General features: G+C 44.1%; 1 protein-coding gene and 1 long non-coding RNA gene across 10 annotated transcripts; one reads left to right on the top strand and one right to left on the bottom strand.

Annotated features, from left to right (window-relative positions):
- Positions 1–5,731: 5,731 nt before the first annotated feature.
- On the bottom strand, positions 5,732–42,722 carry LOC127475418 (uncharacterized). Of its 8 annotated transcripts, none has more exons than XR_007906206.1 (9): positions 39,540–42,722; positions 39,311–39,458; positions 31,557–31,590; positions 25,035–25,204; positions 22,860–24,717; positions 19,919–20,141; positions 16,386–19,639; positions 15,639–15,761; positions 5,732–15,212 (listed from the first exon to the last, which is right to left on the bottom strand). It is a non-coding gene; the product is annotated as an uncharacterized LOC127475418 (long non-coding RNA). The 8 variants fall into 8 exon arrangements; XR_007906205.1 differs by having other exon boundaries at positions 16,386–18,690; positions 19,427–19,639; positions 25,035–31,590; XR_007906207.1 differs by having other exon boundaries at positions 5,732–10,426; positions 15,141–15,212; positions 25,035–31,590.
- NR2F2 (nuclear receptor subfamily 2 group F member 2) lies at positions 37,900–51,617 on the top strand. 2 transcript variants are annotated; one of them, XM_051797265.1, is made up of 4 exons: positions 37,900–37,906; positions 38,613–38,674; positions 46,349–46,876; positions 50,002–51,617. In XM_051797265.1, the coding sequence occupies exons 2-4, from the start codon at positions 38,632–38,634 to the stop codon at positions 50,274–50,276; spliced, it is 846 nt and encodes a 281-aa protein (XP_051653225.1). In that variant the 5' UTR covers positions 37,900–37,906; positions 38,613–38,631; the 3' UTR covers positions 50,277–51,617. The 2 variants fall into 2 exon arrangements, with proteins under 2 accessions (XP_051653225.1, XP_051653224.1); XM_051797264.1 differs by lacking the exons at positions 37,900–37,906; positions 38,613–38,674 and adding an exon at positions 43,095–44,550.
- Positions 51,618–71,038: the final 19,421 nt, after the last annotated feature.

Here is a 71,038-nt window from a genome sequence, read left to right on the forward strand (position 1 = left end):
TACTTTCAGATACTCCAGCCACTTCACAGTGGGGGAAAAAAAAAGACAGACTGACAGTAAAACTATTTGGGGTAAATAATGAGGACAGACTTCTCAGAAATAAACTGGCATGGATTTGGCCATGAGATGTCAGATTCATAACTTGGGAAATGAAAGCCTCTATATACTAGAGAGCAGGCCCTAGCCCAGCAGTGGCAATTCAGCCTTCTGAGCCACAGGGATTTCTTTATAAGCAGTGGTATATTAAATGTGGGATCCAGTAGGCCAAAGGGACAGCAGCAAAACAGAGACAACGTGCAGTGACAAAAAATGAGCTAAAGCCAGACACTAATTACTTCACAGTAATTTTGTTTTCCTGTAGGGTTGACTAATATCTCTTGCTCCTTCAAGGTAAATGCTTTTCCTATCACTTAGATTTTACACCTAGTACAATTTTTTTAGTTTAAGTGAAACTGGGGAGAAAGTAGGTTTTGTTTATTTATCCTTTTTCAGTGTAAAGATGAGGGGTGGATTGTTATACTGTGCATGTAGCTGGAGTGGGCTGAGGAAGAGCACTTTTAGACAGGCCCAGGTCAACAAAACAGATTCATCCATCACATCTGCCAGAATGGAAAGATAGTTGTCTCTATGCTCGGTCAATCGGAGACCTTTCTGCTGAGTCAACTGACAAGATTGCAGATATTTGTGACAAGAAGGACACTTATCCACTAGTAAGTGGACTGAAGACCACCAACATGTTTGGTGGTGGGTCCTAAGCCTGGGAATCTCTAAACTCCTGAACAGCAGCATATTGCTGCTTGCAGTCCTCCTCCCCTTATCGGTGGAGAATCGTTACCAAAAACTAAGCTGGAATAAGATAAAAGAACAAAAGGAAGGGATTCTGAGGTGCTAATGGTGGAAGGTGTGAGAGTCAGTAGAAAGTACAGTAAAGAAACCCATGACAAGTCATGATAAATGGGTCGTTATAAAATTCATGTTTAGGCTGCACCAGTCTGGGGATAATGCCATTCGTCATGGCAACACTGGGGCACTAATGAGCCCTCATTGCATATTCATGGCTTTGGCGCCTCTCTCCTCTCTCTGCCTCCCTCCCACCCCGAACCAATGCCTGGTAAATATCTCCACCTCAAGCTGAAACTCGACTTAGGCTGCTTTTTTTTTTTTTTTTTATTTGTTATGTTGCAGCAATTACACTGTAAAAGTGCTGCACAAGATTGATTGCTCTGATCTGTAGTTCAATTGTAAATTAGAATACACATCCCCCTGGGGACACACGGCCCCTATTTGTGATTAAGAAAAAAGCCCCATAATAGACTAATAGCTAAAGTTCTCTCTCTTTTACTTTCAGGCAATTAGCTTGATGAAATGGCCTCTTTTTGTGTACCCTGGAAGTGTAAACCGATATCATAATGAAGTATATGATGTTTATTCTATTATTTTCACCTTGCCATGTATGCAGGAATGCATAAATAATGGCTGCTTTGTCTAGTACATTTACTGATTCAGAAGTAAACTCTGTCTTAAAGATGCAGCATGTGATCCCATAGCCTTATGTTAAGCTGGACACTATGACTAGTCCCTATAAAAACTGATGTTCTGCCCAAAGAAGTTGGAGACAATTTTTAGTCAGGTGATTAAATAATGTTTGCAGGATACTTCCATTTATGATGAATCTTAATCGGAAAATCCTCCTAATAACCCAGTGAGGAAAAAAAAATCTCCATTTTACAGAAAGGAAATCTGAGGGGGAGACGCTGAACACGTTACACAAGCCCACACAGGACCTTAATAAGTGCTTAAGAAATCCTACCTCCTTGAATGTTTTTTCAGGCAATGAGAAGCTCCCATTCCTCTCTCTTGTAAAGAGTTATTAATGCTGTCCTGTATGGGTCATGCAGTGCCTGTGACCTTAACTCACCTCAAAGGCACACAGCTCCGCAGTGTCACAGTTGTCTTCATTCCCATGTGACATCCACGGCTAAAGCTCTTTCACCTAAATCCAAGGTGGATATGGTCATGCCCATATTCAATATCATGTGTTGGATGTTGGCTTTCCCAAGGCTCAATTTGAGCTGTCAGTCTGAGCAAATGAGTCATGTTGTGCAATAGTGTTATAACACGGGGACGGCGTTCGTGCAGTTGAGCTCGAGATAAATATCTGGGAAGAAAACTGCCATGTGATGATAGCTCTGGGCATATCTGCTTTGTGAGGAAAGGTGCTTCTACATTAGCCTTTCACTTTGGCCCAGGAGTGCACTTTTGAAGTGAACCCTCCAAATGACCCTGCTTACCCCGTCCCACCAGGCCAGGCAGCCTCGGAACACGCAAACGGAATTCTTTTGTGTGAAATCAAACCAGGTGATGTGGTCTGGGAGCTCCAGTAGCTAACGGGGATTCAGTCCACTGGAGCATGCTAGGACTGGTCTGAGTAAACCTCTGACATGCAGTGACCTGGGGCCAGTCCCTGCTCTCCAATGCACAGCGTACATGTACTTTTGTTTGCCTATTTGCTAAGCAGAGCAGCGTTCCTATCCAAGGGGTTGTAAGAAACTTGGATAGGAGGACATGTGAAATGGCCTGAAAATCCTGCCTGAGGAAACACACTGCTTTCTGTAGAACCCCATCGGTTTGTCTGCAATAGAAATATTTCCATTTAGTATAAATTCTGCATGAGAGAGGTTCTGAAGGGGAACATAACAGAGCTTGGAAACATTTTGCTGAGAAGCACTACCTTCAAAGGGTAACTCCGTACATGGCTACAAAACCATATTCTGTTTAAACTTGTTCATCATTGTCTTCTTGCATGACAGCCCTGGCATTTAAAATATGTTAGGGGTGACACAATACTTTCACCTGGTGCAGACATATATCACTGGAAGGATGTTCTCATAAACAAAGTGCTGCAGGCTATGATCTTATCATTCTCCTCTTCCTTCTTCTCAGCTCAGTTCAATGACAAACACGTATTTCTCTTCTTTGCTCCAGTTTTCTGCTCTACAGAAGCCTGGTGTTGGAGCAACAGGTGATGTTGCAAATCAGGAATGACAAGCACTGGTGGTGGCCTGGTGGGGAGAAGCAGCATCAGAGGGGGCAGCAAACATGCAACAAATTTTATCGTGCTGCGGCTGGTGCAACTTCATGGCATGAGCAGAAGTGCACTCACGTGCATGCCCGCACACGAGTGGGTTTTTTCTGAGAAAGACAAAGCAAATTAGAGTGTTCATATGTAATTAGCTGACTATTAGTGTGGTTCAGCCAAGGCAATAGGCAGACAGTTAACTTGGAGATAGCTCGCAGATAAAAGGGCTGAGGAGGGTGTTCTGGGGAAAGCTGGAGGTAATGGTTCAGAAGATAAATTCCTGACAAATTGAGCAGGCATCTCAGAGTGTTCTTGCCCTACACCACCAGCACAGTGAAGCTATACAGGCCTTCCCTCTCTCTCCTACAAAGCTTAACCCTTCCTGGCACCCAGGGGTCTTTCTCCTTGGACAGCTCACTTCTAAATTATTTAAGAATTATAATTTTCTATTTAAACGCATTAGTTTGGACGAAAATTGCGACATTTCCTGCTCATGCTTCCTGCCCTCTTTCTTATGCCAGCATATGAAACAGAGGCTATTACCCTTGTAGAGGCTGGAATATCCCCAGCTATTTATCTGGGAGTGACCAGCTCTAATAAAAACTTTATCATTTACCATAAGTAAGTATCACACCTGGGGAGAAACCCAAAGTGCGTCCAAGTTCAAGTCTTTGCAACTTCTATGAAAATGTGGGTGTTTTAGTAAATCTTTGTGCTAAATGAAAATGTCATTATAATTTTCTCTCATTTTACAGCTGACAGGGAAGTGCTTTTTTCTGTCCTTTGGGAGTTTTCAAGATTTCATTTTTTTTCAGCTAATTCTGTGGCTAGCCAATAAGCTGCTAAAATGTAAAAAAAATATAACTGAGCCATTTGCTTCAGTAGTTTCAAAATATTTCAATTTTTTTGCTTTCACTTATAAATTAAAAATGAAAATTAAAATATATTTCAAAGCAAATAAATGTTCACTTAGAAAAACATGTATCAGGACACTTGCAATTATTTTGAAAAGTCTTTAACATCTTTTTTTCAGTTGAGAAGCTTCATGAAAACTGCATTATTTAATCTAAATCTTTTTGCCTCTCTGGCATTTTTCAGCACAAATTTTTCATGAAAAACCCTAGACATAATCCACTTTTATGATCAATTCAGTATATTAGGGTGTTCTTGTTCTATTCCTCCTTTCTGAGGAGGAATAATTGAGAATTTCATGCTGAGTTGATCCAGTACTGAAATTCTCCAATATTGCTGAAATTATTCATGCTTCTGAGTATCCATTTATGGAAAAGTCTGCATTTCTTAGGACCTGTGGCCCCTTTCGTTCCTCTCAAATAAGATTGATCTAAAGTGTTTCTGTTGAAGTAAAAATCATGGCTTTTGCACAACTTGTACACTGTTTTTTTTGCCGCTGTGTAAACTCCATAGCAAGTCTGTTAGAACTTCATCCTGCAAGGAAAGTGCACACTTGATATTTCAGATTAAATGTCCTCGTATTCTGTCATACCAGACACAGAATTCACCAAACAGACAGAAGAACTTGCACTACTGGGGTGAGTTCAGCCCCATTTACTAAAAAACACGTTATTTTTTGCTGATAAGAGATCACTTCTAAGCATACAATTAGCAACTTTTGGTATATAGCTGTTTTTAACCCCCAAAGTAAATTACCACTTGCTACTTTTAATGCTCGTTTGTTCAAGCCTCGTGTAAGCATTTTGTCATGAGCAAAAGTTGGAGTGAACTCTCTACGGAAGAAATGTTGAACCAAGAGCACAAGATTGTGTTGATGTTTCTGTTCATCTTGAAGGAGGGAACCTTCTGCTGTAGATCTCAAGTGATGCTCAAGGGGAAGAACAGCACGTACAAGGAGGGGAGCCAAGAGCCTGCCACTAGAGATAAACCCTGGGGACAGTGTCAAGGTAAGGGCCCTCACCAGCCACTCAGGAAATGTTTTCTTCCTGACTCTTGCTGCCCTGCTTACTTTCTTCCCATGGTTGTTTTCCTCATCCCACCTTGCAGAACGACAGGAAAACCTGAGGTTTTGCACATGTTTCTGGAGAGAGGGTTGTCTTGCCTAGAAGCAGCAGCTGTGTTCGACCAAAGGTCCTGCAATCCCCTCACCATCTCCTGTGAGGAGCAGTTGAGGGAACTGGGAGTGTTTGGAGGAAAGGAGGATCAGGGGGCACCTTGTCACTCTCTACAACTCCCTGAGACAAGTTTGCAGTCAGGTGTGTGTCAGTCTCTTCTTCCAAGTAACAAGAAATAGGACAAAAAGAAGCAGCTTCAAGTCACGCCAGGGGAGGTTTAGGTTGGATATTAGGGAAAATTTCATCACTGAAAGGGTGGTCAAGCATTGGAACAGGCTACCCAGCGAAGTAGTACAGTCAACATCCCCGAAAGTGTTAAAAAAATAAGTAGATATGGTGCTTAGGAACATGGTTTAGTGGCAGATCTAGAATGTTGGGTTAATGGTTAAACTTGATGATCTTAGAGGTGTTTTCCAACCTTCATGATTCTATAACTCCATGATCTCTGTGACAGAAACCTCCAGCACATATATGGAAAAATGTCAGAAGTCAAAACTAATTCTTCTCATAAGGTATTCTCCTTGTTCCTATCACTCAGTGCACTACAGACTGACAACAGAAGTTTCATAAAACCAAGAATGTTTAGTGGTATTCTAGCCTGATTATATTTTTGGTATTCTGTGGCAGAAAATCCTGCAATTTAATTGTGCTGCATGACACTTTAAACCTCTTTTGCTCCTTGTATTAACATAGTCTATAAATATTCCCCTCTTCACAATGTTCTTCATAATGTTTGTCACAGTATACACCTCAGTGATCTCCTTTCAAAGAGTTCTAAATTTGTCTCATTTTCCTTTGAATGGAAGCAGATACATACAATTACTGACAAGACAACCACTATCAAACCCAACTCTTGTTACAGAGACTGAAACGCTTCCAAAAATTAATAATTTAAAATAATCCAAACAGTGCAAATATCCAAAGATCAGGCAGATCTATGAAACTTGCCTGCAGCAAAATCATGCAATTAGAATCATGCTCATAAGTGTTGCAGTCTTAAAACATTAATAGATCATTTTAATGGAAGGAGTTATTAAAATTGTATTTGATTTGCATTATTACAACACTGAATGCGCTATGGAAAACTGAGTTCATGAGTGAGGTACAGCACAAACCAGAGTCTTATTATCTGAGCTGGAACTTTAAAATAGACCTTGCTTTACAGTTCTGAATTTTCTTTAGTTTTATTTCTTTTCTAAATTGATAAGAACTCGGGTTTTTATATTAGAAATAGAAAATGAGGAGGAGGATAAGAAAATAGCTGGAGATTGAAATAAAGACTGAGAAAAGCAATTTGAGGAAAAAACAATCCTTTCCAAAGTAAGTAATTTTTATCATAAATGAGATGTATTGTTGTGATCATAACCACTATCAAAAGTCCCATGAATTGCAGGGTTTCTGTAGACGATTTAGGAAGAAGTTGGCCCAAATGTGGAAGCAATTATAAAGAAATTCATGACTCTTTAGTAAGCATTCCTTGTTTTATTTCTGTTACAAATAGACTGTAATTTGTGGATCTCTATCTGACATCTTTTTATTGGGCACTTACCCTCCCTGACCTGTTTATAAAATTCCCCATTTCATTAGTGGGACATCACCAGCAAATCTGATACACAAATGTCTCCTTTAATCCAGCAGGAAGCAGAGTCTGTTGGAGTTAATGGAATAATTTCAATCATTTCTAACAGATTTAGGAATAAACCCGCAAGGGTTAAAAGAATATATATAACCATAATTACAAAGTGGAAAAAGGAATACAGTTTCTTTGCAACTGAGATATTTTTAGGGTTTTTGTTCTTTAGAATCCCTGTACAGGTATGTCCCTCATGCACCGTTGTCAAAAATAGTGTTTAGGCATTTAGGCTTGAGTTGATTTAATCCAGTACAGAAGTGTGCTCTAAATTTTTCAGGGCAGTGCAAATGTGTAAAAATGGTGTCTTCATGTACAAAAGCTCCATTTCACTCAGAAGAACCATGCTAATAAATTAAATAAATGAAAGTATTTCTATTAAAAACAGAAACAGTGTCTCATAGAAAAAAATATCATCGATCTTCTGAACTTAAAATATGTTTTAAAATTCAGTGTTCAGATCCTGAGCAGGTGTAAATCATCACAGAAATTATGCTGTTACACTTTACATGATATTACCAAATTGTCTTGCTGGTAATTAAGAATATCCTCTATGGAATAAGGACCAATGACAGGAGAAAGTATAAGTTGATATTGTCTCAGCACACATAAGTGGTAGACAGAAATATTCATGTGCATAATCTTATACCTTACCTACATGATACCCAGTGGGCTAAAGTAATAGTGTACAGAATTATCTTGGAAAAGACAATTCTCAACAGAAACTAAAAATCTTATGAGTTGTCTGTGTTTCTCATAATTATACATGGCAAAAAATGGAGATAAAACTAACAGGCATGCTCTTGGAAAATGTTTCTTTATAAATGCTTCTTTAAACTTTCAGCACATTATACTCAAATGTTTTTCAGGCCCAATTTTTCTGTATTTCATGCCAAGAAAATCAGTATTTCTTTCTCCCTTTCTTTTCATGGGTCTATTAGGTTTGCAATCTGCAGCCCAGGGAAACATATGAGATTCCTACTAGTCAGGAAGGTAATGAAGTCGTTCTGATCAAACATGAAATTTTTGCCCTGAATTTCTGGTGTAAATTTCAAGGGGAAAGGCCACCTGAGAATTCAGCAGCCACTTCCATGAAGAGCCAAACAAGCCACTCTGTCTGCTACAGAACAGCTCCTTTAACTTACCAACATAATGAGACTTTTTCAGAATCAAACTTTTCTTTAAAAACAAGGGCTTCCCTTCCTTGATATTAAAAGTGAACCTCTCCTGATTCTTGTGAAAATTATTTTTAACAGCTTCCTTGAGGAGATGTCCTTTTCAAGCGACATATTCGAGCAATTCCTCGGGGTTGGAATTTGAGGTGTTCGTGGAACATGCTCTGACCTCTGTGTTCAGCTCATGGCTTTCCCCAGTATACTTTGAGCTTGTTTTCAATTCCAACTAAGTCACTATGGGGATGTTAAGTCTAAATTCCACGTAACAAAACATAAAGCTGATGACCAATTCCCTATTTTCTCATTTTGGATAGTAAAATCAATTTTGGTTCTACTATCCAAAATATTTAGAAGTAGTCAGCTGAGGGAGAAAAAACATAGTGCATAGTGGTGAATGATGTTTGCATGCACATGTTTAAAATCTCCTATATGTCCAAAGCAACCAGAGTCATGATGTCATAAACAGATGACATTAAAAGGCCAAAAATGTGAAGACAAAAAGATCTTCTGTATGGATTATCTGTGGTAATCCTTATTGCAGATATTGAGGGATATTCTAGATTAGCAGAAATCAAGAAAGAGTTAGGCCTATGTGTAGGTTTAGTCTTTGATCTTATACAAAATGTAGAAGGCACTACTCTGTATTAGAGGTCCCCTGAGCAAGAACCATTATCTAGGCATCTGGTGCAAACATATTACCTTTGGAAGCCTTATTCCAAGGTATGAAAAAATCCCCCAACAGCAGGAAGAAATAGAAATATTTGTAAGCTTCTCTTGAAACCCTCAGAACCAAACTGGGATGTCTTTTAAGACAAGTTCAAGCAACGTTGTCCCTCCAGGATCTCTGATCAGGCAGTTTCCTGATCTTCACATCTGCACACTCCAAGCAGGAACATGCTGAATATTAGCATCTTTCTGGAGCTGTTTAATATATGTGGTTCTATTTTAGCCTCTTGGTATCCTGTTGGTATCCTGACTTCTCTTATATCCTGTAACATAGGGAAGTGTAGCTCTTTTCCTTATTAATATAAAACATACAAGTATCCACATATGAGGACTAGTGAAACATTGCCTGTTGTAAAACAGCAAGTGTTTTGTACAGAGGGAAAATTCTGTGACCTGCCTACTGAATGACAAGCACAAACAGTTTCTTATGTATGGCCTCCAGTGAACTCATCCCATTTTGTGAATACTGGAGCTTTTCAAACCTCCAGAGTTTTGTGTTTAGGAAAGCAGATGTGCAAATGGAGATCCAGGTGACCTCCCCTCTGAGGATCAGGCATTTGACATACATTACTCCCCTGCTGACAGCACGAGAAGTGTGGATCAGTTGGCATTTCACACCTGCAACTAATGTAGAAGTTGTAACAATATAAGAGAGCATTAGGGATAGGAGCGATGCTTTGGACACAAACCAGCTATATTTAACAGGAAAGGTGCAAATCCACATTACAGCTCAGGATATATATTAGCTCCAGCCCTTCTTTAACCTAGAAAGAAAGAATTATGTCCAAGGGAACTTACCTCAAAGAGTTTCTCTTTCCTCTGGCAGAAGTGATGATTAGGCCAAAACTGGCCATTTGTTTTATCTGTAGGTGGGGAATAGACGATTTAGTCCGTGTGGCTTCAGCTGCCTTGGCTCAAGATCCTGACCTACAATAAATACCTCTTCACAATCAATAGAGCAATGAACTTGGAGTAGAGCCCAGGACCTTTCCCAGCAACTTTGGCCTGGACTGAGCTGACCTGGTAAATCTGTGGGAGCAGGAAGAGATCTCATCGAACATCCCGAGTTCTCCAAGTCCTCTCTGCCTCGGGAAGTCTGTGCCTCCAGTTAGGCTGCTGGAGCCAGGAATTACAACAGCTTTTCACATACTATTTTCTTGTTGGCAACAGATGTTCTGCACTGCTTCTTGGGCTTTTTGGACTTTACTGATGCTGCAGCATGCATTCTCCTACAACACTCATCACTGACTGGGGCTCTCCTCACTAAAGCAGATCTATCAACTGCAGAGCATTTGGGGTTGGATGGATTTGTCTGCTGACTCGTCTAGGAGTAGTAAAATTTTTGGGTGGGTATAAGGGTACCATCATCTTTTATATCAGCTTGCTCTAGCCCTGGGAATTCATCTCCACTTGATGGATTTTGGAGGTTTCTTTGTCAGCATGTCAGGTGGCTGCTCAGATACCTCCCTACATCCTGATGCCTCCTGCCTTTCTTCCTGGCTGAGAAATGTCAGAGGTGGAAGTGAGCAGTTTTATCTCCTTCAGCAAGGTGTACAGGGTGGGGATGGGTCACAGCAGCATATCTCTCCTTGAAAAGTCAGGGGGTGCAACCCCCACCAAAACGGGCCCCTGGGCAGTTACGTGACATTTGGCTTGAGAAAGGAAACCGGTTTGTCACCTCATTGCTTCATGGTGTCATCCCAAGGCAGAGCTGAGGAGCACCTGTGGGCTAGATAAGATAAGATGATATTACTGAGACTGTACTCATCATGTTCTGAGGATATTCTAGTTTCCAACCTCAAAATGTGATATATTAAAAATGTGGAAGGGTTCTCAGTTACAGGAATATTAATTTATAGGTTTTCCTACCAAAGAAAGCAAAGCATCTGACCCTACTCATCTTTCTGATTTCTGTTAGAAGATTCAACAGCTCCAAAGCAGATGAGATCTGCCATCAACCATGACCCCTTGGCCTGAGAACTGTGTGTACACATAGGAAAGGTGCTCTTCCCCAGAACAACACAGGCTACAGATGAAGTATGTGTAGATGCTTTGGTGTAACGTGATTGCACGTGTGTACCCTGCAAAATGCATTTTGGATGCAGTTGAGAGTAGTGGTACATACAATTCAGAGTTATTAGGTACAGTAAAACAGGTAGGAAGGGCACAGAAAAGACATGGGAAGGTCTAGATTAAGGCAGGAAAAAAGGAAAGATGATTGATGTGGAGACAGCTGAAAGGATGACAGGTGTGACAGGCAGGATCAGGTAGGACAAATCCAAATGGTTTATAAGAAGATGGAAAAATGCCTCTCTGGCATTGTACCTTTAGTGTTTTCCACAGTGATATTATAGTGCTTTTTCTATTCTTGCTGCAAACAAAGCACTGAAGTTCTCCTGATTATTTTTTCCCCTGTGTAAGATGTCCTTTACGCCGTGATGAGATCACTGGTGTATTAGTTCATTTCAATCTTTTCAGAAAGAATCCAGGAACTGCAGTGAGGTCATGACTGCAGTAATGTCTAAAAGGATGGTTTTATGGAGGAAAGGAGAAATATTCCTCTCATTTAGAAAAACTGTAACAGAATTTGTGGCTCTCAAGTGTGCTGGACAAGGTTTGCTTGTTTTTCTGTTGCATTCCTTTGCAAAAGCCAATCTGCTTCATACTTTTGTTCTTTCCTTAAGTATTGCATAAATCTAACAAAGGTTGCAGACAAATCACCCTGCTAGAGCAGTGCTCCACCTGAACAATCATCTATCAGCATCCCTACCCATGGTACCTCCCCAGTCACACAGTCAGGAGCAGGGTAAAAAATCAGACTCTTCTGATGACCTGAATGTCCTCACATTAGACCTTCTCTATCATTCAGAAGGCAGATGCCTCACTGGGAACATCCTAGTTCCCATGCCTTTCAAGGAGAAAAATCCTTGGGGCATCCCCTAGGGCCACAGTATCACTGCTTAACATGACATATTTGTGCCTCACGGATCAATGGAGCAATGTCAGGCATGAATTTGGACCGTGACATTTCAGGCAATGACCTAAAAAAAAGAAGTGGCTCAGGAGTGCCAAAATTTCACTGTTACTCTGATTTTTACCTCTAGTCTTTTCCACTCTCTGTGGAAGTGATAAGACTTAATGATATAATTCTGAAAGGTCTCTGGATGGATTTAGTACTGGAAAGAAACATGGAGAGAGATGGAATCACATGGCTCTCTTTATCATGGCCAATGTATTGTATTTTAATGTGTTCTAATGAACTTAACAATTACTCCCCAGCGTGCTTGCTGCCTGGTTCAGAGGGGTTATTTTGAGTTTGCCATCTTCCTGGATTCTTGAGACAGTTCCCCCTGGATTTGTTGGGTCAACAACAAAGTGGTGATAAGAAATACACTTCTGCTTTAATCCAGCACTGTGCTTTCCCCCTCTTTGCAAAGTGGATTTGTGCATACCAAGAGTTACACTGCTCCTGGTTTAGCAACTTTAGGGTATTAGTGACGTTCATCACAAAACCAGTTCCTCTTTCATATCCAGAGCCCATATCCTGGATGATCCATGGGACACAGAGGATGCTGAAGGTTTAGTTTTGCTGAAAGGGTTTAAGAGCTTTAGTTACCCAGAGAGGGGTGGGAGATTAATGGTGTTTTTTGGTAATGACAGGGACCTGTGAGGTCTGAATCCCATTGCATGCAAAGAGGAACCCACCTCTACATATTACTAATATGCATAACTATGGGAAGTCTTTTAAATAAAAAAAGACTAATTAATAATGCCAAGTGGTCTGGATGTCTAAGTATGAATTGGATTTCTGCAGGCTTAGGGAGGTGGGGAAATGGGTTAACATTGCATTGTTTCAAATTACAAGGTTTTAAATTGCTTAAAATGATAAGCAGAGAGGGTTTCCACACCAGATTTGAGACGTTAGTTCTCTTTTATTTGTACTAAAGTTTCGGCTTGAGCTCACATTGTCATTCTACCCAGACTGCTTCCCAGACCAGCTAATTTGTCTACCTGTGTTCCATTTTAGGTCTTGGTTTTAATTTGAGCATGATTCCTGCTAATACCAAAGACTGGATAGGACATCCATTAAAAGTCTACACAGCAATTGAAATGGAAAATTCCAAAAGAAACCCTATTAGAGTTTTTCTCCATCAAATCAACATTACAGACTTCTTATGCATTTCTTAATTAGACATTGATATTAACTGGACTGTTGCATGATTTAAATCTAGCTCTTAATCTCAGCTATTCTATGCTGCTGTAGTTTTTATGACATCCAACTAGCGACTGCTTTATGCATTAATCTATCTGGAAAACCACCTTCCCATTTTTTTTGTCTTTTTTTAGAAGAATAAAGGCCCCAAAAAGGAAATGAAAGCTTTTGGGTTCAGCCATTAGTAATTTTCTGCTTAGTATTTGAAAAATTGCTTATTTTAATTGCTTCATAGAAGAAAAAGATATCAAAGCTAACATTCTTTCTCTCCAAACTTTGTAATTATTTCTCTCAGACTCTTATTTGAAATGCCTTGAAAGGATTTTCATTGAAATGTAGATTTCTTCTCTTTCAAAAGTACTTTTATTCCCCCGTGCTTCTTTCTTTTTTTTTTTTTCCTCCTAGTGACTTCCTCTCTAGATTCAGAGCACAATACATAGTCTCCAATCTCTGGACACCACAGCATGTGTCACATAGATTTCCCTTAAGTGTCGTCTTTAAACCTAACCTTCCCATGGCCCATAGACTGTGCTGACAATTGGCCTCAGGTCTTAGTCTGGTATCCTTGGGGTTCCTCCAGGGACAGGGAAGAAAAGTCACAGGTGTTATAGGGGTTTGCTCTATCAGGATCAACTCATTCTGAAAATTTCTGTGTGATTTGCTTATTAATATCACTACCAAAATCAGGGGAACCAAATGGGAAAGTTTTTTAAATGCTACGCGAGAGTGTCGGTGAGCTGAAGTTGGGGCTTGTGGTAAAACCAAGGGACAGGTAAGCTTTGTGTAGTTTTGGGTTCTGTTTCCAGCAGTATAAATCCTGGATATCCTAATCCAGGAAGGAATTTGCTAACCAAACCCTGTAGTTAATTCTGCATTGTATTTAAACATCAGTAGCACAAAACTGCAGGATCATGTTTGCCTCCTTGGTAATCCTTGATACCAATACAGCAATAGTAGCAAGAAGTTCTTTATTTCACCCACAGCTTTACAGGGAGCATTATTTACTAATGGGTTATGATCTGGTCAAAATGATCTATACATTCATTACATTTGGAGTGGGCTTTCATAACTCACAGCATCTAAGAATGAGGCAAAACTCACATTTGGTTATAGTGCTGTGATTCTGCTCGGCTAAAAAAGGTGCACTTGTGGTCTGCTAAGCACTTGTGGTCTGCTCTGAGTCCCAGGTGATTTCTCATGCCAGCTCAAAAACATCTTTGAGAGCCTCAGAAAAGTGGGGGACCTGGCTGCCTCAGAGACACCTCAAAATACAGTTGTTCCCCTGCAAATAAGTCACCCCACAAGCCTCTCGTGGTCACGGCTGAGGTTATCTCACAGGGAGAATCTTCCCAGTGGAACTAAACATTTTGAGAAGATTGAAATGAAGCTAAAGCATTCTCAATATCAGATTTTACACGAATTTTTTGCAATAACACAAAAGGAAGAAAGAGAATAAGAAAATGAGTTAGAGGGAGATGGAGAGAGAGATGGTCTATTAAGCAAAGCTACTTTTTTACTCTCTGAATTTACAGTCCTGATAGACATCTTTATTCAAAATTACTCATTTTTTATATTCAGATACTATAGCTTTCAGTACTAGGTCCTAGATTTGTCTGGACAGATTACCCTCTTATTTCCACAATGAAACTTAATTATCCTTTTTATGTCTTCAGATACTTCCAGTCATTTCCTGAACTGTTTCTGGGGACAGAGAGCAGCTCATGGGTCAGTCAGTAAAGTAAATACTGTGCATCCCTGTTGGCCACACATTTTTGAATATAAAAGCCCTTTGGTCCCAGGTTTTCTTAGAAAAATTTGAGGGCTGGTCCATGTAATTTGCTCTGATCTACTTTTGCTGAGCTTTTTTTTCTGACTAGGCAGGGACTCGTCATTTTCTCAGCACCTTTCTGTGTATTACTTGGAAGCATCTAAATGTGACTAACTCACCTGGAATCTGTAGAAGGATATTTGAATGCGTCATCTCTGAGACAAGAATAACCCCTCATGAAATCCAGGGTGGAAATCACCGCGTGGTTTCAAACACCCCTTCCTGTATCCCTGCTGTTGCAGCAGGAAGGAATGCATCTGAGTAGTTAAAGTCCAAGTGACTAAATAAATTGCTTCAAAGCAATAGTAGTAGCACAGAGGGATGTGTAAGTTGCTGGTATTGAGTAGTTACTAGACATCAGGAAACTCTGTTGCTTTCATCCATAAAGAAATTATCCATTACCTCTACCTTCTGTCTGAGCAAAACTAACACAGAGCAGTCAACACAGAAAGGTTGCATGAGATAACCCAAGACCTGCAAGTATTAAAGAGAAAATTATGAGTATCCACTCAGTTTTTGAGAGTTAGTTTTTAGCTTTTATTTTTTCGAAGTATCAGTTGTTCAAATAAGAAAGTAAAGTGTTACAACTAATTAAAGTATAAATTGGCTTAAGAAAATTACCCAAATAATTAGAAAGCAGAAAGGGAACACAACTGGGTGTATTTCATAGAATCCTTTATGAATGAAATGCTAAGTCCTAAAGAGCTGACCTGGTAAAATAATATTGAAATATATAAACAGAGCACGTGTTGTTGTAGTACCCACATAGGTTTTATTGGGTTGGACAAATAGTTCAACAAATGAGGAACAAATGCAGTTTTGCTAGGCTGGAATGAACAACTGACTTTGCATAGACTTTATACATTGCATAAAACCCAAATTAAACAAAATTTCTCTTACCCTGGCATAGTATTAACTCTGCAGTTACATCTCTGCCCGAAAGTTGCTTCTTCCAAGTCCAGCTTGTGACTCCAGCCTGAAAGCAGGAACCAGGATGGTACAATATCACTGAGACCACACAGTCTGTCATGCCAAAACCAGAAATCAAGATGTCACCACGGTATAAAACATGAGTTTCTCCGTCACACCCAACCTACATTTTTTCCTGATGAGTTTATCACACTTAATTTCCACTAGCCTGAGAGAACAATTCTCATTCATTCATTCAGTTTTGGTGATTCAAAATAATTATTAAAAGAAAGGATACTGAAAACAACAAGCAGCAGGATCCAGGGATTGAGGGTCTTGGGCTGAGCCCCTCTTTTTGCTGCTGATGGGTTCTGCCCTCTTAGACCTGTCACTTCAACCCTCAGCCTGGGTGCATTTACCTGCCTCCATAAAGCAGATAGTAAGCACTGTTTATGGGGCTCTTACACTCCCATGTGCTGTAGGGTCTGTACAGTGTATGGCAATAAACTGGGTCCTGATCTCACCTCTGTCCTCACTCCCTGCCACTGGAAAATGAGTGATAAAAAATAATAATAATAATAAGCTCAGAATAATTATGTATTGTCTTTATAGGGAAACAGGCCTTGGGCATTGTGAGCTCTCCACCGGGAGAAGTCCCATTTAAAAAACCTCCCTGGCATAAAAATGAATTGAATCCTGTCACATGAATGGCCTGCATTTACTATTCTTTTCACTTACCTTCTAGTCGTTCATTTTCTGAGCTGACTTGTGCCTCTTCCCTCATTGTCAGCGGGAACTGGATAACAAGAACTTGCTGGAAATGGAGTAGTAAATAAATAAACAAACACAGAAAAAAGCTGCTGACTTGGCAGATGCACTATTACAGCCATGATGTAAAACTATCCAACAACAAATGCGACTTCTGAATGTCTCATGATTCACACCACAAACAGCAAGTGAGGAAACTGAAAGAGGATTTTGACCAGTGATAATGAATTTGGAACAACACTGGATTTTCAGATCATAAGAAATTCAGGATAGGTCTGAGTTGAATCCTTGATCACAGGTATTCTCCTTCCTATAGCCATTGTAGCATCAAGCACTTCATCCATCATCTGTAAAAAGTCAGCACTTGGACTACCCCAATACCACTCCACTATAGCCAGGAAAATTAGTCAGCATCTCTGCTCTACAATAACGAAAATATTTGGGTAGTTCAGGAGAACTCCTCTCCTCCCAAGCAGCGAGCAGCTCTTACTGTGATACCAGGCTCCTTGTTTCACCCGTTTCAAATCTGAAGCTCTTGGAAAAGGTACCAGTTCATAACTGCTGCATTGGTCTTACCTCAGGAAGATGGAGAAAAACAGAGCAGGGCAGAGGCAGAAACAACCCAAGTAACTTAATGGATGTTTTGTTGGGAAAAAAAAGAGGAGATTAATTAATGGGAAAAGCCTGATGGTCATTAAGTGTCCTGGAGCAACTATTGTGACAGTGAAGCAGCGAGTTCCTGTGTAGCTTTAAGACATCTGCCCTAAGGAAACATTCGCAATTGAAACTGCGTCCTCTTTTTCCCAGCTCTCCAATTCCCATGGGCCAGCAGTTGCCTTGCTAAATGAAATGCCTCTTTAGGGAGACCTGCTGGCCCCAGGGACTGGTAATGCAATACAGAGCCTTTCATCTCTCACCCATGAACCCAAGTCAAACAGAGTTTGGTAAATGGCCAATAACCCTTACCATCCCAGGGCTGTTTGGTGACCTGTGCGAAATGAGGAGGGTCATCTCTGTGTCTGTTTACTAGAAGGCAAGTGTCAACTTCACCATAAAAAGGGACACAGTTACTACTCATTATCACCCAATTTAACATTCTGAAGACAAGAGAATGAGCCTGGAAAACTCAGCCATCTTCTGACCCAACGATGGCGGTCCCAGGACATCAGGGCTTGAAGAACATTAATGAGGACAGTTGCATTGTAGCAAACCAGGCTGTGCCTCTCCTGCCAATAAGAAATCCAAGTCTGAACTAGTCAGAGTAGCACATGATTGCAGTTTTTCCCAGATCTACACGGAAATCCATGGGATTTGGTTCAGTTTTTAGGGGCAGCAGGCACTGAAGCACAGCCACGAAGTTACACAACGCCACAGACTTTTGCAAATCTGCACTTATGGTTTTAAATAGACACAGGCAACCTGAACTGGGACACAGCATCCAGCATTGATAGAGTTAATGTGCTGAGAAACCCTTTACTGGAAGGCTCTGTTCCCTCACCCATCATGAATACACTGTTCTGGTTACCAAAATAGCTGTATTTGGAAGGGTTGAAGGCCAGAAGCTCTCTGCAGTACCCATTCTTGCCCTATGCACTGCTCATTTTAAGGTCAGACCTTTGGCATCAGGAACCTGTTAGAAGAAAGAGGAATCACTTTAAAAGTTGTTGCCACTCTGGGGATTACCCTGGAAGGTCTGAGAGGGTAAAGGGAAGGGCAGGGGCAGATAAACACTTGGCCACATGAAAAATCAGCTGTCCCTAAATTTCAATACATCTGCATAAACCTCCCAAGGCTCCAGCCAGCCTGTTCTTACTCACAGTGTTCCCAGTCACCACTATCATTTTGTAGCCCTTCTTATGCCACAACAACGACAATTTTGTCATTGTCAACTGAGAGTTACTGTTTAATCCCTCCTATCTTGATTAATTGTATTAAATTGGTATACCTTTGTTAATTAAACAGAAGATGGCAGAGGCAGCTTTTACTTCTTATCCTTTTGCATAGAGCATTTCCCAGGGCTTCACAGGTTGTGGAAAAACAACAATACAGACACGCAACACGTCACATTTCAGCACAGCTGATAAAGCTATTTTACTCATGCAGTGGTCCACTATTCTTTTTGCATATCACAGTATAAGTTTAATTACCACGCCGCTGCTGCATGGCAGCTCCTCTCGCTTTTCCTTTTTTCTGTTTGCATTATTTGCAAGTCATAATCATGTTTTCCTGTCATCCCCGAGCAATGTGCCTGCGTGCGTACAGGCAAATGCCAAGCCTGGAAAGGAAATTTGATGCATGTCCGTGAATTGGAGTTTTCAAACTTTGGCTGAAGATTAGTACATGTAAACATAGCTCTGCCCCCTTCATCTTGGATAATTGGTCACAAATGCTACTTGACACTTCTCAAATCAGACACTTTACATACTTCTGAGCATAGCTGAACTTTTTTGGCAGGAATTAATTTGCTTTGCAACTTAGCTGCTCATTCCTGGCCCGATCCCTGCTCCAGTGATTTCAGGGCAATGTTCTGCCAGTGCGAGGAGCACAGAGGCAGGACTGGATCTGTTTGCTAGTGCTGACGAGCCCGCCTTGGTGACTCTCTCAAAAAAACAATTACTGCAGCTAATGTTCTGCCCTTTGGCAGCCCTGATTAACATTGGGATTTTTACCTTCGGGTCCCTCTTTCTATTCCAATTACTGTGCAAGTTGCATGGCATCAGGGGACATCACAGAAAAACAAAGAAGGCAATGTAGCATCACCAGAAAATGCAACTTCTGACGCACCAGGAGACTTCCACAGCAGCATCAGCTTTATGGGAGACGGTTACAGACACCATCAGCCTCCAAGGGGACTGTCTCACTGTTTTCCTGCCTGTCCTGCTAACAGTGCATGCTCCAGCAGGGAAGGGAAATCCATTTCTGAAGTACTGATGAAGTTTTGAAGTAGCCACAGAATTTCATGCTGTTAAGCAGCCCCCTGTTTGCTCTGACATTACGGCGTGTTTACTCACCGTGCACCGGTACTGCAGGAGCTGAGCAGACCATATGCTCACTTAGAAGGGCTGCCAGGTCTCAGGGAGCATTGCTGTGCCTATTCCAGGAGTAGTTTGGGGCAAGAACGCATTCCATAAGGGTTTTCACTAGGAATATTGTATTTTATCTGGTGATTTATTTCTGTCCAGTCTCTGGACTAAATGGCAGTTTATCAGCATACCCATGTAGATCTGTGAATAACCGATAGAAAATATCATTTGCCCTTTACTCACTGGGATGTTGATAAGCTGCAGCATATTAAAAATGTTTGTCAGTTTGTTCTTTTCAGCTATCAAATGGAATGTGTGCCAGCATGCCCTCCTCTTGCTGGCTGCTTCATCCACAAAACGGAGAGAAAATGATGAAACAATGTCAGTTCTAGAAGAGGGCAAAAGTTCACACGAGTTATTTTAGCATTATTGTCTTGCTTATCACTAGCACTAAATCTGTAAATTAGAATGGGCTCTTACCTGCAGAAGCAAAGGATGAAACTTCATGCTGTGCTTCAGGAGCAGACCAGGAGAAGAGCAAATCCCTGGTGATGCACCTGTGTTGCCTTGGTTCTCATGACTTCCTGCAGCTCAAAGCACTGATGAGGATTAGCCAAGACAGAAACAGTCCACATGATGTTTCTCTGGCCGCTGGGTGCTTGGTCCCCACACTTTCCAATCATGGTCTTGTACAGGTTCATCCCTAGAAAAGAAGGGTAGATTGTGTTACCAGAGATATGGCAGATTCACTGTTGAAAAGCAAAAATTGCCCCTGAATTTGCCATGGACTAATGCAAGTGAAGACATTGCATGTTAATATGTCTTGGGTTTTCTTACCTTAAAATAAACAAATGGAGATTTTTTTGCTTCCTGTTGTTTAACTCTGATATTGGAATCATTATGATATTTATGGGTGAACAAGGCAACAATTGGCCAAGAGATACAACATAGCTCTAAAGCCTCAGCTAAGGAGGAGGCTTAGTTTCCATTGCTATTATCTATCACTATAAATTTAGCTTTCAGGTCCTAGACATTTTAAAATAACATGTCTAGTGTTAAAATAGGAGAGTATCAGAAAAAGCGAATTACAGGTTACAGGCTTCTAGTATTTGCAGTAATAGAACTATTACCATAATTACACCAGTAGAGTACTCGTTTATGTTGTTATTAGGGGAAAGGGATGGTAGAATTAGGATGTATGGAAGGAAAACATTGCAGAAGGGGAGCCAAATAGTTTAGCTGGGACAAAGATGGACACTGATGGCTATTGAACACACTCTTGCTTTCAGCACATGAGGTCCCTGTGTGTGTGTGGACCTGCAATATCCAGTGATTTAGGTGAAACTGCTATAGGTCACCAATGTCTGGTACAAATGGAAACAAATCACATCCCACAGAAAGGTACAGCCTCACACACAAACCCAAGTTGGGATCTGATGACTTTTTGTGCCGTTGAACATCTCCATAGTCTTTGCTGGGTGAGAATGGAGATTGACCACATGACTCCATGAGCTCAATGCTTCACAGACAGAAGTCCTTCTCCATCGTAGAAAAGATCAAACCCAGACTCTTGCACATTTGAAATGAGACCAAAATAAGGGGAAAAAAGCCCTTTGTTTTCAGGGGAAAGGTAAATCTCCATTTTGACTCATTATTTTGCTGTCAGGACTAAGTGGCCACTATTAGTACACAGGTACCTACTGGTGTAAATCTACCTCCTGAGTGTTATTGCTGAAAGTCAGAGAACTTGTGCTTCAGTGGCTAAAGATTTATTTGTTTAATGCCTGGTGTCATCAACAAATTCAGGCCAGCAATGACATCCTACTTGTCTAAGTTAATCTACAGCCTTGGACTGTCCTTGTTTTTCTTCCCATTCAAACTTATGGCTCAGTGTTGGTGCCTGCCACAAACCAACATTACAGCTGAAGTGAAAGAAGTGATGAATGAACATGAGCTTTGCATGTAGATAATTAGAAGTCCGGCTGAGTAGATCACATTATTTAATGTATCGTTATTGTGTTTGTATTTAAAAGCATCTAAACTACATTATTTCCTCTATTACTCCATCTCTGGCTCCAGGGATGAGTTGTGCTATGTGTTTTGGAAGACTTGTTTTCTAAAAAATGATGGAACCACTTGGAGTTTAAATCATTGCTCTGTTAGGTTGGTAAATTGTCCCTACTTGAGAATACTCTTGTGTCAGGAGGAAAAGTCCTTGTTTGGCTGTGCTGCATAAAGCAGGACGATATTTAATTATGACAATGAAAACTCATCTGGTTTCTCCAAGTGCAGGCAATATTGATTTACAGTTCTAATATAGAAAATGTGGAATTAAAAAGTCGGTTTATTTAGAAACTTACTTATTCCTTAAAATGTCTGTTCAGCTCATTTTTAAATTTGATTTCTTATCCCAGGTGAATTACACTGCATTTCTGAATCTCAAGAAGTGCTTGTGCCTGATAACAGCTGATCAAAGTACCAGCATGGTTTGGTCATTTTAATTGCAACATTTTTGTTTGCTGCTTTATTGGACAATGGTGTTTACAAAAGAGAGATTAAGAGCACCAGAAACAGAATTACAGAACACAGTTGGTGCATGAGACTTAGTATAGGACCAGAGTCTGTAAGGTCAGATGCAAATGTTACCAGCTTGTAGGTAAAATTAATGTCTGATTCTGAAAAAAAAAAAGCAAGGAAAATCCGTGCTAGTGTTCCAGCATGACAAATGAACTTAGGCAAGTTGAAGATAATCATGATTATTTAATATTCCACAGCTTTACAACTCGATACTCTGTGGACAAAAGATCAGAAGTCTGCTGAGTCCAAAGTTTTGAATCTTTGGGTCAATATGCTTCTCATGTCTTCAGCGTTTAGTTTAATTTAGGAGGAAACAGTTCTGAGCTAAGATAAGATCTTGGACAAAATTGACGTGGACTCACAACATGGCCTAACATAACAATTTAATCTATCCTGTGCTTCCCCTGAAAAAGGGCTTAATAACTGTGGTATGATTTCACCTGCTGCTTCTAACATTTGCTCATTCTTTTTTCCTGAGCAAATTTGGATTATCAGATGGCAAGCAGCTTTGTTCATGGTAGACAAACTTGAATTCATTTAGGATTAATAACAATGGGTTCAATCTTTGATTCAATGGCAGTCTTAATGAATGGAGTCTTTGGAAGACAAATGTTTGTTTGTGTTAAAGAGAAATAATCAATTCTCCATTTTGGGGGATATGAGGTGCTTATAGCACATATCACAAAATATTTTCCCTGTGTATCCAGCCCTGAGTATACGAACTGCAGGAATGTTCCTCAAGCCCTGGGGTTGCAAACATGGACCATTTTGACCTTGTAATTTCAAAATCTGAAGTTTCACGATGGATTATTTGGTGTGAGAAAAAAACATATCTCTTACTCACAGTACTCTCAGGTCATCTTGGTGTTCTGATGCTGGGGAGTGTGGAGAGAGGAGGGTCCACGTCGCTGCGATGCATCAGCAGCTGTAGGTCAAGACAGGGTGGATCCGATGGATGAATCAAGTCTGGCTCTGTATTTTGGCCCAGTCCTCACCATTGTCTTAGATAAGGGCATCTTCCAAATTCCTGTGGGAAATCCTGCATCCTTCATTACTTCTCCTGTCTCTTGGGAAGGAACTGGAGCACACGCCACCCCTGTGCCCGGCCAGGGAGGGCTGCACTGCCCAAAACCGAGTGCCCACTGACCTCTGGGAAAATTAGCAGGCTTCAGGAAATTTACCCTGCAGGCAGTTTTACCCTGGAAAAACATCACACACGTTGCTAGAGTTTAGGACAACAAATTAGAGCATTTAATATGCACTGGAAGCTTTTTTTTTTCCCTTCCCCATACCCGCTCCCCCCCCTCCCACACCCAGTAACATCCAGTTGCTTAATTCCATTTGAAATCACCCGGGTTAGGCACCTAAATAATCTTGTCCTTCATGCCTGTCAACATCTTGAGGCACCTAACCACCTTTAGAGATGTGGTGTGAAAGCTTGTGAACGATGCAATCGAGGAGGGAAACAAAAGACAAGTATCCCTATTTGCCGCCCAAGAATCCACAAAGAATGCTGCTTCAGCTCTGCTCTGATTTCTAATTAGATTATGAGTGATGTAGGACTCTGAAGCCAAGCTGGAGTTTGTGCTAGCACTTTGCATGTATGAATGACAAAGGGACACCACTTTCATATTGATTTAGGCAGGCCAGTGGAAGAATGTTTAAACATCAAGTGCTTGATGTCCCAGTTTGCCAGAGCACCTGGAAATATCAAATTAATTCCAGGTGTTCTGCCATTAAGACAGGCTTGCTGCTTTTACAGCCACACATACAAAATGTGGCTCCCAGTTCCACAAATAAAAACGGAGTGGTTTCTGCTCCTAATACCTCGATAACTCTGACATATTGCAAGTTCTGGAAAGAATTTTAATCTACATAGGTTTCTTTTTTTTTTTTTTAAGGGGAGGGGAGCGAGGGGGGAGGGATTTTAAATATGCTGCATACAATTTGTGATGGTCATCTCTAAAATGCAGCTCCATTATCCTTTTCCATTTGGAATGAATGAGGCTAATTAATTTCAGGCCATACTTGATGAGGTCAGCACCATACGAAGGGTGCGTGCTAGACATTGCTAATCTCTTTCAGCTGAGAGTGATGAATTAAAGATGAAGCATTCCTTTGCAGGCCTAATTTAGAATGTATATCAAAAACCTACAGCAAATAATACTATACCCTACAACAAAGGAAAACTTGTTCTCTCAGGCTCCCATGTAGGGTTGATTTTAAAGGCATTTTCATTTCGCTTTGGAATTCCAGCTGTGGATGGGTGAAACAGTTCAGAAAATTCAAGCTTTCTCTCTTTCTATTGCTTTTATGGACACAAGTAGGCAAGGGGGGGCTAAGGGGAGAGCAAAACTAGTCCATGTTTGATCCTGTATATCCTGTGATTCTGACTGTACGCCCGGTGTTTAGGAAAGCTCCCAGGGTCGTGTGCTCCCCAAGTACCTGTGACGTGACACCTCCCCCCACAGCCCACACTGAAATTTTACTGTTGGGTGTTTTTTCAGTCTGAGGGGAAAGCAATCAAAGGTCCCCTTGGGTTCAGCATCATCCCAAGGATGTTTTGTTGCAGGCAGGAAACAGGCCAGGTCCAGCAGTTCTTCTGGGTCACCCAACAAGGACACAAGAGTTTCCAAGCCTTCACAGAGCTGTATTTCTCCACAGGGAAAAACACCTCCCTGTGCAAAAAGGTCCCATCACATCTAGAAGCACAGATAGCAAAATTTGAAGGAAAAAGTCACCGCGAAAACAATCAGGTCTGGAATGGGAACAAATTGCTACAGGGCTCCCAAATTTGCTGGAGTCGAGGCTCGACCAAGCTTTGCCACCTTTCCCTTAGGCAAATCTGCCCACAAAGCCCATAGGGTTTTCCCCTGAGTGAGGGGCTGCGGGATTTGGCCCCATGAGTAGCAAGAAACTCATTTTGGTAAAACAGGGGTTTAAGAAATCCTAATCCAGCCTCGGAAGGAGGCTGCAAACAATAGACCATCATCCTCCCCACAACTTCCCTCTTTAATACCTGGCAGTTTCTTGGAATTCTTGACAGGTTGCTGCAGCGAGTCGAGGTTCCCAACTGGTGGCCATAAGCGGCTGCCGTCTTTGTATCCCAGTAGTCCTCATTAGAACAAAGCTGCTTCGAATTAAATCCAATCTACATGCCGAATCAATCTTTCAACCCTTTGATTGCTTCTGAAAATATTTATATTTCTTAATAATGCACATTTTGTCCCAGAGCCTGTGATTAAACCCAGACAAGGTCCAGAGAAGCCTAAAGTATATGTGGAGGGGGTTATTTTGGACAGGAAAAGAAAGATAAAGAACACAGGTTTTTCCTATTGTGAAACCATTAGAGTGTATAAATCTAGCAATTGCAGTTGTATAAGCATCAGAGTGGGGTTGTAATAAATACAGATTGGAGTATTATAGTAACCAAATGGAGTTTATGGATTATGTTCACTAGTTCATATTTCTCAGCTACTACAATCTAACTAGCATCATGCTGCACTCGCCTCTGTTAATATTCCCTATTAATATTCTCTTTACATGTTCGTGGGGGGAAAAAAGAAGTTAGGATTCAACTGCTGCTCTGTGTAAAACAAATATGTTTAAAGAATCATGCCCTCCAAAGAAAAAAAATAAACATGGTGATGCTGTAAAGCGACTGCATTCGAAGGGCACGGGCTGTGGCTGGCTGGAATCGGCCCACTCTGCTTAAAGTTAATAACTTCCATCTGAGTGGAATCTGGTCCTAATGCAGGGCATTTGCTGCGTGAAAATTAGGGTGTAAAAATGAAGAAAACAACTGCTGCTATCCCTTACCCTGGTAAATTTTTTAGGTGGTAAATAACAAGCTTTGGCAGGAGATGAGAAACGCACGAAGGCTTTGTGGTAAACAGCACATTATTCCCTTCTCAAAAAGTAGCATACAAAAAGTAGCATACATCACAGGTGAGATGTCTGGAGATGAAGGGAAGGATACATTCCTTGGCTAAGGAGTAACCCAGATAGGGCCTGATCCTCCAGAGTGGGAATCTGACGTCGATTAAGAAGGTAGTGGTGGCTGGGGACGCAGATCAGATAAAGGCTCTGTACCTGTCTCCCTCCCTAAACACAAATGACTGCCCTTGTCTCTAATAAAAGGGAAAAATTGACTTTGGAAAACACACCATGATAAAACTCCTCGGATAAAGTAGTGCACTGCCTGGGTGAGAGGGAAAGAAATCCTAGAAACTAAAAGTATTAAATGCTTATTTAATATCATTGCTAATAGCAGCATCAGATGGTAAACACAGGTAATATGCTTCAGCAGTGGGCTGGTAAATGCTTGTGGTACCTTTCCTTGTGGCAGTTTCCACTTTTATAAAGGAGAGGAAGAAACATTCTCAGTTAAAATATTATTCACTGCTTCTTTCATCATACAGTTCATTATATTAAGCTGTAATTTCCTAAATATGTTGTGGGGTGGTATTATTGTTATACATACATCCTGAGTCTTGATAGCTATTTTGCATTAATGTATGATTTGGATTCTCAGTCTTTAGGGTAGAGAGAATGGGGTTTTTATCATCACCATAAATAAGGGGAGAGAAAAGATTTTAAAAACCTCTCATAAATAGGGATGGATCGAAAATCTAATGACATGCATGAAAATCCATTTTGGATCAGGCCCCCAGCAGAACACTGAGTTATATAACCAGTATTTTCTGAATATCTTCTATTGTTTGACAGCCCTGATTTCACACTGAACTTGGAGTTCATTTCCGAACAGAAGCTTTTTGTACAGAAACTTTTAATCATATCCCTTCGTGAACACACACATACCATCGAGGATATTGTCTTATTAAAGAGTTTAAGCCTAAAGGTGTATGCCTATTTTTAAAAGAAATTTTCTGATTGTAGATAACTGCTCAATTTGATTTAGTGTCCAATGATAGTGATGGGGTTGATAACTGAGCATTCATCGGTAATTCATCTTGTGCTAGTAGAAATTTACAGCAAAGCAGTGCTTTCCCAACACTGACAAGTCCTATTAATCTTCTTCAGACACATTTCAATAGGTGTCTCCATCTGTGCCCAACATCTAAACACTCTGGCATCACTGGGGACTTGGAGACACCTTCATTTCAGGTTACACCAGTGAAAATGTGATACTAGATTGTACTCTATTTTTAACCTAATTCTCTCTTTTCATTCAATTAGCCTTTCTTGCCTGCATTTTTCTACTCATGTGTAACATCCTTTTCCCAGGAAGAGCTTAAAAATGAGATTTAGTTACTTAAAGAGACAGAATCTACCAGGGCAAGAGCAACCAAGATCTTAATACATGAAAGCAGAATAATAAAGCTCACTGACAGAGCGTGGAGACGGAATCGCCATCCACCAAACACCTCCTGCGTAGCATTCCTGTCATATTCCCCTCCTGATGCACCTCTTGCAGGCACCATTCAGTTAGGGCAGGTCTGAAACCAAACACCCCAAAAATTCAAAGCAACTGCGCGGCGTTTGGGCGTTGAGACCCAAAACACCTCTGTTTGTTCACTCCGCATGGGGATCCCCACCATACATGGCCACTTCGCTTTACACGTACAGCTAATGCATGAACAAACACAGAGCAGTCAAATTACAGCAATAACATTTATGGGTGGATTATGCTCCAGCTTCCTCGCTTATTATTAAAAGCGAGTAGATTGCGGAGCACATGGAAGAGGTAGGGTGCAAATGCAGGCGAATTTGCGCTCGGAACCAAATGTTGTTTTTTCACTTTCAAAGCTGCGATGAGTTTGCGAGCAGACGCAGCACAGCTTTTAAAGCTTACTCATTCAAAAATGTGTGTTTGGGTTCTCTTCTTTTTTTTTTTTTTTTTCTTTTCCCCTCCCCTCCTTACTCCATTTACGTTCGCCTTTCAAAGCGGAGCAGATGCACACCATTTGGGTTTGGGTGGCTCCTACTTGCTCTGAACTTTCTTCTGAAAAGAGCAAACCGTGAGCCGTGCGTCTGCTCCGCGACTCGGAGGCAGCTTCAAACTTTGTTTCTGGCTTTATGAAGTTCTCTCGTGAGTCGTATTATAGATCTAAATGACCTTATTGTAGGTGGCAAGTTTAAATGTGCCATATTAATAACTTGTTATCCAAGACAAATTAAGTCCTTATGTGTCAAAAGCACTCTGCTCTGGATTACCTACAAGACAAGTATTTATTGAATAAACGTTGGATCCAATTTCATTTTAATGTGACTGACTGTATGCTGCAGCCCCTTAGAATGAGATAAAAACGCTCAAACCTACAACTGTGTTGCAACATTACACCTAACTTGTCTATTTCTATTATTGTCTTTTTGATGTGGGATATCAAAAGTGTTTGGGGGTTTTAAGGATTTATTATTATTATTGTTGTTATTTTTTTTTCTGAAGAGCACGGAGAGAGATAGAAAAAAAGACTGGCATTCAGCCTAAAGAGAAATCATTGAAACAAATTAATCCTATGCCGTTTAAATTGACATGGTAATCCATCATCAGCAAAGGGAAACTCTGAAAGCAATCTAGAATCTGCAGTGTTCTTTCACTGGCCCTCAGGCACAAAGACAGACAGTAAAAGAGGAAGGGGAAGAAAAAAAATCATAAAAGTTAGCAGCACCTTAGCAAAGGGAAGGGCTGAGAGAGCAGCTTTCACTTTTTCCTTCTTTCAAGCATCCAGCTCGGGAAAGCAACGCTGATTAACCTCCAGCCATTCCCCACGAACGTTTACCCGTGTGTGTCAGATCATCTTCGGCTGCTGAGATATGAGTAATTTCAAATAGTGCAGAGCCCCCATCCTGTATAAACTCCACCACTCAAAACTCTGCCAAACGTCAACTTGGGCATTTCTGCTTACAGAGGGCCTTTTATTAGCCTAAACTTGATCATTCCAAATGGACAATAAATTCTATCTTCACAGCCCTGGAGAAAAGAGCTGTACTATCCTTGGGAGTTTAATAGCCAGGATTTTCATAGAGCTAGCATGAAAAAAACTGGGGGGGGGTTTATTTGGATTTGGGCTTGGGGTATTTTTTTTGTCTATCCCCTGCTTTCTCAGTGGGGCTATCCACTATAATATATGTTTCCCAAGAGATTTTTCAAACTAGTTTTAAATATCTAAAGTGATGAGACTTGGTGCACCTTTAAAATTTTATTAGGCTTATGGTCAGAAGAAAACATAAACCTCTTGGGCCTTGAAAGCCCATTGCAATACAGCCATTATCCCTATAACGTCAATAGAGCTACAAAATTCTCTAGAAATAAACCTTTTAAGAACAGCTTTCCCTGCTTCATGTTTTCTTTTAAGGTCAGTGGTACATCACTTTTTTGGAAAACGTTTCCCCTCTCTGGCCAGGTTTAGCAATGTGAAATAGAATGTATATTACTAAATGAATAGGTTTAATTTTAGACACTGAAAAAATAAATAGAAGAAGAGAGCCAGGGCAGGAATAATACCTTTCAGTTAGAAACAGACATAGTAGAAAGAAAAAGTCAGAACTTTAGTGCCAGGGGCAAAGGGGTGAAAGGCTGGCTAATATGAACCATATCCAACATCTGCCCTATTTTAATTTAGCAGGGATAAAGTTTCTTCTTTTTTATTATTAAGAAAACTTTATGTGGCAGAGAAACCCATGAGCTATGTTATCAAAACTGTTTTATTGTCACACTGAAACTTAGAACTATTAAGAATTGGTGGGGCAAAGAGATAAAAACTCCCCTTCTCTCTCCTTTTATACTCTGTGACAAGCCTGGGCTCAGGTCCTGCTGACTTGGGTGTCCTTTTCATGTCTTTATGAAGTACTGCACTTGGGGCTGTAATATAAAGGGGAGGTTAATTGTTCAGGATGGGTCCAAATGATTGATTCTCCAGGTTTAAAAAAAAAAAAAATTAAATAAAAAAATGTGAATATTTAAAACAAAATACTGACACAGTAGTCACCCTTGGAGGTGAGCGATGGTGGTGGTGTACAGCAAGTGTAAAGAAGGGCTGAACTGGGGACCTGTATGAGAAACAGCCCAAATTGCCAGACTGGAACATGATCTCACTCCATCTAAGAGTTTTCCACCTCAATAGTGCAAATTCCACTATAAAATAACAAAGTATACTGAACCACATGTGAGTAGCTGTAGGAGTAAGAGAGCAAATTGGTTTCGGACAAAAGAAGGATGAATACCTTCGGATAATCTAAAGTTAAAATTTGATTGAAAGCATAACATTCCTCTAAGCATCAATATGCTTAGGATCCAAAATATGGTTATTTTATTACCAGTTAATGCTTAGATCAAAGCAAAACACTGTAGCTGGAAGGGACATTCTCTCTGGAAATAAAGTTCCATGTAATTATTTCCTATTAAAAACTAAAACTGGTCTTAGATTCAAAAATTTGGGCTTCCTTACATGTGATATAGTGCAAGCTTGTCAAGAGAGAGCAAACGTGTAATTTTTCGCCGTTTGCTGGTATCTCTTTAATTTAAAGTTTTCAGTTTAGCTTTAACCCTTTGAATGTGAAAGATTCTCTTCCAGTTTACCTTCATCAAACAAGGGGGATTGTTTTGGATTATACCGACTGATTCCTTATAAACAGAAATTAGAATTTGATATAAACTACCATAAATTTAGATAAAGCCTGCAAATGTAAGGACGTGAGATGTAAAGAAAATGATATGGCGATGAGTAGGCAGCTGAAACTTAAACCTTAAATTGTAAACAAGGGTTTCACTCTTGGGCAAAACAGCTCATCTTAATTCAGTTCGGGACATGGAGTTTAAAATATGCACTCAAAATACTTCCAAGAAAGCTGCAACCTTTCAGAGGAGAGAGATAAGACTGTATTTTAATTATGAGGTTATAAATATGCGATCGGTTTAATTTTTTTTAACCATCCCCTAATGTGCTATGTAACACCGTTCAGATGCAGTTATACGTTTATCTGTCTGTCTCTATATCTGTACAGGCTTTTGTTTTTATTTTATTCTGGTTTGGTTTTTTTCCTGATAGCTCAATCTCTATTTATGGCATTACTGAAGCAGGCCCTGGGAAAAAAAGGAATCTATCTTTCTGTATTTATAAACTACCACGGAATAAACAGGGAACGGTTCTTTTTTACAACTGATGGGCTGGTATTATAAGTAGCAATATGAAATATTTAGACACATTATTTCAAGCTTCCCGGCTGCTTCTGATTCTGCTAATTATTTTTGATCTGTCACTCAGAAATAAAAAAAATAAATAAATAAAACTTTAAAGAGTTCATTAGGACTGCAGAAAGGCAGAAGAGTCAGATATAAGGCAGCAATTATAATTTGGTTTTAACATGTTTTTTTCATTTTTTGCTGACTCCTCAGCTATATTGTTTAGTAGAGGGATGGCTACAATATACTTCTATATTAAAGCTTGTTAAATAGGGAAGAAGCTGAGACATTCAGCTGGGATATTGTTTGCTAGCTCAATTAGTATCCCAAGAATTTGAAAGTACAATAAATGTATCTGAAGATCATATCTAAACATACTTACCAAAAAGTACCCACCTCTCTCAGCAGTTCACATATTTCTGCCTTCTGACTGGGAGGAGGGAAAAAAAAGGCAGTTCGATGTATAGGTTAAGATTGGCGTGTGGCAGGGTTTGTGTGAGATACAAAGAAATCCATATTTCACTCAACAATTTCATTGCTTAAACATATAGTTTAGAAGCATCTTTTCCTTAAACATGTGGTTCAATAACACTTTCTTCAAAGGAACAATTCAATGTGTTAAAAGATTTAAGAACAAAGAATGTGCTGCAAAATGCAAATTCCTCCAGTGTTATACTGTGTATGCAATTATGTATGTAGGCAGATAGATATAATTTGAGAGTTATTAACTTTCAACATCAATGATGTACCCTGAATCAATACAATGTAACTACCTATTAAAATATAAACCAGGTGTGTTCCCAGGCAAATACAGTCTGAGAAGCTTTTCTAGATTTTTTTTTTCTTTAAAGATTACAGCTCTACTGTGGACAAGAAGCTCAAGCGATTGGTACTGGTCCTAAAGATGGAGATTGCTTTGCTTTTTGCTGATGGTTCTAGAATGTTTCATTTCCCAGACGTTCGGGAAAAAAAAAAATTATAAATTTAAAAACAATAAACAATAATGAAATGGTTTAAAGGGGACGAATTGTCTCACAAACATCCGCACATTTCTGCACCTCCCGATGCATGGGAAAGAGAAAAGTTCCCTATTTCCATTTTTCCTTTGGCTCAAGGGAGGGAACGAAGGGAGCAGAAATCATTTTAAGCTTGGCCCTCCCGTCTGATCGACCCCTCTTGCAAATCCCTTTCTCCTGCCCGCCCTCCCTCGCTCCCCCGAGCACACAGCCCGGCGCAGTTAACCTTGGAGCGGCGCCGGGGAGGGAAGGGTTAATGAAACCCAGCTCTTTACGACCTCCAGGGTCAGACTCTTCCTATCTGCAATCTAAGGAATTAGGTAAGGAGGTTATAAGATTATAGTGAAAGGAGTTATAGGCCCTCGTAGCCTCACACCTGAACATATTGGGCTAATCCACTGGGATTCTTAAAAATCGCTTCAGCTATGGAAAACTGTTAATTAGGCTGAGTCTGTCCCGAGGTTTCCTGTTGCATTAGTGATCCAGCCGAGCTGCCTGCACTCTGTAGGCTCACATGAAATGCTCTTAATATGCCTATATTTTTTGTCCCTTCTCCACGACCAAAATCAGCATCAGCCCCTGATCTCGGGAAAAAAAGCAAAGCTGGGGGGAAATTCAGCCCGAGGGATGAACAAAAGTCACCCCTGCCAGTCCCTGAGCCCTGGGTGCCCGGCAGGCTATTTGCAGCTGTTTCTAACTTCAGTGTTTGTTTACAGTAGCAAAATTAGCACTTGGAGAAGAAGTGAAAAGCTGTTTTCACATCAGTTTTACTCCTCGGTTCCTAGTTTGAGATGCCTTTCCTCCCTCCCAGCATTCATCATCATTTAAAGTGCGGCTCAAACTTTCTGTCGCTCCTTTGACTTAGTTCTCTGCAGTCGCATCCCATTTTCTGCTGTGAAAAACACGCGGAGAGAAGGTAATGTGTGAACACGGCCCAAACATCACGGATTCGAGGCAAAAAAAAAAAAAATAATAATCCCCAGCATCCCTACAGAACGTGTTTTAAGGTCGCTTGGCAGAGCCCTGCCCTACTTCCAGCATTCTGCCCTTTGGCACTCGGACATTTGCTTGTCTCCAGAGAAGTTTTCTTTAATCTGCCGAGACACCCCAGGGCTGAATTGCTCCCTAAGACAGATAAAATCCTGCAGCAGCAACTCCCCAACTTCAATACTTAAAGTAGGGGCTGGTTTTAACCATTTTGTCATTTGCAGAAATGCTGGGGTTTTTTAAATTTTTTCTTATGCCACTTGTGGTCACCCTCGAATGGCAGTAATCTGTAGATTACATATTACGAGCCTTGTGATTACGTGGATAAAATGAGGTGGTTAAAAGCTAAAATCCATTTTACTCACCACATTTGCTTGTGGGGAGAGGGGGAGAAGGAGAGGGGAGGACAAACTTGTAGGAGAAGGATTTAAACCCCTCGGATGTGAGGTGGATGTGCCCTCGCTTCTGCTGATAGAGCCCTCCCTGCCTGGTGGATACACGGGGCTAGGGACCCCTCAACATCACCTCCAAGGCAGGCGCCCGGTTACTCCAGCCCTCCTGTCCTTTCCCTCGCTCCTGAGTCTTTTGTCCCCATTTTCGTGGTGTCTCAGTTTTGCTCCATAGAGGCGACTTTTCTCTGCTACTCCTGGATTTGCTCTGTAGCATTTCTGGGCTCCTACTCTCCAGCTCTCCCCCCGTTTGCCTCTTTCATGTGTGTCCCTGATCCCTCTCCAGCTGATGTGATTCTTTAGAAATGTGGGTCTTATCCCGTCCCTACCTTTGCCGGGTCTGATTAGATATTATTTTTTCATTGGCTCTGCTACAATGGGTTCCTCCCTTTAATCTCTCGGTATATTTTCCCCCTCCCGGTATAACCAAATCCATGAAATTCACAGCCTCTCTCTTTGACACGACTGGCTCGTCTAATCACTCCATATCGATTTCCCTAACTCTTTTCATCCAGCTGAAGACACATCTTAAAACACTCCAAGCCAGAGTGTGCTCTTTGCTTTATACACACTAATAAAATGATTTACCCTTCTCTCTCTGCTCTCCTCACAGGAGAAAATCGTTCGAGTCGCGGCTATTTGTGTGTGATCAGTAAATATTTAGTGTGGCGACATCCTCAGCTCCTCTCCTGATCAATACGCAACCCAACAGGAGGTGGACTATTGTCCGGGTAGTGACTTGCTGAGATCTCCTTTAGATGAATTCTTTGCCCCCCATACGGTCTGTTATGATTTATCCTCGAAGGTAACCAATAAAGAGAAATTGAGTCTTTAAAAACGTCTGTTTCTAACCTGTTTACCGTGCCATTAAAGCACCTAAGCAAGGAATGGCTTATTCACCCCCGTCTCCCGTATCCCTGGGATGGGCTGACACATCCAGAACGCTGCTGGGAAATGGGTATCAAAGCAGGCGGCCGCCAAACTGTTGCCCCGCATCCCAGAACCCCTCCATTCCCTCTCCCCGACCCCTCCAGCAAAACCCCGTCCTGTCTCGGCGGTGCACTGTCACGATAAAGGGGCGACTCCCCGGTCGCGCCCTGCAGCATCTCCGGGCACGGGGCTCGCCCCCACAGTCTCTGATGGAACGAAGTGCCCAGGGATGGAAGGTGCCCCAGCAACTTCCAGCCCACCTCCCTCCTCCTCCTCATCGCATCCCGCAGCTCTGCCTGCCCCAGGACCAGGCTGAGGCAGGGCTGGGGGCAGAGCGCTTTTTTGTTTGTTTGCCTGTTTAGGGTTTGGTTGGTTTTTGGTTTGGCTTTTTTTTTTTTTTTTTTCTGAACGAGATGGAAAATCTGCAGTGAAGGGGGAAAAAATAATAATAATGGAAATGGAGAAGAGCTTAAAGCCCGTTTCCTGTGGTTAACCATAACGAGAGCTTTCCCAGGGTGATAAAATGGGCAGAAAGAGAAGTTCGCGTGTGTATGTGTATGTTTTATCCTGATCTGCTATTTCACTCCTGGGGAAGCCCATGCCTGGAATAGGAAATATTTCCCCTTGTAATTACCCCAGGACTGTGCTGTGCCCGGTGAGATGTCTGAGACAGCTCTGCCTGGTGTGCGGGTGCCTGCCTTTGATGCAGGCTGGGTGCCTGTACACAATGGCTACACAGTTATATCTGTATCGTCTGTGTGTGCTCACTCACATCATGTCCTGCAGCCCACAGAGGTGCCCAGATATTTATTTTATTCCCATGTTTGTGCGTTTGCACCTCAGCTATAGGTCGAAGGCGTTTATCTCTGTAAATGGACATTGCCTGCATAGGCGCTGCATAAATCCATGGCTGTGTATTACAGATGTGCGAGTGTTATTCAAATCTAAAACCAGCTACATCCACCTGTTAACTTTGTTTAGAAACCACTTTCACTAATGGCTTTTCGCTAACTTATTCAGCCCGTTACTCGAGTATAGGAGGCAATGGAGGGGAAAAATCCATATGAAACCTTGCTCATAGCCTCTCTTCGAGAGGACACTTTCCACACCTTGCCTAGACAGGGCTCCTATAGAGCGCTTATCTCTCGAATATATCTTTATACTAATGCATACTTAATTGGTCTGTCTTGACTGTCCATATAAAACAATTTAATTAGGGTGCTTTCTGCTTTGGAAAGAAAGAGAAAAAAAATCTGCCCAGCATTTATTGTATTTAGCACCAATACAGGCAGAAAATGTTGCACAAGTTTTTGGTTGAAAGAGCACCTATGTGTCCATTGAAGGGCGTTGATCCGAAAAGACAGAGAGGACAAGTAAAATCGATTTGAAGCAACCCTCTCTGTCCCTTTCACACCATTCAGACACTCCATTCCTTCTAAGACAAAGACCCAGCGCCTTGGGAATGCTGGCAAGGGGGTGGGGGGGGGAGGAGGGGGAAAAAAAAAAAGGGAAAAAAAAAAGGAAAAAAGCTTCAATCCCCCCAAGCAAAAGGGAGAGCTCTGAAATTCCTTCATATTGCTGTTATTTACCCCCCAAGATATGTTCAACTCCAGGATTTTCTTCAATTCGGCGTCTAACACTGCTGCTGCGAGGAATGTCCCTGGAAGGGGAGGAGGTAATTATGGCTATTAGTGCTGCGAGCCCAGCCGCAACCTTGGTCACTCGCAGGCTTTTAGGGTTAAAATAGCCCTCACCTCTGACCCCTGCGGAGCAAAGTTGTAGCTATTGCCATAAGTTGGGCCAAAGTTTTCAAATCCAGGGCTGGGCAACACCGGAGGGGGGAAACTTCTCCCTGGAATTATTTTTGGTTGGGATTTAAATCATCTTTAGTCTATTTAATTACCTTTCCCTCCTCCTTTGGCCAAACAATCCCTTTCGGAGAGGTGGGGGGCATTTCAAAATGCCCTGCTCTCACTACCTTTCCCACTGCTCTTTCCATTTAGGTTTAATTTGGCAGATTGTTTTCAAGCATGAAAATGGTTATCATCAAACTAAATTACTGGGTCAGCCTTTCATCCACAGATCTCAAGAATAAAGGGGGGGGAGGTGTCGGGGAGGGCTCCCCCCTTCAGACTTTCCCCACCATGACCCGTTCAGCTTTACAAAAAAAGGAGAGTTTGGAAAAATGAAGAAAGGACGAAAAGCTTGGATTTGTCTCCTGTTCTTTCTGCACACCTTCATGATCCTCCTCTGCAAGGAAGGATTTTGGAAAGGGGGGGGGGGGAGGCTCAAAGTGAGGAGGGGAGGGAGCCCACAGATGCAAGTACCCCTCTGGCAATAATAAAAATTCATTCAAGTGGACTATGTCTCCATCTTCCATGTACTGATTAGACTTAACAAGAGTGGAAACTTGTGTAGACCATATTTATGGTATTAACAAGCAGTTAAAAGATTTATCCTTCTTCTGATCAATATTGTTCGTGCCCGGTCCTTTCCCCCCACCCCCCGGGCCCTCCCCGAAGGCTGCAATGACAATCGCCTTCATACTTTTTCATCACCGATCGAGGTGGCAAAACCCTTTTGTAATTTTCATTAGCCCAGTAAACATGCAATTAACATGCAGCACTGTGGTTAACTTAATTCCTGTTTTAAGGCAAGGACAAGCAAGAAATGGAAGAGCGTTTGTTCCATTTGTCAAGTATGACACACTCCCTACCCTAACAGTTTCTTAAAATAAAAGCTCGGCTCCCCACCACCACGACCACCACCCCTCTTTCCAGAAACCCCCCACACTGATACACACACACACAAAAAAAGGAGCAGGAATCCATTAGTTGGAGAGTATTCTCCTGCCAAAGGCAGTATAATGTATTCCAAATTTTCCCAAGCCCTCACTGTACTGGGGTCCCGTTGCCCCCACTCCTCCCCCCCACCCCGGGAAAAGAGGCTGACGCGCTGATATTTCTCGTGGGTGAAAGATTCAGCCTTTTCCTAACCGTATTTTTTTTTTAATAAAATAAAACTAAACGTGCTTCCCATGTCTAAAAGTTGCCATGTTTGTGAAGGGGGTGGGGAAAAATGTCTCCAAGGGTTTCAATTAGCAACAAATGATTATTGCAACGGATTTTTGGTAATGAAAAAATGTGGAGTACCTCTTTCGAGCTGGGATCTCAGGGGCAGTGAGAGAGAGAGAGAGGGGGAGAGGGAGAGAAGGAGAGAGAGAGAAAGAGGTTGCTGATTAGCTCGGATTCTTTCCCAACTTGCTTTAGCGTGTGCTTGCGTTCCCTGCCGACCCTACACAGGACACTATATATTTTTTCCCCTTCGGTGCATGTGTTGATAGTTCAGCCTGTAGTTGTTTGCGGTTGGCTTTTTTTTTTCCCTTTTCCTTTTTTTTTTTTTCCTGCCGGGGAGGGGGGAGGTGGAAAAGGGGGGGAGGGGGGGCTGAAATCGGTCGCATCCATCCTACCCCCACAGTCATTAACTTAGGAGATTTCCCTCTCTTATTTTTTTTCTCCCCAATTGGAAGGGTGGGTTGTGAATATTTTTCCTTTTTTTTTTTTCCCCCTAAGTCTCGCCTTTCCAGCTCCAAACAAGGTGTAGCGAGACGCTCTTCCTTCTAAGGAATGAAATGAGACAAGGATCACTCAAAGACATCTCCTACCTTGGGCTTGGGGATTTTTTCTTAAAGGCAAGGCGCACATTCCTAAGCAGCTGTGTACAAAGCCCCCCCTGAAATCTTGTCTGTGTAAAGTTAGAGTGTGTTCAGGTTTTTTTTTTTTTTCCTCTCTCTCCCAAGGCTGATCGCTAATAATACATCGAAAGCACTTCCCTTTAGGTTGTGGGAAATCTATTCCCTTCACCTTGCCTCCTTTTTTTCCCCCCTGAAGGCTGTAACTTTACTTTTTTTTTCTCTCTCTTTTTTTTTTTTAAATCAGTTTGCACAATCGCTTAGATAAACACCAAGAAGGAGACTTCTCTTTAATTACCCAACGCACATCTTTCTGGGGGGCAAACAGCGGTCTGATTTTTTTTTTGTTTGTTTGTTTCTTTCACCTGCCAAACTAAAGGAGAGGTAGAAAAAGGAAGATGCAAGCGATTTGGGACCTTGAACAAGGCAAATATGGTTTTGGTATGTTTACTTATAGTTTTTTTTCTTCTTCTTTGACACTTTTTTCGGGCAATGTGTTGTGATTCTTGTGTTTCTCTTTTAAGGAAAACAAAAAATCCAAAAAAGCAAATGTTAGCTAACGTGCGTCTTAAACGATCGTTTCTAAGGTTACGTGGGTTGCTCTAAGGAGGGGAAGAGGGGAGGGGGGCAGACCCAAGTATGTGTAATTGCAGCACCATCAGTTAGCACGTCCTTTAGCTAAATAAAGCAAAGCAGCAAACAAACAAACAAGCGAACAAACCCAACGACCGGACTCGGCTTCCAGGTCCGAGGCAAAGCGCCTCCAAGTCATTTCCCCAGGAGCAGCGCCCGGGCGCTGCCGCCCCTGCCCGGCGCCGGGGCTGCTCGGGGGGGAGCGCGGACCGACCTGCTCCGGAGGGTGGGAGGGCAGGACAAGGCTCTTAACTTAAGTGATAGGTATTAAACTGCCCGGGATCGTGTCGCCGTGTGCAGCTGGCAGCGTTTATTTGGGGTAAAAAAAAAAAAAAAAAAAAAGAAAAGGTCGGTGGTGAAGGTATAGAGCCGAGATCCCCTCTCCCCCTCCGATCCCTTCCCTGGCTAAGCAAGTACAATGGAAAGAAGCTGGAATATACTCACCATCCGAAGGTGCGGTTGGTAGATCGGCTGAGGCTTTAAGGCAATTATTTATCCTTTTTTTTTTTTTAAGTATTATTGCAAAAGACGTAGATCTGACTTTAAGCAGAAAAAGTGTTTTGCTCTGACAACAGCAAGAGAGGCACGGTTCCTCGTTAAAAAAAAAAAAAAAATCACAAAACAGGATCTCCCCCCCCCCCCCCAATCCCTTACCACTATCCCTTAAAAATACCTATTCGGTACAGTTCTCGCAGAAACCCTGATGCAGAAATCTTATAGTCCGGTCTAGGAGTGCCCAAGCCAATTAATTTTAAATCCTTAGGAATTAATCAGATTAAAATGTACAGAAGTTTCATTCTCGTATGCATACGTGAGCCAAAAGTCGTTTCCCTTTAAGAGATCCTTTTCTTTTAAAGTTGAATTTTAGGCAGATAAGAGACTTACACTAGGGGGCAGCCAGATACTGTACTTGCTCCAATCTTAAGCAATTTTTTTTCCTCTCTCACAGCATATGCTCTGATTTAGCACTGTAAATTTTTCAGAGGACCCAACTCTGACAGCCCCTGGTGATTTTCAAAGTACCACAAGCCAGTGGTTAAAAATTGCATTGACTTGGAAGTTCAGAGGCACACAATAGGAGCCACTTTCCCTATTCATGGAACTTCAGTGTGGTGGAAGAGAAAAACACACACATACTACATTGAGGGAGAAGAGGAATTCATTGAATTCTGTTAGACGTAACTGCTTTCCACTGAGTTCAGAGCGAAACTCGGTATTTGTTCGATGCTGTATTCATATTGCGATTTAATCTAGAAAGAATTAGAGGACTGTTAGGCAGCTTTCTGCCAGGAAAGCAGCTTCCCCCTCCTTCCTCCTCTCTTTTTGAAACCTAAAGATTTACACCGGCTCTATCCTCAACTCTATTTTAGCAAAATAAATCCTTCCACTCCCTCTCATTAAAATAAATTTACATCTGCAGTAAAATGGCAGGAGGGATGCGTTTGTTTATTTGGAAAACCAACACAGTCTCACTTTTAAACCAGAGCATTTCTATTGTCATTAGCCTCGGAGAAGGACAGAGGAGAATCTCCCCCTTCCTTGCGAGGCGCTCAGGTTTCGAGGATTATTTAGCGAAATTAGCTGCAGTTCATTTTTACATTCATCTGTTCTGTCTCAACCCACTCGTAGGGGTGTTTTCAAATAAATAGCAAAGCATCTAATGGTGCTAATAGGTAGTTATATCGCTGCATCCCTCGAAGAGCAAATAGTTAATCTGGGGCATTCTTCATTAATGCTTGAGCAATCAGCATATACGGCGGCTTTTAAGATTATATCAATGGCTTTCCATTTTTACGATCATACGTTCAAACTAGTAATATTGTGCGTCCTGTTAAAACCGCTTTCTCTTATGATTTCTGCATTTGTTAGGACGGCGTTAATGCTTTTTCATATGGTGAATTAATCCTGTTTACTTTGTCAGATTCGAGACAGGAAAGGTTGGTGTTGGGTTGTGGTTTGGGTTTTTGTTGTTGTTTTTTTTTCCCCCCTCAGGAAACTCAACATCAGCAACAATCTGTGACTATTCTGTATTTTGAACCCCCATCTTCTCCCACCCTCCCCGAGAGGTGACCTCCTCGGCTCTGGGTTATTTGGAAATCATAAGACAGTTCCCCACATTTTAACAGGGAAAGATTCCTTTCCCCCTTCTGTCTTCCTAGTCCCTCCTGGTCCCTGTTTCAGGTAAAGGTTATTTTTTTGCTCCGTGAGGATCAATGGGAACGCTGCAGCCTTGTCTTTGAAATTGAGCCGCAAAACATCTTCGTCCGTGGGGTCTGAACACACCAGGTTTCCAGGCAGGACACTGTCAAGTCGAGGTGCTTTTTACAACTTTCCAATCACCTCCACACCTGCGGCTTTAGCCACATCTATTATTTCTGCGGCAGGAGTGGGTGGGCATGTGGCAACATGAAAAAGTGTATGTGAGGAGGTGAGGAGCAATTAATCCCTCGCAGAGTTGTGCCCAGGTCTGTGTCCCCGCGGCCGTGCTTGGTGACCGGCTCACATGTGAGCGCACATACAAGCGTGCGTTCGCAGAGGAGGAACGATCCTCTCGGGCGTTTATCTGTCTATTTTAACATGTTTCCTATTTTATCTCTCCGTCCCTTCTCTTGTTGGAGTGTCTTTTGGCCATTTGTACCGGGAGACTGACTCGGAGTCCCGGTAGTTCCATTCAGCGGGAGATAAACCCCCGTCCCCGCGCTTAGATCTGTTACCTGCTCGCGGTGCAGCACGGAGCTCGTGTTACGGTGTCAGGGTACGTGCGGTCATAAAACTCCCAAACCCACAAAATGAAGTTAAAGGGGTCGGGGCGAGCCCCGCCGCAGCGATGCCGAGCGGGGAACACGGGGATGCCGCGCAGCGGAGCGGCCGCGATGGTGCCTTGAGCGGAGCCGCGGGGATGAGGAGAGAGCGGGCGGAACGGCGGAGCCCCCGCGCCCCGCCGGGGTCGGGGCTGTGCGAGCGGCCGGTCCCGGAGCGCCCCGAGCACGCCCGGCCGGGCTCGGCTTAACTCTGCTCGGCTCGGCTCGGCTCCGCGGGCGGACGGGGCTCAGCTCAGCGCGGGGCTCGGCGAGCGCAGGTGCCACCGCCCCCGTGCCCGCAGCACGACCGCGGGGCCGGGGCTCCCCCGCGCCGCGGGGCGTGAACCCGAACTGCGCTCCCCGACCCCTTTCCAGGGACCGGCGGCCGCCCCTCTGCTTTACTTTATTCCGTGGAGTTTTACCTCGCTTTAGCGCCTGCTTTCCGCTTCCCACCCCGCCGCCCCCTCCGACACCCGAGGAGGGCAGCCCCAGGTGAGGTGAGGCGGAGTGAGGCGGGTGCGGCGGGCTCGCCGTCACCCCCGTGCCCCGGCGGGGCGGTGCGGGGCGCGGTGCGGGGCACGGAGGGGCTCGCCGGGCGGGCTTTAGGACCCGGCGGCAGGGCCGGCGCTCGGCGGCCATGGCGGGCTCGGAGCGGCGGCGGCGGCGGCCAATGAGGGGCGGTGGGCGGGGCGCGCGCGCGGGGCCAGTCAGGCGCCGGCCCGGTTGCCTTATAAGGCGCGCGGTCGCCATGGCGACGCGCGCCGAGTTGCAGCAGCCGTGTCAAAGTTCACTCTCCCGCCAGCGGGGCGAGCGGCCGGCGGGGAGCGCGCCCGCCGCTCACTCGGCCCACACGCCGCCCGCACCGCCCGCCCGCCCCGCCCCGCCCCGCCCCTTCCCCGCCGACAGCGAGGGGAGGGGAGCGGGGGGGGAGCCCCTGCTTCTTTTTTTTTTATTATTATTTTTTTTTTCAATTTTTTTTTTTTTGGGGTGGGGGGGAGAAGCGCTGGCGCGCTCTCCCCGTGGTGGTGTTTTTTCGCCTCCCCCCCCCCCCCGCCCGGCTGAGGAGCGATGCTGCGCGCTGGGTTATGATCCTTCCCTCTCTCTCTCTCCCTCCTCCTCCTCCTCCTCCTCCTCTCCTCCTCCTCCTCCTCCTCCTCCTCCTCCCGCTCCCCTCTTTTATCATCCTGGCTGGCTGGGCGCTGCTGCGCTGGCGAGTTGACTCCTTCCCTCCCCCCCGCCCCGCGGCCCCCCTCCCCCTGCCCGCGCCGTGAGCACCGGCGGCGCGGAGGCGAGAGCCCACTTGCGAGGCGGCAGAAGCAGCATAAGGCAGCGCGGCGGCGGCAGCGGCGGCGGGAGCGGCGGCGGCGGGAGCGGCGGCGGCGGCAGCACCCGAGCGGCGGCGGGAGCGGGAGCGGCGGCGGGGACGCGGCGCGGCGGGAGCGGCGAACCGGCGGAGCGGGGCAGAGCGGCGGCGGCGGCGGCGGCGAGGAGGAGGAGGAGGAGGAACAAATAAACAATCATACTAATAATAATAATTCATAATAATAATTATTATTGCGAGAATAAGAATTTTTTTATATTAAAAAAAAAAGCGGGGAGGAGGAAAAAAAAAAAAAAAAAAAAAGACCAACAAGCCCCCCCCACACCCCCGAGCCCAAAAGAGGGAGCGAGAGAGAGCAAGAGCGCAGCGGCCGGGCGGAGCGGCGGAGAGGAAGAATTAAAGCGAGCGAAGGAGGGAGGAGAGACAGAGCAGAGAGAGAGAGAGAGAGGAGGAAAGAGGAGGAGGAGGAGGAAAAAAAAAGCCCACAAAAACAAAGCGATCGCAGTTGATGTTGCTGCTGCAAGCTGGACTTCCAAAAACTACGGCGAGACCGACCGCTCTCCGCGCCGAGAAGAGTCTCCTCTGCTGTGCGTGTTTTTTTCCGCTGTGTGTGTAATCTTTAACCTTTTATTCATTCTTATTTTGATGGCTTTCCTGAATGGCTGACTGCGAGCTTCCCTGGACCTGGCCCCCAGACACCCGCCTCTCCTCCTTCAACTACTCTGCTGCAGATCAGCTCTAAGAGAGAGAGAGGGAGATCTTTGAAGAGATTTTTTTTTTTCTCCTCTCTCTCTCTCTCTCTCTCCCCCTCTCTCCCCCACCCCCACCACCCCTTTACTTTGCTCTCCTGGAGCCCAGACAATCGACTCGCACCTCGCCCCCCCGCACACACACCTCCATCGCCCCGTGCTTCTACACCTTCGCCGGTACCGGGAGATCCCCCCACCCCGACCCTCCTGAAAAAAAAAAAAAAAAAAGAGGCAAAACAACAAAAGAGAGAGGGGGAAAGAGAGAGAGAGAGAGGGGAGGACAAAAAATAAAAAGACTGCTGCAAAGCTGATCTGAAAAGCAAAGCAAACAAACTTTGAAAATAAAGGGGGAACAGGAAGTTTGGCAACGGTGTCCAATAGATATGGCAATGGTAGTCGGTGCGTGGCGAGACCCCCAGGACGATGTGCCCGGAGCTCAGGGAACGCAGCCTTCGCAAGCCCCGCCGGTGCAGGGACCCCCGGCCGGGACCCCGCACACCCCACAGACCCCGGGGCCCGGGGGCCCTCCCAGTACGCCAGCCCAGACCAACCCGCCGAGCCAGCAGAACCAAGGAGACAAGCAGCAGCAGCAGCAGCACATTGAATGTGTGGTTTGTGGGGACAAGTCTAGTGGCAAACATTATGGCCAGTTTACCTGCGAGGGTTGCAAGAGTTTCTTCAAGCGGAGTGTAAGGAGGAATCTCAGCTACACTTGTCGTGCCAACAGGAACTGTCCCATTGACCAGCACCACCGCAATCAGTGTCAGTACTGCCGCCTCAAAAAATGCCTCAAAGTTGGCATGAGACGGGAAGGTATTGGGATTTCATTTGTTTTGCAAATTTTTTTTCACTCGCTGCGTTTTGGGGTTTGTTTGCTTTTTCTTTTTTTAAATTTTTTAAATAATATATATTATTATTATTATTATTTTTAACCTCCCTACCCAAACCCCAAACCCAACCAGAACCTTTCCTCCCCCTTACCCACCCCCCTCGAATAAACCAGCCAGAAACTTTCTCGTAATGAAAGAAAGCGGTGTTGGGGAGGGTGGGCAGGGAGTCAGGGGCTCTCGCATGCTTTCTCCTGCACTCGTAATTGATTTGTGTTTGTTTTGATTTTGCTGATGGAGGTTTATTGAAAGTGGATTTTTAGTTTCACGCTGCTTAGGAGCGAGATGATGATTCTGACGTGTGGTTACTTTTCCTTCGTGTTTCCTCCTGCATGCTCAGCCTTAGCCCCTGTCCCCCGAGCAGCTCTGTGTGTGTGTCTGTCCATGTGTGTACGCACACACACACGGAGCCTCCCGAGATGCACACACACACATATATATATATCCTCCAGCACCCTGCCTTAGATTGCAATTTTACACAGGCGGTTCAAATTACTATTACAATGGGACTCACCCTACCGAGGCTCTACAGCACTCCACTGTGGATTCCCAGCCGGATTTTTCCTCCTTTAAAAATATATATACACACACATCTCCGCGTGTGTGTGTGTGTATATACATGCTGCCGTGTGCCTGCCTTTCCTGGTTGTTATTACCTCACTTTTCTCTTCTTCCTCTTATTTTCTTGTTCCTCCGGGAGAGGCAGGAGGGGGTAGAAGGGATGGGGTGGGGGGGAAGGAGCAGCCCAGAAGTAAGTGTGGGGTGCTCGGGTCTCTGCAAGTGGAGTCTTTGTGATATAAAATTAGACGGGAAATGTGAGCCTGCAGTTTTCCAGTGCGTGCTCTGTGTCTGGACGCTGCTATGTAGGTTAAGGGTGAGGGGGCTTGGGACTCGCTGGGCTCCTCTCTTTGTGTTTCTGCAAGAGTAACTAACCTTGGAATACGGGCGATAACAAATATAAATCAAGCACATTTTTAGGCGTTCTCCCTTCTTGTCGTCTCTCTGCCTCTGAGCCCTTTTTCTCTCTCCTTTTTCTCTCGCTGTCACCGTGTAAATTTATTAACAAAATGAAAGGCCCACTTTCCATGGGCAGCGGGGGAAGGTGCCTTTGGATAATGCCCTCAGCCTCACCAGGGGACCTGCCGGGGATGTTGTGGGGTGATTTCGCCTCCTTTGGTATTTTTTATGAGCGGGGGGGATACATAATAACAGCAGCAACAATGTATTCAGTGGGCGAGAAACGCGTGTGGGACCAGAGCCGGGGATTTCGAACTGAAGTGTTTCTTCCCTCTCCCCTCCTCCCTCCCCATCCCGCTCCCCCAGCCTCAAATCAATGAGCTGTTTTAGGTGTAATGAAGAAAAAACACCCGGGCACACAAAGACGTATCCTGCATCTCTTGAAGGAGGGGGTGGCGGTGGAGGGGAGGGGGGAAATAACTGGATTGTGGTGTGTTTTGGGAAGTGAGAAGCTGGGCTCCCGCAGCAGCCCTGGCCGAGCTCACAGCGTTCCTCAGCTTTTATTGTTGCTTTGACTTGACCCGAGAACTGCGGAGCATTTAACCGGGGCTGGGGCTGAACTCTGGCTGGGAAAATGCATGTTCCCCCTGAAGCTGGCCGGGTCCGGGGTCACACAGGCACGCAGAAGCACACAAAGCAGGCTGTATTTGAACCGATGGTTGCAATTCAGATATTAATAGCTGTAGTTTCTTCTCTATTTACTGCAGCGGTCCAGAGGGGCAGAATGCCACCCACACAGCCAACTCATGGTCAGTTCGCCTTGACAAATGGGGACCCTCTCAACTGCCATTCCTACCTATCCGGATATATCTCCCTTCTTCTGAGAGCAGAGCCCTACCCCACCTCCCGCTTTGGCAGTCAGTGCATGCAACCCAACAACATCATGGGCATCGAGAACATTTGTGAACTGGCAGCTAGGATGCTCTTCAGCGCGGTGGAGTGGGCCAGGAATATCCCCTTCTTCCCAGACCTCCAGATCACAGACCAGGTGGCCCTCCTGAGGCTGACCTGGAGCGAGTTATTTGTCCTCAACGCTGCCCAGTGCTCCATGCCCCTCCACGTAGCTCCGCTCCTGGCAGCTGCTGGCCTCCACGCTTCGCCAATGTCTGCTGACCGAGTGGTCGCCTTTATGGACCACATACGAATCTTCCAAGAGCAAGTAGAAAAACTGAAAGCATTGCATGTCGACTCTGCAGAATATAGCTGTTTAAAGGCCATAGTCCTCTTCACCTCAGGTAGGCGGCATTTCTTTGCTCCTTTTTTTTTTCCTTCCCCGGGCCCCCCTTGAGAACTGTTTGCTCTTGCAAAGTGTTATTGCCTGCACCCCATCACTGCTTCCCTGGCCCCCCGAGAAACCAGCGCGGTCTCTTTCCTTTTAGGAAGCAGTGCCCTGTGGTCTCCCCTTCAGGGCCTCGGATCCGAGCATCCCGTCTTCCAGGGAGTGCAAATTAGAAAAAAATAAAATAAAAATAAAATACACACACACACACAAAACTAAAAAAAAAAAAAAAAAAAAGGACAACCAAAATACAAAAATGCACCCCAACCCTAGCTGAATAATGCTGGAGACTGGGGAAGAAGGGGCCCGGGAAGAGGCACCCATTCGCCACGAGAGACTGCGCTCTTCCCATTGAAAATAATATTTTATTTAACAGTATAGCTCTGGGTTGTTGCATTTAATGACACGCATCTGAACAGCAGCAAAATCTGTTTGATGTTGTTAAATACAAGTCATCCTATCAGTGAAACCACTTTAAAAAGAGGATCATTTTATGGGCAGCCAGGAAGGGAAAAAAGCCCTGCAGGATTAAAAATTGAATTAAAAAAAAAAAAAAAGTGAAATGCACAAAGCTGAGTTTAAAATATGTTCCCTGCCATTCCATAAAATAAAATAAATCAACTTTCCAAAGAGCTGTCTCTGATTTAAACAGAATGTGGCAGTGAGCAGTTCTGTGTCATTTAAGCTAAGGGGAAAAGTTTGCATTTGTACCCAGCAGGAACTGCATAGTCCAAAGCGAGTAGCGGGTGCGAAAAGATCATTACCATAAGTAGACAGGGATAGTATGGAAAAGTAAGAGGAGGCTGAAGCTGCCGCTCCGCAGTGTAATTCCGGGGTGGCACAACCATGCCTCTCCCGAGGAAAAGACCTCGAGGTGTTTCTTAGATAATCAAAGAGGGGAGGGGGGGGGAAATATGTGTCAACTTTTGCTGCCTAGAAATAGTGCATGAGTTATAAAGCAATAATTGAGTGCGTTGTGAAATCTAATTAGCTTGCACTAGAGTTTAACCTGGGTGAGTAATAATCCTGATATTAACTCTGGAGGCTAAATTTTTTTTTTTTCTTCTGAGGGGAAAAAAAAAAATCTGCTCGCTAATTTGTGCACTACGTTATCTCAGATCGCTAACTTTAAGGCTGCATCGGCAACCCAGTGTGCTGGAGCCTTCGAAGTTTGGGGATTAAGTTTAAAAATACATATATTTCGTCTGTAACTCATTTGGACGCTTGGGAAAGTGGCCACGCGATAAACATATGAATGGAAGCAGGACCTGTAAAATAATTACTCATCGGAGTTTTTTAAAGCCTGATATCAGGAAACAGGAAAAAAATGTAGTTTATGTGGGAAAAGAAGGGCTCACAATCCGTTCCTTGTTGTGTTAAAGGGGGTCTGGGGAACGAAGTCATTTTCTGGACTTTGTCCAGGTTCTGGGTCGTGACCTAAACTTCCTTTTATATATTATTGCTTTACACATAAAAAACTTCTCCTCTTTTTTTTTCCCTCCCCCCCAAATTACTCGTGCTAAATCCTTAGGTGATCAATGAGCAGGGCGCATCTAGCCACAGGGAGACAGGGATCCCGAGTGGGAAGGGGTGTCCGTGGGGTGCTTCTTTTATTTTTCTATCGTTTTTCTAGGATGCATTTTCCTCTCCCTCACTCAGTGAGGATCCCACACACGCTCACATCCCTCCCCAGCCCTTGCCCAGCTCACACCCACACCGAGGAGTTTATTTCCAATCCTGCCTTTTCTCCCAAATCACTTTTTTTTTTTTTTTTTTTTTTTTTTTAGCCTTCTGAGAAAACAATCGTCCGATCCTGTCGTAACTGTTTAATTTATGACTATTTTCAAAATGTGAGGCCTGGCGTGTAAATTGCCTCCCAACTAGATAAACGTTTCTTGTTATCTGATTCTGGGGAAGATAGTCGCATGCAAAAAAATATAGGGTGATGCTTGCAGCTTCTGCAGCACCCCAATAACCTCCCCTGATGTAAAGCAGACACACATAGATGCATATAATGTTTGCTGCAGCCTCTTTTAAGAGGGGGGGTAAAAAAATCTGGGTTCTAATGACTCGCAGAATATGCATGTGTTAGCCCTGTGCCTAGGAAAGCCACAGGGAGGTCAGGTCACAACCTGTGCTCTTTCAGCACAGACGTCTCTGATTTAAAGGGAACTTATTGTATTTTAGCGTATCAGGAAAAAAAAAAAAAGAGAAAAAAAAATGTCCAGACCCTATCAGGGAGTTTTCTTCTTGTAAGGGCCTTTAGGTTTAAAAAGAAGAAGAAGAGGAAAAAAAAAAAAAAGAGGGGGGAGTGGAGGGGGGGGAAGAAAGAAAGAGAAAAGAAAAGAGGGGGGAAAAGAAACAGCTCAAATGAACAGAGAGATCACAGTTTGCATGGCTGCCTCTGAATAGGCTAAACTGACAAGATCAGTTTTAAAGGGCCACTTAAATCAGTTTCAAAGACTGAAGAAAAACGCGTTGTCTTCTTTGGGGGAGAATCTGTTGCTGGATCCGGGGCGCCATTATCTTTGGCTGGGCCAGTTTTTTATTATTATTATGATTTCTATCACTATGAGTAGTATCGCTTCTCATTGCAGGGTTAGGCTCTCCCCAATTATTTTCCAAGGAGGGGGGGTGTGGAGAAATAGTGGCTCCCTTTCCCCCCTTTCGACTCAAAGCCTTCCCCGCCCCCCCAGCCTTTCCCCTGAAAAATATAGATATACAAAATTAAGCTTGGCCAGCACCTCCTTGCCAACCCCTCAGGTCTGTTGTGCCATTAGAAATCTCGACTCTGGGAGCTGTGCTCAATCCTAAAGGAGACCCTCCAGAAGAGAGAGAAATACAAACACATACACATGCACAGAGAGATTGTCCCTTTTGGTAAAACCCACTTAAACTCTGGGGGGCGAGGTGATGGCACACGATCGACACTTAATTGTAGGAATTAAGAAGAAAATCAAATTTAAAAAATTTAAAAAACAAAAACAAAACCTTTTTAATCTGATGATTGCTTTCTTTTTTTTTTTTTTTCTTTTCTTTCTTTTTTTTTTTTTTTTTTTTTTTTAATACACTTTCTTCTAGATGCCTGTGGTCTCTCTGATGTAGCCCATGTTGAAAGTTTACAGGAGAAGTCACAGTGTGCTTTGGAAGAGTATGTTAGGAGCCAGTATCCCAACCAGCCAACACGATTCGGGAAGCTATTACTACGTCTCCCCTCCCTTCGCACTGTCTCCTCTTCTGTCATAGAGCAATTGTTTTTCGTCCGTTTGGTAGGTAAAACCCCCATAGAAACCCTAATCAGGGATATGTTACTGTCTGGCAGCAGTTTTAACTGGCCTTACATGTCCATTCAATAAAACATTCGAAAGAGAGAGAGAGAGAGAGAGAGAGAAAAAAAAGAATCTTAAAAAAAAAATCTAAAAATTGAGAAGGGAGATGAGAGTGAAAGGAAAGCAAATGACATTTGGGTTCTGGTTGTTTCTTAAATTTCCTTCTGCTAAGAAAGGATGTAAAAGGATGTTACAAGTTTGCTAAGAGAAGACAGGAAAAAATTAATGGACTGTGAATTAAAAAAAGAGACTGTCAAATGAACTTTTACAGAATGCATTAAAAACTCCCGTGTCGTTCAGAAAAAAAACTTGCTACTTATCATTTTTTTTGTAAAAAATAAAAAAGAGGGAAAGAAAAAAAGAAAGAAGAAGAAAAGAAACGATGGTGGGCTTTTTCTTTTTTTCTTTTTTCTTCTTTTTTTTTCTTTTTTTGGGGTAAACTTTTTAAAAAAATCTCGCTTAAAGTGCATTTAAAGGAAATTTGGAGAAAATTAGCAGAACGGAAGAAAGTAAGTCTTTTTTTTCCAAATTATTAATTGTCCTATGTGTCTATGTACCTATAGCTGTTCTTTTTTGTATTTTTCTGGTTTCAAACCAGTTTATTCTGTGGTTCTATAATAATTTTTGATATAACCTTGGCTTCTTTAAAAAAAAAAAAATAAACTGTGTATCCTTAAAATATATGTTCTGAAAGAATTAAAACTGAGTCCACGAAAGTATCATAGGAAGAAAGGAAAAGAGAAAAAAACCCCTCAACAACACAATGATGGAAGCGCACTTAAGGTGGTGACCCAAAATCTAGCTTGAAGCTGAGAGAGCTATAATTATATAGACCCGAATGAACCACACGTGTCACATAACTCCCCCCAAATCTAGGTTTTTTTGATATTTCGGACAGAAAATGAACTGTGGGGACTTATTATAGGTAGAAGGATTTTGTGTCCAAGACACACTACGGTTTTGATTTAAAAAAAAAAAAACAAGCAAACAAGCAAAGTGAACTTTTGTAATTTGAATTGGGTTCCACATAGTTCATCATGAATTGTTATTAAACTCCTCTATCTGTTTGTATATTTGCAAGCCCTTTGTATTATAATAATTGTTGATATTTTCCCTTTTTAAAAAATACCATTGAAATCAGCATGACAAAATAACACTGTTGGCACTTATAGATAACGTGATTGATTCAGTATCTTAGAGTTTACAGTTTTGTGTTTAAAAAAACTGAAGGTTTTTTTTTTTTAAGTGCAACATTTCTGTATACTGTAAAAGTTATAATAACTGAACTGTTTGGTCGAGTCTTTGTGTGTTATATTCCAAGGAAAATTGAAAGTATTCAGAAATTAAAATATTATTTGATATCTGAAACTTGTTTGGCTGTCATAAATGTCTTTCAGAAACCACCTTACTTCTCTATAGTTTGCAGTCATTTAAGTCCATAGGCGATTGATTTGTTTACTTGTCACAGTAAGTTTGTAGCAGATGTATTGTAGTGTATTTACCTGTTTAATTCCGGGATGGGGGTGGAGGACTTAAGTTCTTGGTTTATCTCTGGTTTTAGGAAGTACTATGCTGAAATGGTAAACCATCAACCCCCATTCATCTAATCCTCCTGTTATTTAAAAATGGATTTTCTGGAAAAAAAAAAAAAAAAGGCCCTTATTTTTGTCACACTTAAGTGCCTGCGTAGGAAAGGTATTGTTGTGAAAAAGTATTAGAAATCTGGAGATCAGTATCTATTTTATGATCAGAATGGGGCGAAAAATCTTTTGTAAATGTCTGACATACGCGCACAAGATCATTCAAGCAAGGTAATAGCAGTATTGTAAATATAGGTCAGTTGTTTGCAATGAGTTTTCTTTAAGTATGTGTGATTTTTTATAATACTCCGTAGTTGCCATCTATCGTTGTCATTGAAAGGTCTTCAAATGGAGTGGCTTTAGCTTCTAGCACTGAGGAGTCGGTTTTTAATGTATATATACTCTCAAGTGGATTTTATTTTTTTTTTTTTTTTTTTTTTTTTTTACCTTAGACTGTGAAAGCATGACCACAGGTCATCTCTCTATTTTACATATGGGCTACATGTCTGTGTGTATCCTGGCATCCATACACGCGTGGGCGTACATGCATCTTCCCTGTGTAGGCACAGGGCCCTGTCCTGCAGCCCTGGCACAGGCACAGCTCCCACCGGGAGTGGGACCTGCCTGGCCGGGTGGCACAGGACGGGACACACCACTGGGGAATTGAGTGCTATCCCGTGCAGGCAAAAAAAAAAAAAAAACAAAAAAAACAAACAGACAAACAAACAAACAAAAAAAAACCCACCCAAAAACCCAAATCTGAAGGAAGGCAAGATGATGTGGTTTTGCAAGGGGTTGATATTTTGGTTTTTGTGTGTGCGTGTCATTTATTTTTTTTTTTCTTTTCTTTCTCTCTCCCCCCGCCCGCCCTCCCCTTGGTCTATAGCAGATGCTTTGTATGTGAAAGCTTGCAATTTTGTTCTTGTCTGAGGCTTCCCCCTCTCCCTTTTTACCACACGTAACTACACCATGTTGTGGTTTCACAAAAAGAGAGAGAGGGAGGGAGAGAGATCATTCTGTAAAGTCGATTAAACCCTGATCTTTAGTGTGTTCCAGTTAGGCACATCTGTACTGGGGGCTGAGGGGCGTATGACTGTGAATTTGAGCAGAGTTTTACATCTGAATCATGGCTCCTTTTCTATAAATATATAAATATATATAAATATATAAATATACTATTATTGCAGGGGATTGCTGACCTCTAGATTTAGCTTTTTCTATTGCAAGTGCTATCCATGTGAGTGTGTGTGTGTGAAGTTTTTATGCTTACTAAGAACACAGGATCTTGACTTGTTTGTTTTGTGTTAGTTTATTGTAAACAACCATTTGTTGTAAATTGTTATTGGCATTAAATTATAATTTATGATTTTCAAATCCAAAACATTCTCTGCTTTTTATGTTTTAAAGCCTGTAAGCTACCTCTGTATTTATAAGTTTCTTGCAGCGAGCTTTGGTTCACAGAGAATAATAGTAAACAGAAAATGCACCAGGGTTAAATAAAAACACACACACACACACGCACACACACACACACACACAAGCCCCATGTATATATGTTTGGAATGCTCAGAGGAGGATTTGTTTAGGGACTTCAGTTAGTTTTAAGTTTATAGCATTTAAAGAAAGTTTTTCTTTTCATGCTGAGTTAGAACAAAAGATCTATCCAAAGATTGAATTGGACAAAAGAGGAGGGTTGGGATCGAGAAGCTTGTTCTATGTGGAATTGAGGAGATCCTTTTTTTTTTTTTTTTAAAGAAAAGGAAAAAAAAAAAAAGAGCTGTTAAACATGGCGACTCTTTCCCTTTAAGCCTCTAATTTATTTTTTTTTCCTTGCGGTTCCCCCCTTGCCAACCCTCCCTTTTATTATATTTTCTGCTTTAATCTGATCTTAGCTCGCTCTGTTCCTTCCCCCCCCCCCAACCCTTGCCACCGGGACTGGCGGGGAAAGACCCAAAGGCGACCCGGAACGACAGCGAGAGCTGCGGAGCCGCCCGCGGTGCAACCCACAGCTCGGGAAAGGTTCTTCTTCACCCCCCCCCTTTCCCCTTCCTCCTCCTCCTCCGCTCCTCTCCCCTCCCCGCCGCCGCGATCCCAAAACCTCCCCCGGCCCCGCCGGGGGGGGCGGCGGCCCCGCGGGGCGCGGAGGGGGCGCGGGAGGAGGCGGCTCCCCCAAGTTCAGACAAAAGCGGGGGCTGGAGGAGGCGCCGGGCGGGCGGTGCCAGCCCCGCGTGTGTGCGCTGTGTGTGTATATGTGTGTCTATATGTGTGCATGTGCGTGTGTGGGGGGTGTGTGTGTGTGTGCGGGGCCGGGCAGCGCCGCAGCCCGCGCCGGGGGCTCGCCCGTGGGGCCGCTCCGCCGGCGGCCGCGGCGGGGCGGGGGGCGGTGGGAGGTTCAGCAGCAGGAGCAGCAGCAGCAGCAGGAGGAGGAGGAAGAGGAGGAGGAGGAGGAGGAGGAGGAGGAGGAGCGGGGGGCGCGCAGCGCTGCGCGGGCCGCGGGGGCGACGCGTGGGAAAAAAAAAAAAAAAAAAAAAAAAAAAAAAAGAGTCCGCGGCGGCGGCGGCGGGTCCGGGATGAGCTCAGCCAACAACATGGCGGCCCCGGCCCCGCCGCCCGCCCCGCGCCGCCGGGGGGGCCCCGCGGCCCCGCTCCGCGCCGGGGGCAGCGCTCGGGGGGCGCCGGGCGGGGAGCGCGGCCGGGCTGGGGACGGGGACGGCGATGGGGACGGGGCCGCGGGCGGCGCTTCACCCCCGCAGCCCGCATCCCGTATCCCCATCCGCATGTCAATGACCTGTGGAAGCATCTCCCCCCCGTGCGGTGCGGCGGGGTCACACCGACCCCCGCGGGTCGGGATAGCGGGGGATCTCCGCGGCGTCCCGGGGATGCGCCTGTGGAGCTAAAAAAAAAAAAAAAAAAAAAAAGGAAAAAAAAAATTTAAAAATGGGGGGAAAAGGGGGGAAAGGGAGGCACAGCGAGGAAAAAGGGAATGAGAAAACGGGATGTTTCGTAGCCGCCGCTTGATAACGAGCGGGATGTCTGTGTGGGGATGGAGATGGGTTTTATTTTTATTTCTTTCTCTCTCTCTCCCTTCTTTTTTTTTTTTTTTTTTTTTTAATTAAAACTTTAGTGGGTCCTGGGGATCGCGCTCGCTTCGCTTTGCTTTGTAGAATGGAAAGAGATACACGGAGAAATGCAGGCCTTGTCAGGATTTATTGAAGTTGGGTTTAAAAAACGTGCTTCAGATGATTTTTCCCATTTTCTCAGATTTCAAAGGCTCCCCGCAGTGCGGCTGCCTAATTAATGGTGAAATTCAACTAAATCTAATTATGCAGTAATTTTAAAGCAGTTAGTCCTGGGCGCTGCTTTGTAATAGGAACCCAGTTTTTAAAGTTTGCTTAATGTGTTGGTTTAGGGAGCTGGGGAGGAGAGGGGTGTAAGGGACAGAGCTGTGGGGGATTTTTCCTTTCCCCCTTCCCCTCTTTTTTTTCCTTTTGTAAAGCAAAGAAATGCAAAATATAAACCCAAAACAGCCAGCGAAAGGCAAGGAGAGAGGCTGTGTTATCCCTCGTATGTGATACGGGTATTGAGTGAGAAGCACCAGCGAAAGTGTAAATAACACAGTAGTTAATAGGGACCATAAAGGTATTCCTGGCCTGTGGATTTCCAAGTGCCAAGCTGTTTTAGAGAGGATCTTGAATCCTGCGGTAATAAAGGGGCAACGGAGACACACAGCGTCTCTTCTTGGGAAATAGAAACCAGATTTCTGCTATTGAACATCTATTGTCATTAAGAGGAGAGGCTTGTGCTCACGAAGTTATAAATCTTATCACCCTTTTGATAACACAGTTGTAATCAGTTAGCATCGCATTCAAACCCAATTGTAAAACTGCCTAATTTAATATGTCATACATGTCATTAAAACTTTATTTTTCCCACTTCTCTTTTTTTTCCCCCCTCTCTCTACCCACCCCCCCCCCCCCCCCAAGTAAAATGTCAACAGATCTGGCTGGTAACGTGCAGCAGGGAGAGCCCGAGGTGGCTGCGCTGCTCCGGGGGCGAGCCCGGTGCTATGATGAAGAGGGTTTGCCTTCTTCCCGTCTAGGTAATCGGAAGCGTTTCTATCATATTAGAAGGACAGGGAAAAATAATAATAAAAATAGAGGGGAGTGAGAGGCAAAGGAGAGGAAAATGAAATCCTTCTCCTTCCTTCAGAATTGCCATCGCTCAATGAAGTTCTTTGAAAGAAACTTGTCTTATGATTAGCTAAGCAAACACATCTGCTTTCCTAGTTTGGGCTTAGCTAATTATCAAAACAAAGGGGCCGTTTCTTCTTCTACCTTGCTGGAAAGAAGATGTTATTTCAGGAGTCCTGTCCCTCCTCCCCCCCTCCTCATCCACACACACGCAGCCCCTGTCCCAGCCCTTCCCAGAGAAGCACCACGCTCCTTTTATTGGGATTACCGATGGGGAAATGAGTTTGCGCACTCCTCTTCCTAATGTTAAGCTTTATCATTACCTTCCTTGGAACAATATTTTTCCAACCAAATGTCCCTGCGGCTGGGCGGAGGGTGGAGGTGGGCAGTGGAAAGGAGGAGGGGGAAGGTGGTTTTGAATTGCGGACCAACTTCGCAGCTATTTGAATCAAGGCTGCACTCGGTTGATTTTAGTTGACAGAGCGTGTGTTGAAGCTGAACTCTATAATTTGCACTTCTGTTCTTTTATTAGACTTGGACAACGAACTAATGAGCTTTCCCCCAGCACAGTGTCACTTGTATTTATTTTCTTTTGGAAACTTTTAGATAGAAGAAGTGTTCTCGCAAAAGGGCAGAGGTGGAGGAAAGGTTTCGCGTGGTGGCTATTTATTTATTTATTTTCCCGGAGGTGCAGGGATCAACTCTGTGCTTGTGCGGATGTGTCTGTGTGTGTGTCCCCGTCCCCGGTGAAAGGCGACCCACGGGTTGTTAGAGGAGGAGAAGCTCCGAGCTGCATGTGTTATCCGGGCGATGCTGCCCTGGGCATGACTCGCGTGGTGGGAAGGTAACGCGGAGGCGACCCCTCGCAAGACACCGGGAAAAGAAAAAAAAAAAAAAGAGAGAGATAGAGATAGATATAGAAATCATTGGTCCTAAGGCAGAGGCTCCGCGGTGCGGGCTCGCTGCCGTGCGGAGCAGAGCAGTGCGGAGGGCGGTGAGCGGCGTGAACCCGAATTTGATCAGATCTCTGCAGGAACGGGTTAACTTTATAAAATCAAGATGTGGCTTTAAACGCGTACCTGAGAGACGGTGGAAGAAGGGAGTTTTAAAGAAAATAGAAAGGTTTAAAGTATACATATATATTTATATATAAAAGGAAAGGGAGAAAAACCCAGAGGAAGGATTTCCACACAAAAAGGAGGGCGAAATGTTTGTCACTATGTGCCCACCAACGCATGAAGCTGCATCCATCGCTCGGAGCCTGCTCCATCCGTGCGAGTCGTGAGATATTTTGAATTTTGATTCCAGCGTGTTTTCTTTGAACTGGGCCTTTCGGTTTATTAAGGCAGGAAGAGGAACTCAGCAATCCTCTTTGAAACACGCTTGGTTTAACTATTTTACACAAGTTTGCCCATGTCCCTGGAGATTCTTCAGTTGAAGAAGATTGAAATTAGAGTTAAAAGCTGGCGGGGGGGGAGTGGGGGTGGCGGGGGGGCAAAGGGGTGGAGGGCGAGTGTGGAAGAGGGTGATGAATCTATTGTAAATGCTCTCCTGTATTCTTACGTGTTGGGGAACGGAACAGAAATCTGCGTCGCCTTGTTTGATCCACAGGCGCGCATCTGCCTGTGTGCGGGTGCATGGCACATACTCTATATGTCTACATGCACACACATACATAGGCCACGATTAATATTCTGAGAAATGTGTGAGGAAAAGCTGGTATTTAGCGGCCATACGGAGAGGCGCACACTGCCTGGTTCCCAGCAGCTTCACTCCCAAACTTTGCCTTTTCTTTTGTTTTCTTTTCTTTATTCCTCCCCCCCCCCCTTCTTGTAAATTGCTGTTAACGTGTGTCTTTATGTTCTGTCTATAACTAGGATGTAATCAGGCGCCCCATGTCTCTCTCTGAAAGCATTTAATAAATGTCTATTAAAGCGCTACAAATGTAAGATAAATTTAGTGGCGCTGCTGTCTCCCTGTATCCAAACGGTAATGATGGATTTATCAACAGGGATTCGCCTTCAGCGCGGTGAGAAAGATTTACTCAACAAATAAGTCGGAAAAGCACCCACCCAAATACAATCATTTATACGGAAACTGATTTCTTTACAGCACCACAGATTCGAGAGAACATATAGCTTATTGCCTTTTTTTTTTTCCTCTACGCTTTTTCTTTTTTCCCACCGTCCTCCTTTTATTTCCCCCCTTTTTAACATAATCAGAGGAGCTGGGAGCATGTGTCTGTCTCTGTTTTGGGAGTATTTGCCTGCTTATTGCTAGTGGAAGCTCCCAGACTAAATCAAACCCGGATCAATGCCTGATTTCTCGGCATCACCATCTCTCTTCTTCCCCCCCCCCCCTTCAAGTATTTGTTTTCCTTCATCCCCAAAATATCGACGATATGTGTATTCGGTGTCAAGGCTCGTCGAGTTTCGGAGTCCAAGACGGATAATAAAAGGGGGGAATTTGTCCCCGAATTATCTGTGTGTCGCTTCCTAAATGCTTGTGAGCGGCTCTTAGGAGCCACACCGCCTCGGAGAGATGCTACCTACCTCTGCTGAAATTTCTCTCTCCTTTTTCTTGGCCCTTGCTTTGAACCCTACCCATTAGCCTGTATGCGAATAAAAGGAATGAACGCAGAAAGAACCACCATTCACTGTTGAATTCAAGCACTGTAAAAAAAAAAAAATCACTGAAATGCAGCCACATAGCGCCCTTAAGATTATTTCCCTTTCCTAGAAAGTAGCTCCTAACCTCAGATTTCTCCCCCACCCCCCTTCCCTGGTTTTATTCTCCCCTCACCCCCCCTTCCTCCTTGACCACAGCTTTCTCCGATTCGCCTTGGAAAAAAAATTGCATGTGCTGATGTGATGGAGCCCTTTAAGCAACGGGCATACGAAGGCTGTATTCACTCTGAAACATTAACCCTATTTTCTGAATTTCCTTCCTTTCAAATAGCTTCTCGTATCTTACTATCCTGGATCCCCGATTTAAACATCCGCAGTCCTAGGAGCTTGTTAGATACATCTATATTTTAATTTAATTTAATTTCAGTACTGTACTTAAAACAACAATAAATAAACCCGAGAACTTGTGTTTTCCTTTGCAGAGAGTTTTTTATTCTTCCCCAGAAATTTCATTGAGATGTCTCTGTACTTTGTTTGTCAGTTATCTTTGTTCCTTTTAAATAAAGGGCTTTTAAATGGACTTATTGCTCCCAGCGTGGGTTCTTCTCTCTAAATGTTAGAAAATTGTGCCATCTACCCGCTATTCTAAGTACTGTCACACTCGGAGACCTCCAAGGACCTTCCAGCCCCAACTTCAATACAACTGTGTCAAAGGGTGCCTAGTAGCGAGAGGAGAAAGGTTTGCGTGGATTTTACAGATTTCCAGCCTGAATCGCTCTCTGAAGCGCCAAAATGATCTGCAAAGATGCAGTTGGCTTCCTTTGATGGCTGGCTCTCCGGCCCCAGCTCCAACCCAAGCCTTTGCAGGGACTAATGAAGCCTCCCTGCCTTTAGCTACATCGCACTTTCTCTCCAGTGCATAGTTTTCCTGCTAATTTTAGACACGAAAAGTGTGGGTGTGCAGGGAAAAGGGGGGGGGAGGCAGTCACTCTGCTGTCGTAATTTTTTTTTTTTAAGAGAAATAGTCAGATATTTATAGCCATGGCCTCTAATGCTGAAAATATAGTGTTGTTAATTGAAAAAAAAGTTCGCTTGCTGAGGTTGGTTCTGGCTGATTAGCTGGGGATGCTGCTGGCTGTGTTTCCAAGTGAGGGATGAGGAAAACAGAAATGTATATAAACTTTAAAGGCCTTTTTATCGCCACCCCAATACTTTGCACAGTAACCCAGTTCTACCCCATTAGCCCAACTGGAACATTTGTGTTGAGGTTTAAAATTAGATTTCAACATCTTTCTTGCTTGTGGGTAAGTAGAAATAGTTGGGAAGGTGTCTTAATTTTTTTTTTCCTTTCTTTTTCCACTAGAAGTTAGAATTAGAAGTGCCTTCTAATTCAGTTAAAATGGATTAACAGTTTGCAAGTTTATGTTATGGTGTAGTTACATGTCTTCGAAATTATTTTTGTACCCCTTAGGAGTACCAGGAGAGAATTGCGAGTGTCAGACGAGTATTTATGTGTGGGGGAAAAAACAGTGATACGCTTTATGACTTTTATGACTTGTTTCACACTGTTCAAGAAATGGAGTTTTAAGCAACATACAATTAAAACTATATCGCTCTTTGGACAAATTCCAAGAAACTCCAGAATCAATTAGTTAAGATCCTTGGATACTTGTTGCAAAAAAGAAAAATTACATATATATACAAAATATCAAAGAGCAAGAACGACCAGCCAAGGACGGTTCTGCTCCAGATGTAATATTTAAGTCCCTGCTATATAGACCAGACAGGCTGCACAGACTCGCTTCTCCGATTTCTCATTTTTTCATTTATTCCTGTCAGAATATCCAGGCATCCCAGAATCATTTTTCTCTCCCCTCTTTTTTTTTTTTTTTTTTTTTTTTTTTCCCCGTCCGTTCCCTCTTTCGTTCTCTTTCGAGCTTTCCGGGCAGTTTCGCGATTTGGTGTTGCTTTGTTTGGGTTTTTTCCCCCCTTTGGATACTTCCCAGTGTCTTTTTGACCACTCCGGTGATTATTTCTATTTGTCAGGTACTAGGGTTAAAACTTTATCCTTCTCTACCCACAAACTACTGCGCCGCAGGCGAAGCCAGATTCAGCCACTCTTAATTCCCAGGTTTAAGGATAATCCCAATTTTGAAAGCGGCTTCACCAGCCGCTCTCTTCCCTTGATCACAAACTGTTTAGTCATCTTAAGTGCGATCTTCCTATCCTTCTCCAATTTTTTTTTCTTTTCCTTGAGCCAGACCCTTTTCCAGACCACATTTCTCATGGCTGAGGTTCACCGTGGGAATGGGGCTGCTCCCCACTCGCTGCAGAGCTCTGGTGTTGGGGCCGCAGCGGCTGGGGCTCAGCTCCGGGCATCCCAAATCATCCCACCGCCCTCCGCTTCTTCCTTGGAGATCATTGTCTCTCCCTATTCTTTGCAACGTTTGTTTTTCTGAACAAGAAAGTCGTCCCCGGCTGCAGATGTAAAGGACTCCACTCGCAGGTTTTCCTTCCTGCAGAATCTGATCCCATCCAACTTTTGCCTTAACTCCTGTAACATTACTAGTGAACGACCCCCGGAAATTAACTGTACAGCGACCTAAAATTTCATCCTCTCGGTGGACAGTTTCACTGAGCCTTAAAAAGAAGCTAAAAAAATTTTAATCTCACGAAAGTTAATAATAATAATAATAATAATAATAACAATAATAATAATAATAATAGTAACTACTCTGACAGAAGCATATGCAATATATCTTGAGGGAAAAGCCTTAAATGAGATATTTGACATCCAGCCTAGTTTTTACATTGACACTGAATGAGGCTCAAAGGAGGAGGGAGAGGAAGGGCTGCCATCCAGCAAAGTTTGCTGGACTTTATTCAGATAAAACTCGATCTTTCCCTCTCTGAAGCCAATGGCGAACTTGTACAATAGGAGGCAGGTCAGAGCACATCACACTGCCCATACTGTCTTCTGAAACATGGGGAGAATCCTGCCACCTCCTTCAGCTGCCTTTTTAAAAAATTATTTTTGTTCTGCTCCACGCCTGATAGACACCCCCTCCCCGCTCGTGTTTTCTATTTCCTAGTCTCTTTATAGGAGGATGATTCATTTTGCACTGTCACTATTTCCAGTTTTGTGGGTTTACTGATGTCTTACTTAAAAAAAAAAAAAAAAAGAAGTACACTTTTCCTACCCCAAAGGTCTCATTAGCCTGCGCTGGCTGCTTTTAAGACAGCAGCTCGCTCTCTCTCCTCCAGCTGAATTTGTTCAATCCCTTCATCTTCTCATGTTTTATTTCGAGGTCTCACCGAAAAAAAAAAAAACAACAAAAACCATTAAATCCCAGAAAGATCAGCCTTTCCTGGCTCTAATATCCCCGCAACCCTCCGGCAACCCCGAGGTTCTGTCCGTAGTCCCGTTACCAGCGGGACTGCGGGATTTGGGAGCCCCCGGGCAGCGGCGGGGCCGGGGCGCAGGGCGGCCGGGGTGAGGGGTCCGCATCCTCCCCCGGGACACCCCGGACCGCAGCCCCCGCACCCCGCCAGGTTGCTGTCAGCACCTTCCGCTCTGTATCTGCTCGCACTCTCTGGCGAGAGCATTAATGTTGTTGATATTATTATTATTATTAATATTATTATTATTATCATCATCATCATCGATATTCAAATGGGTGCCTGTTTGTCCCCGCCACCAGTGTGTTTCAGAGCGATTATCTCATATCTTTCCTCCAGCAGTAAGCTATCCCTCAGCCCCGGGTCAGGCATTGATCTCTCTGCAATGTAACAAACGGCCGGGTTAATTTTCCCTCATTACCATTTCCATAGCTCAGGCTCCACACACAGGACGGAGCCCTCCAGCCCCGCAGCCGCTGTGTGCGGCTCAGGGCGAGCACACGGACACACACACGGACAGACGGACACACAGACATGTGTCGTGACAGCACCCCAAACCCGAGCGCCCCGCTCCGAGCACCCCCAGCACCGTGGGGCGCGTTCGCTGCCTTTCTCTCCCGTGTCACCCCGCCTGACCCCCCCCTCTTTGTACGGATTTGGGGTTTTCTTTGCGGCTGTATTATTTTTTAAACGTTGTTCTGCTCGCTATAAATTAGAAGGATTTTTTTTCTTTTGCTCACCCCGTTTACTTCTTAATCTTTTTTTTTTTTTTTCCTCGAGTCTTTTCATTCACTGGTTGCAAAAGAAAAGGGGGTTGGTCAACACCAAAATGGCAAAGTTCAGCTTGGAGAAAAAAAAAAAAAAAAAAAACTCCAGCTACCTACAAAGGGGCTCAGGGCTTTGTAATGGCAGAAAGAAACAAAAATGAAAAGAAAATTGCAGTTGAGGCTAAAGTGTGAGAGTGTGTTTGTGTGTATGTATATCTGTGTGTATTTTTAAAGGTTTCTTTGAACTGCCTTTGTGCTGACTAGGCAAAGCTCCTTGCCAATGCTAGTCACGGTTTAAGGAACTTTGAGTTAACCTCTTATATCGAATGAATCTTTTCATTTGGAAACCAATAAATCTCAATCTCTAGCCACCTTTTGTAGAACAGGCTGGGGCTTACCAAGGCAAGGCTGAAGCTTATAATAAAGAAGAGATAAAGTTTGCCAAAGTTTGGGTTGCCTTTTTTTTTTTTTTTTATCCTCCCCCTTCTTCTTCTTCCTCTTCTTCTCTTGTAAATAAAAGTTTTGGAGATGGCAGCGTTTGGAAGCAATCCGGAGAAGGACTTGGATCTATGCATTGTTTCACAGTAAGCCTATTTACTTAAATAGAGTCTTCAGGGATTGAAACACGAAAATGATTTATAGTTTTCCAGCAAGTCATTATTTTGGTCAGTTGTTGAGGGTGGGGTTGTGAAAAAGGAGGGGGGTCCATACAGTCTAATAATCAATGTGTGTCTATGGAAAGTGAAAAGGGAGGGGTGGGGAGGGGAGGGTTCTGTAGATAAGTAGGGTTAACACTATAAACATTGCAGACAATTGAGTTTTCCCATCTGAGCGGGAGTTGGGGAGAAAAGGGGTCTTCACTTTTATCAGGCATTGAAGAGGGAGGGGTGTGGGTGAACGAGAGGCAGGGGGAAAAATACATTTCTGAAATCAGTTTGGACTCACTCCTTTGGTTTCTGACTTGCACTTTTGCATACTGGGGATCATTTCTTTGAAGTACTTTGAAATTCAGCGTTGCGTCTAATCTTTGGATGGGAGATGTGACCACAAGAATCAATGTTTTGATTTATTTTTTCAGTATTTATCTCCTGTCTAGTCTCCCTCCCTCTCTCGCCTGATTATGCCATATTTATACTTGTTTATATATTATATACATATTATATATATATTGCCCCTGTAGACATCTTTTAAAAAATCATTTGCAATTTCTCTTTCACGGAGGCGCAGTTCACTTCTCAACCCCTCTCTTTATCCTGTTTTATTTCAAGACGCTGTCTTCCTTCCGTCTCCAAATTGTTCCCATCCAAGAGTTATTAATTACTCTTACAAGGCGGGAGATTCTTAACTAATAACAAAGTTGTAAATTACCACCTTCCCTCAAATATTTCTCATTTGTCAACCCTGATTGATTTGATTAATATTCCACCGGCTGAGATCATTTCAAGTTGCGCTGTATAATCAGCAGCACCAGGCTGCTCAGCAGAGCTTCTGCTTGCGGAGAAGATTTCTCTCCAGCCCTTAAGCTGAAGTGTGTTTTACATTTGCTCCAGAGGAGGTAAACGCGGACCTATCGCTTAAAGGACTTTAAGATGCAGAGGCTGAATATGGTGTCGGGAAATAAAATGAACAAAGAGTATCTGTTTGAAAAAAAAAAAAAATCAGGGAAAAAATCAGTAAAGAAAAAGAAACGAATGATGAGCCCTAATGTAAGCCTGGAAGAAAAAGAAAACATGGATTTCAGCCCTGCTTGCCGGGCTGGTTCAGCCCTCGCCTGAACTCTCCCACAGTCCCTCCTTGCCTCGTATCCAGACCGTCACATCGCCTGGAATCAACACCCAGCACCTCGGTTCATGCTTTACTCGTGGCCTCGGACGCAGAGAAATAATAGTAACAGCACTTAAATTAACCCCCCCATCCCTTGAAATGATAGACAAAAAACTGGGCTTCAGCCCCTCTCACTCCACCGCGAGTGGGACTGGGATTCTGATTCGAAACCATCATATTGACTTAATTACGTGCCTGTAAATAACGGCGTGGAGATCATCTTTCTCTGCTTTTAAGAGGAAAAAAAAAAAAAAAAAAAAAAAAGAAAAGGTCATCTGGGTGAGCTTTCTTCCCATTGCCAGAGCGGAACCTACGCGCACTACTCCGCATATGCGTAGCCCGCACCTAAAGACCTGTATATAGGATATAAGGTGGAAATCACTATATATAAGTGACCTCTGCGCGCCTGAGCCGGGGCAGCAGATCCCGCTGCTGTCCTTGCGACCCAGCGACACCCGCTCCCTCCGCCACCACTTCAGTTTTAATCTTAATTATATTAAGTGAAGTAGCGGGCTGTCCGTGGGGTTGAACGTGATGCGTGACGGCTGCCTGGTAACCCATGGATCGCGACTATCGCCTTTCTATCGATATTCACAATACACCTTATCTGCGGCCGGGGGGGTGGCGCTGGGTCGTGGGGTTTTGTTGTTGTTGTTGAGGGGTTTTTTTTGTGTGTGTGTAAATGTAAAAATGAGAGACTCGAGTGAAATAACATTCCGCCCAGTCACCTGCAATTCAATATGCACACAAGAGACGCCGATGTATATGAGACGATTTTAATTATGATTAGAAGACACACTCTGAGCAAGAAAATAGATTTGGAGGGAGGGGAGGGGGAAAAAGGGAGGGGGGGTGTGGAGGAGCATTAATGAAATCTTTCCCCGCGATACTAAAAGAAACAAGTGGTTGATACAACGGAGGTGATTTGTCACCCAACTGCAAAGGGGGGTGGGCGATGGGATCTGAGCATCAGTCCTTTCCTTCCCCCCCCCATCTTTTGAAGCGCATGATATGCCATGATGCCTCGCAGGCAGAGCTCGCACCACGCCTTTGCCGGGCTCTCCCACCCCGGCGCTGCCGGAGCCCACCCCTCTCCCCGCCGCCCTCCGCCGCCCCCCCGGCTCACCGGCACGGAGCGGCCGCCAGCCCCGGCCCCGAGCAGCGCCGTGCTCAGGCCTGAAGGAGATTGTGTTAGTGCACATGAAACCTTTTGTCTCGGCCCGCGGATCGCCGGCCTTTTCACAGACAGCCGGGAACAGTTCAGGGTCACCGACAATTTCCAGCCCCGGTGGCGGCGGGGCTGGGGGGGACACAGGCAGAAGGTGACCCTGGCCAGTCGCCTCCGGGACGGTTGTCGCCTTTGGAGCCGGAGCGGAGGTGGTGGAGGTGCGGGGGGTCCCGGGGAGCGGACAGGACCCCCCCTCGCCCCGGGTGTGCCCTCCGCAGCCCCGGCGCGCCCCCGCCGCCGTCCCCTCCCGCCCCGCGCCGCTGCTGTGCAAGAGCCGGCTATTTTTCTCAGGATGTGACTTCCAAGTGGCATAATCTGTAGGAGTGTGAATCTGTTCTCGTTATGTTTGTCCCCTTCGGTATTTCTACAGGCTCTTTTATTTTTTCCTTTCTTTCTTTTTTTTTTTTTTTTTCCCTTCTCTCGTTTTTTTTCGGTATAAATTAACTCCGACTGAAACCACCAGATTGTTCCGAGGAGACTACCTCCCTAATGACTTCATCTCCAAAAGTTGACTGACACTCTAGCGAACTGCCAACACCTGTTTCCCAGCACCCAGACTCCAGAACCCACCAGACCTCGTAAATTTAGCTTCTCCCTTCTCCCCCCCTCCTCCCTTAATAGATGACGTGAATATCTGAAGGGAAGGGGGAGGGGGAGATGGAACTAGGTCACATTTGAAACTTTTTATTTTTCATCTCTTCTGAGCGAAATCCGGAGATAAAGGGCCGGACAGCTCCTGCCGCTGCCCGTCCCGGCGGGGTGCCCGGGGCTGGTGGCAGCGGCGGGGTCGGGGTCGGGCTCTAGGGCTGGGAGCTGCCCGCGGGTCCTGCTTAGGTGGGATTTAGGGGCAAAGCTCAGCCCTGCCCGGCAGATCTCAGGGGTTGTAACCATGATCTTTTCCTCGCCCCGGCCTTTTTTCCGAGGATGCTACAGGTCTCGGGCTCTTTGGTCTCACCTGGCCCTGCAGGTCCCTCCCCAGCCCCCACTGGGCCTGATCTGGCCTCGCTGCAGGAGATACCCAGGTGGATGGAGGGGACAGGGATGAAACTGGGCAACGAGTCACCCCGAGGAGAGGGACAGAGCAGGAGGGGCTGCCCTGTAGGTGTTTTTTCCCTGTAGGGAAGAGGAGTAGGACGGCGGCGAGCATCCCACTCGAAGCCTGCGGGACAGATGGATCCGGCTCCAGCCCATGGTATCAGGGGCAGAGGAGGTGGCAATGGCCTCCCCGCTCGGTTCTCGGGATGTCTGGCCATTGCCCGACCCCTCGCAACCCCCGTACGTGTTTCAGAGGTTCATTCTCAGGAGAAAAAGATTAAAAAAAAAAAGAGAGAGAGAGAGAGGAAAAAAGAAAAATGTCTTGTCAAAGGGGGAAAATCTTTTCCAGCTGCAGCTGCAACCTTGCTGGAGAGGCTAAGGGGAACAGGGGCCATGAGGCCGGGAGTGGGCATCCCAAGCCCGGCTGTCCCGCGGTCCCGCGACCCCCGCTCTGCTCCGAGCGGCCGACCCCCATCTCTCCCTGCTCACGGTGCGGGAGGGCTTTGCCCCCTACTTTGGTCACATTCCTCCTCCCAAACCTCCCACCCTGCCCGGGGGAGCCTTTGCGACCGGGCCTAGAGCCCAGCGCAGGAGGAGGGCGAGGAAAGCCCCGCAGCGCCCCGGTGGCATCTCCACAGGATGTTCCTTAATCCCGGCAACATCTCTCCCTCCCACCCCTCTCTTCATCTCTCCAGGGGGGCTGCACACCCTGAGCGGAGCCAGTCCGCATCAGGATCAGCGGGGCACGAATTTTGCATATCCTGGGGAGAGAGGAGAGATTTTGCGGGGTAGGGTAATTTTGCAGCGCTCTTCATCCCGAGTGGAAACTCCCAGCTCTTGGAGCATCCCGTCCCCCACACACGTACAAAGTTGGAAGTTGTCTTCCCTTGAAAACAGCTTCCTGAAATTAATAGGTTGCAAACATAATTAATAGGTGGAATATGCAAAACGTTTTGCGGTGTTTAAAAGGCTCATGGTAGGTCCGCGTGTCTGTGCAAGATACTGAGATGTTGCAAGGGCTGGATATTAATGGACAGGTTTTACGTAGCTTAAGAGAAAAAAAAAAAAAAAGAAACCAGGTTTTCTTTTTCTCACTTCTCGTTCTCCCTCTCTCTAATCCAGGAATCATTAGCAACCCCCTCTGGCTACATGTTTTGCATCAGTGAAACATTATGACATAGTTGTAATACAAACTCCGCTGACTTGCTCTGCATCTTGTGGTAGGAAGTGCAATAGCAATAAAACCATTTTTTAAAAAAGACTCTGGGCATTAAGTTGTCTACCTGAAATGCTCTTCTCTTAACCAAAAAAGAAAAGGAAAAAAAAAAAAAGAGGGTAGAGAAGGGGCTAGGACGGTCAAAGGGGAAGGAGGCAACTTCTCAGTCTGTGGGATCTGATGTCAGCACCGGGCAGGGGAAATTTCTTCCAAATCTTTTCACCCTCTTGTTTTGTTGGGATTTTTTCTTTCTTTTTCTTTTTTTTCATAATTCTGAGTGGTTTTCCTAATTTCTGGGTGATGCTGTATCCCCCGCACTGCCCTCTCGCATCCCCGGGCTCTTAACAAACCCCGACCGGGGACATTATCTCCCCGTAATATTAATTGTCAAAAGCAGCCTTTGCTCAATTATCTCTCTTCCACCTGTCGCAGCTGTTGGGTTATATTGTTCCCGGTTGAAATTCTCGCTGGAATTAAAAAATAGAGCGTTTTTTCCCTTCTTTTCTGCTTTCTTTGAAAGAATCCAATTGTGCCGGGGCCGGACGGGGGCCCGCCGCCCCGCACCTCTCTATTTTCTCCATTACTCATTAACTAATATTCGCTACTTTCTGGTAAAGTCAAATGGCTCTTAATAGCTCTTTATATTCTCGGAATAACATGTGGATGCTCTTAATCAATACTTAATAGCACGTTTCATGCTAAACAACTGCCATGTGTGCTGGTGGGTAGGAATTTTCTGTAAACAGGAGGGCGAAGAGAATCCGGGGCATATTTGCCCTCCGTTGTCACCCAAAGCTTGGGAGATGGGGACTTTCCTTTCCTTCGCCCCTTTCTTCCCTTCCTGTGCCACTGGTCTCTGCTCAGCAGGACCGAAAGGGATCCCCCAAAACCCACCTCCCCGCGCACCACCTGCCTGCGAGCCGGTCCGCGCAGAGATCCGCGGGGCGCTTTGAAATGCGCTTGTGACACTGTCCCTATTGTGAGCTTGGAGAGGCCTTTCTTCCTTTTTTTTTTTTCTTTTCCTTTTTAATAATTTCCCAAATGAGTCCTCCAAGTGCTAAAACCATTTCGAGACTTTACGTTTTCATCATTTTCTTTACACCGCGTTATTCACTGCTTCCTATTCCATTATTATTATGATTATTCCCTTAAGCGATGCAGGAATTTCGGACTACATCAGCTAAGGCTGGATCTCTTTACCATTTATTTTTTTTCCCGAGGAAAACAAACAGATTAAAAAATTTAAAATTATCTCGAGAAACAAGTTTTACGCGCTCCATAAAGAAATCACTCTGCCTTCTGAGTCCCATTTAGATCCAAAGAAACTAGCTAAATGCCTTTTTTTTTTTTTTTTTTTTTTTTTTTGGTGCAGAAATTGCGGCGGGCAGAAAGGGCTCCTTCGCCTCTGCTCTTTTTAACTGAAAGCCCAATGCTGTCGTGGTCGTTTGCGCTCCAGGGCGCTTCTGAGTTCAATCCCCCTGCGAGGTCCAAAAAAAAAAAAGAAAAAAAAAAAAGATGAAAAAATTAATAAAAATAAAATCTAGACAGGGCGAGATAATAAACCTTTCTGTTATTTTTGCGGCTTTCGCGGGAGCTACCCGTGAATTGTGTGTCGTCCCCCCCCCCACCAACTCCGCGGCCCCACGCGCGGCCCCGCAGGTGCGCGGGCTCGGCGCGGCTGCAGGAGCGCGCAGCGCAGCGAGGTGGCGCTCGGGAGCGCGCCGGGAGGCGGCGCGGGGGGACGCGGGCGCCCCGCAGGTGCGGAGCGGGGTCACCCCCCAAAAATAAAACCCCACCACCGTAACCAATAATAGGTGTTTTTTATTAAAACGAAGCCCGCCCGGTGGCAGCTCTGCTCGTTAGGATCACACACACCCCCCCCTTGAGGGGCTCATCGCCCCTGGAGCGCGCACCTTCCGCACCCGCGGTCCCCGCACACCGCTGCGCATCCCCCACCCCATCCTGCGCGGCTTTCCCGGCTCCTCTGCTCCGTTTTTAGGGCGGCCACTGTTATTTTAGTGCTCAAGCATTAAGGGAGAGCAAAGGTAGGGAGCAACCTGTCCGCTGTGTTTAAAATAATTCTTCTCCCGCAGCTTTGCCCCCTGAAAACATCGCGGGTGCGGATTTAGTAACAAACGCAGGTTATTGGCAATAGTTTTATAGAACCAAACGCGCTGCGGGATCCTGGACGCGCAGGGAGGGAAAACTCCCGCAAAGGTGAATTCCCAGCACGGGGAGCAAACGCAGAGTCGCCAGTTTTTATATGGCCAGGGAAACTCCTGAGTGCTTTGACGCGTCTTGTCACTGCAGATTGCACTTCTCTGATTGAGATTTTTTTCTTTGTTTATTGATTTAACGCCTTTAAAAGAGGAGGAAAAAAATCTTTTATGGGTCTATACTTTCCATATAAAACCTGCAACCTTCTCCGAAACGATCGCTCGTAGCTTTGGGGAAAAAAAAATAGCCTTAATAGTGTATGAAAATTACTCATGATAAAAGGATCTGAAATACCTTTGTTTTATTTTTTTTCCCCCATGTTTTAAACTACTGCGATAGGAGTGAGAGGAAGAAACGGCAATAAGAGAATTATTTGCTGCTAACCCACTGTTAACTTTCACCTTTCCGTGCATGGGCATGACATGTATGATCATACATGACGCTTTGTCAGTGCATGTGTAGCATCTCTGTCCTGATCTTCCTCGGTCCCCCCCGCCACTTTCTCGCCTTTTCTGTAACTTTTGGAGCCTCATGGGTTGATTTTCTTTTTATTATTGTTTTTAATCTCGGCGTTAGGCACACAGGTTCCTCATGCAGGTCAGGTCATTAGGAATGTTAACGTCGAGACAAAGAATTATAAACACGATCTCCAAGTCTCTCTCAATTCATTTCTTCAACCGTTTTATTCGGTTTAAGTGATGAAAAG

This window comes from Manacus candei, unplaced genomic scaffold (assembly GCF_025592945.1).
Source record: "Manacus candei isolate 608988 ecotype Guabito, Panama unplaced genomic scaffold, ASM2559294v1 h1tg000046l, whole genome shotgun sequence".
Lineage (NCBI taxonomy): Eukaryota > Metazoa > Chordata > Aves > Passeriformes > Pipridae > Manacus > Manacus candei.

What these genes read in the sequence shown, in the direction of transcription:
- NR2F2 (XM_051797264.1), top strand. Translation starts at nt 44,121, where the DNA reads ATGGCAATGGTAGTCGGTGCGTGGCGAGACCCCCAGGACGATGTGCCC. An exon ending in AGTTGGCATGAGACGGGAAG is followed by an intron (nt 44,551 to 46,348) that starts GTATTGGGATTT and finishes TATTTACTGCAG; the next exon opens with CGGTCCAGAGGGGCAGAATG. An exon ending in CATAGTCCTCTTCACCTCAG is followed by an intron (nt 46,877 to 50,001) that starts GTAGGCGGCATT and finishes ACTTTCTTCTAG; the next exon opens with ATGCCTGTGGTCTCTCTGAT.